Source organism: Ciconia boyciana, chromosome 4, assembly GCF_034638445.1.
Source record: "Ciconia boyciana chromosome 4, ASM3463844v1, whole genome shotgun sequence".
Classification (NCBI taxonomy): domain Eukaryota; kingdom Metazoa; phylum Chordata; class Aves; order Ciconiiformes; family Ciconiidae; genus Ciconia; species Ciconia boyciana.
In genome coordinates this window covers 91391084-91463172 of record NC_132937.1, presented here as the reverse complement: position 1 = coordinate 91463172, position 72089 = coordinate 91391084, and the positions used below count along the sequence as shown (strand labels likewise).

General features: G+C 40.5%; 2 protein-coding genes across 2 annotated transcripts; one reads left to right on the top strand and one right to left on the bottom strand.

The window, feature by feature from the left end:
* The first annotated feature begins 13715 nt into the window (after positions 1–13715).
* LOC140651474 (atrial natriuretic peptide receptor 1-like) lies at positions 13716–49809 on the top strand. Its single transcript, XM_072860948.1, has 23 exons — positions 13716–13769; positions 14767–14863; positions 17565–17697; positions 20158–20281; positions 22265–22369; positions 22980–23082; positions 24651–24796; positions 28165–28237; positions 30498–30645; positions 32147–32233; positions 32501–32644; positions 33531–33652; positions 35302–35443; positions 39401–39449; positions 40375–40479; positions 41446–41565; positions 42449–42542; positions 43352–43439; positions 44202–44341; positions 45457–45609; positions 46542–46640; positions 49006–49097; positions 49648–49809. The coding sequence occupies exons 1-23, from the start codon at positions 13716–13718 to the stop codon at positions 49807–49809; spliced, it is 2580 nt and encodes an 859-aa protein (XP_072717049.1).
* A 10871-nt stretch (positions 49810–60680) lies between these two features.
* On the bottom strand, positions 60681–61397 carry TMEM215 (transmembrane protein 215). The gene has a single exon (XM_072860766.1). It carries the CDS (start codon positions 61395–61397, stop codon positions 60681–60683), a length of 717 nt encoding a protein of 238 aa, XP_072716867.1.
* Positions 61398–72089: the final 10692 nt, after the last annotated feature.

Genomic DNA, 72089 nt, shown 5'->3' with positions numbered 1-72089 from the left:
TTGATCACGGCGCAGCTTGTTAAAACTTAAGGGGAAATAATTTTCAAGTCCAGCAAAACAAACTGTTTGCAAAATGCTGGCTGACTGGTACTCTCTCTCTCTTCTTTGCAGGAGCTTGCAAAGTTGAGATCCTAGCTCCTCAGTTTAATGGAAGCCTTTTCCGCAAGCCATTCTCATTTTTAACCTGAAGAAATGCGGTAGCTCTGAAAATGAAAGGAACCATACTGATCACATCTCAGCCTTTCGGCTGGAGCTCCCCTCTGCAGACCTTTAGCTCCAGGTATGCTGGTTGTGGTGATGCTGACATTTCTCCGTTAAAAGCAAAGCTGACTTCATCAGTAACAAATACAGTCTCATTGTTATTTCAAGTAATGGCATATTAATTTGTACTGAACTAAATCCAATACCTGAACAAAGAAACATCACCTATGATTATAGATGACTTTAAATTAAATGTTTTATAACAAACAGTGGATTTTAGTTTGTGACCAGCAGATGGCCATTACAGATTGTTACAACTACCATTTACTTCTGGTAACACGGAGTAGTAACTCCAAGTTCTGTCTCTCATATCAGATGTAGCTTCCATTGTTTACAGTTGAGTATTTTAGCTATCATTCTGTCAGCAAAAAATGCTGCCAAGCAAAAAAGAAACCAGTCCTGGAAACCAGCTGATTGCTGCATGACTGGTAAATTCTTGACAGGTGTTTCTAGATTTTCAAATGCGGTCCTTAGTCATTCCCTGGAATGTCTGACTGGTGCCAAGGAACTAGTTCAATGTCTTACATGTTTTTGAATATTTTTCTTTGCTGTTCTTTGTCCTCTAAGAACTAAGGAAATAAGAAGCTTTGAACTAGTTTGCAAGAAACAAGTTTGCCAGGAACTTTCTGCAGCATTTTGGAAATTGGTCTGATTTGTTTGGCTTTGTTTTGTTTAGACAAATCATTTGCCTTCTTCATTCTTTAATATCTAATTTTTGGTGTTGACACATCTCCTAATTTTGTTGGCACGTGGTATTTCCTTCAAGCCAGCATTGTAACTGAAAGACAAAAAGGCTATGTAACATGCATTTCCTTCCCAGTCATTTAATTCAACATGCTACCACATGTCTAAGAAGCTCAGTGGTCTTAAGAATCTATGGACATTCTATGAATGGGATAACATTTTCATCATAAGTACTTTAAGGTGTTCCTACTGCCAATCTCTTAAGCATCACATTGATTAAAGAAGCAGTGAATTACACAGATGGCATTTTTGATGCACTATAAAGCCAATGTGTGTAATTTATTAGATTTTTCTCATGATAGTTCACAAGAATTGCATTTAGTGGGAAGAACTGCATTTGTATTTGTGTTTGTGATAGGATGGTATTGTTTCTCCTGTTTTAATGGGCATGTGGAATCCTGCAATGTTTGGTGTCACCAAAATATGTTCCTTATACTTACTCTTGCTTCTTCAATATTTTGTATTTCATGGTTCCTACATGAAAAAAGATGGTGTTTATTTCTTAGTGGTGTGTTCTGGCTATGTGTAAAAAACCCCAATGCATCCAATTCTGTATCCACTTTCATACATGTCCAATAGAACTCCATAAAATTTATTTCATGACTCCATGTTTACATTTTTAATGAAATAATTTTTATCTGACAATCTGCAATGGCTTAGTTGATAGTTGCTCTTACTACCCTCCATGTATAAATTTTAATTCCTTCCACGCTTCCCAATGAGTAAAATCCAAGCATCAAGGGACAAAAATAAGGTTTTCAAATTTTAAACATATCAGTGAGAGCTGAAAGTGTGCTGTTGATTCAGAATACCATATAGCTTTTGTATGTGATTCCCCATTGTGTCAGTTACTATTGAAAAATAAAATGACAAGATGGAAAGTGAAGTTTTAATAGATAGAAAACCAGGGAATGCCAAGAAAGCCAGTGGACTTCTGTTGACTAGACCAAAAGACTAAAATTCCAAGTCTTCTAGTGCTCAGGCTATGCAGAATTCCAGTCTGTTTCAGCACAAGCAAGGGGCTTGCTCACCAAGGACTGAACTATGGCACTCACCATGTATACTTAGCCTGCACTGTGATCACTGAACATTTCCATGCCTTAATTTCCCATCTTTTAGCACAGACCCTAAAAAAGGGCAGATTTAATTAAGCATTGTCCTTTAATACGTTAGACTATTTCGAATCATATCACAGAGCCAGTTTTCAAGATGTTCTCAAAATGTTACCTCATGTATAGGCATGGAAAACATTAATAAACATCTTAGGATGGACACGGATATCGTCCAGGTACTACAGTGGCTGAGCAGTGGTTAGCTGGTACAGCTTAATGCAGTGATATTGCCTTATAAAGCGGAAAGTATCCTGTTTGAAGGACAAACTCTTATCTTGTGCAATGCTAAGTCAACTGCATACTCTATAGAGTTATGATCTGGAGCCACCTGATTTAAAAAAGAAGGGATTATCAAAGCAGTCACACCAACCAAGAATTTGAAAGGCAGGATCAGTTGCCCTTAACTGATATTGTCAATTGTTTATGAAAGAACTTCTGCTTTCTTCCAAAATAGATAACTGGGGCCTTGCTATTTTGTATCTTTAAAGGAGACAGTGACACTAGAGCCATTATTACAAGGCTGAAAAAGGTTACAAGTAAAGTCCTATAAAATGAAAGGAAGAGAGTTTTTTCTTAATTCAGCACTGCTCACAATGTATCATTTCATCTTAAAAAGAAAGAACCAGAACTGACAGGAAATTACTAAGATAATACAACATCCTGAGGAAAGTAGGTTTTTGAATGGGGGTCTTGGAAAATGTCTAGGGCTGCAGCTTGACTCCTTGTAGGGAAAAAAGGAGTGTTTCCCAGGCACTAAAAATTGGCTTCTAAGAAGGAGTGAAAATAGATGAGAACAAATATTTGGTATCTATGTTAATCAGAGCCTCATTGGAAGCAGGAACACCTGAATTAAAAAAATTTTGGAATACTAGAAGTTGAAAATTGTGTACAGAATCTCTGGCATTTGAGCTTATTTTTAGGAAAGAGGCCAAGAGGTTATACTGCATACTGAATTTTACTTAATGTCAGCTTATAACCACTGTCTATAAACACACGTACACACACCTGTAATGAGTCCTATTTTTTCTTACTCTTGCTCTATAGCATTACTAATTCATAATGTATTGTTACAAATAGTTTCTGGAGAGCCAATTAAGAGTCAAATACATATCCATTTTTTACAATTCATAAGGATTTCTTACTGAACATTTTCCTGCAGCACTTACGTTGAGCACTAAAGTTTTCATATGAATTTTAAAAATTTCAGTGTGCAAATACATTATAGTTATACATCATATCTCACCTTAGTTCAGAATTGAGAAGCCAGTACAGCTCAGCAGCAATCAACCTTTCAATCAACCTTTGCAAAGCATTTTTTCTAATCTCTAGGTTGTTAGTTAGTTAGTTACTTGCAGCCTTGTTTCAAATATAGGAAAGCTGAAGACAAGCAAAGTTCAACAAATTACACTAACACAGAGCAGGTCCACAGCAGAGTTGGAACTGTTCCTCATATCTTCTGACCCATAATGTTATATTAGCACAATGCCGTGTACATTTTTGAGCTAGATAAATTCACAGAAGTAGCCCACCAGACCATTCAAAATCTGTTCATGTAAGGATATCAAGCTCCTTTAGGTTTTCACTAGCAATGGCATCCTTGGAGCATTTTAGTTTCAATCACCTGAGTCAGTGGTAACAGCCTGTGGACTGACATGCCGTTCCCCACCTCTATTTCTTTCCTCTAAGGAGTTTTGGTCTGTCCGCCATTAAAGACTTGCCTTAGTTATGCACTCTGACAGACCCCTCAACTGAGACTAGGATGTGAAATTTTTAAGATGAGCTTTTGAAATGGCAGCTCTAGGGATCAAAATACCTGGATCATTTAGTTAGAAAGAAAAAGTCAAGCGTGTATACATGGATTAAAAAATAGCTTCCTAGCCTAAAAGCTTTTAAGAGAGAAGAGAATCCTCTTTGTGGGATCAGAAAGATCAGATTTTAAATATAGCCTCGTCATAATACACAGAGATGTAGTTGTTTCACAAAAGCTCACTAACTCAGATTTGTGGCGGTTTTTTGAAGCTGAACAAGGTGTAAGTTGGTTTAAGAACCAAACTTATGCACTGGGTATTTATTGAACCGCTGGTACATCAGAAGTAACAAGAATAACCACTGAGTTATTTAAGAGAATGATCCATTTGTGTTTAACCAAAGCCACACAAGTAATCTTCCCTTCAGCTTTATGCTAGCCACAGCTCCCCAGTGGAATTTCAATTTATATCTCTTACATAATCAGAGCACACTTTCAGGGGAGAATTTGACCCTGAGGGAGGCAGGAGGACTGGAGAGACTTGCTAATAGTCATGTGGTAAAAATAGTCTTTTCATAAGCCCTGCATGAAGCACGGAGAATGCCTTGAAACATGCCCTAGCTAGTATCAGAAATAGCCGAGCCAGAGATGAAAAGCATCCTTCTGCTCAAATGTAAAGGGGAAAAAAACCCCTAAGATATTCTATAATAGTCCTCATGAGTCACTCCAATGTGCTAATGAGTTCATCACAAGCCACCATTTAACACGGCATCCCTTTCTCACCAGCATAGAAGCACACCAGTTCCCTGGACATTCAGGTTCTCATGCACTCCTCTGTTCTTAAATGTGGAATATACTAACATCAGTCTCATTTCAGGGTCCCTAGAAATCAGTCCTCACAGGTCAGTTGCTTATTAGCAAAAAGAAAAGCAAATAAGCCTCATGACCCCAGGGAAGCAGCACTTACTCCAGGAGCTGGGAGAAGAGCAATTTCTTTCCTGGTTTTGCCTATACAGCATACCTAGCTTCTCTGCCCTTTCTGCAGGTAGCCTGGCTCTTTAATCCCCTGTTGTCTGACAATGGTAGATTTGTCCTGCTTCGCGCTTGGAGGGCTAAGGATTTTGTGTATCATTCTTCCAAATGGATTACTTGCATCTCTAAACTCCCATCAAGTATGGAGGTGCTTATCCAGCTTCCATAGGATATAAAGAAGGCACTAATAAGATGGTTTTTTTCTTCCCATTGAAGGTCAGAGAACAAAATATATGCAAGTTAAAAGTCATCTCCTGTTAATGGGATAAGCACGTGGGACATGAGGAGAGGACACGCGTAGTCTTTTTTATGACTAGGGAAAGAACGATATTATGAACCAATGCAACAATTGGTAGTGGTCAAGCATTAGCAAAAAGCTATTGTTGTTAAGAAACTGTATAAAGTGCCTGTATAAACTGTATAAGTGCCTGTATAAATTTTATAAAAATCTCTAAAACCACAGCCAGTCTGAAGCAGGTATTTTGAAATAGGAGTGTGCCTGGAAATCAAACTAATATGATTGATAATCATATATAATCAAACTATAATCAAATGAACAGTGATAAAACTGTTCATTTAAAAATACTATAGAAACCCCAGAAAATCCCAAGATATCGATAACATCTGTGTTTGAAGTTAACTGTGCATAGAATTCTGTCCTGATAATTACCTACTTACTGTGAAAACAATTTGTTTGTTTGTAAAGAGTAAGTCCTTTACAATAATACTTGTAATTAGAAACAGTTTAGTAAAAGATGCTGTCGAGAGGTACCTCTACGAGGTTTCAAGCAAAGCATTTACATTTTCCTTTCTGGGTAGAATTTTGCTTTATTGCATATTTGCTCCTGAACTTTTTTTTTTTTTTTTTAACTGCAGCATTACAGCTGAGGTGTCCTTGTCAGTGAGCAGCAAGGGCAGAGTGGTCCCCTCTCCCCCACAAGGGAGGGAGGTCCAGGAGCCAAGGGTGACAGCAAGGCAGGCAGAGTAGTGTCACCCCAAACAGGACCCGGGTCTAGAGTGCCTGAAGAGGGAAAGCATGGCATGTCTGGAGATAGTAAACAGTATCAGCCAAACGTGGAGATTGACAGATGAGTCCATGGTGATCAGACAAGTCCAAGGTCAAGCCAGGAAGTAAAATCCATGTGTCAGGGTCAGGATTCAGATCAACAGGTATGGGCCAGGGTGCAATGTAGCTCTGGCACAAAACAAGTGTGAGAGCCCAGCCTAAAAGCAGCTACTAGAGAAAAGTGGAGAGCCCCTGCAAGGGCTTCTCAGGCAGCTCTCCCTCATAAAGCTTCAAGGCTGGAGAGCTGCACTATCAGTTTTGGCCCCGAGACCTGGCAGCATAGCTTCCAGGAGAGAAGGGTATGCTCAGGGCCCTGATAGCCTGTGTCAGGATTGTGAATGTATGTTTCCTTTAATTACTCACTGTATACGTACTTACACAAAACATAGAGGAGATTTTTCTAAGAAGTGGCAGTAACCCATGGGGAGATTCACTAGGCATCAGGTTTGTGGCTGCTATTGATGCCTTTGAGAGTGTCCTGCTTTTGGAAGTTTAAAAACCAAGGAATTATTATATAGGAATTAAATTATAAGGGAAGTGAAGGTCTAGAGGGAAGTGTAAGATGAGATGACACGGCTCAACTCCTAACTAATATTTGTCAGAGCAGAGCAATGAAATACTTCATGGCAGAATCATACTGACATCCCATGCTTCTTGGTAAGCAGACTGCACTAGAAACCATGGAGGATAGCACTCTGAAGTGTGCTCTCTGAAGAAAGAGAGATATCAAAAGACAGAAGAAAAAGCTAATTAGCTAGTAGCCCTAGGCAATACAAATGTGAAATTATAGATTATAGAAAATAAAACTCTTATTTGTAAATACTGATTTACTATGCCTACATTTCTCCTTGCAGTGTGTTCTCAAGTTCTCCATTCTGGGACTAGCATATAATTGGAAAAAGCAAAGGCATGTGCATTTCAGTCAAAGTGAGGCTGAGCCCTAAATCAGGTGACAGTTGCATGTGGCTATACAAAAGGATACCTTATTTTATCCCAACAGGTAAATCACATCAGGTATTTGGGTTTCAAATTCAAAAAAATTTTCTTTTCTGTCTCTTCTTCTCTGTCAGCGTTTGAGCCACTGTTCCTTGTGTCAAAGCTACAGTGCGAATGGTAGATCAATCTCTGTTTGGGTGCTAAATGTAACAGGAAAAGAAGTTGCTGGCTCCCCAGAGTTTTCTGGCAGGAGGAAGGCATCAGACTTCAGCAGAGAAAGAGAAAGATTCTCCAAAGAACTGGAGAATCCTGAATGGCAGAGAAATCTTCTCAGGTTCAGTAGCATCTGAAAATCCTCAGCTTCTCCCACTAGACTAGTTCTGACATCTAGTCAGTCACAAAACAGTCTACAAAATCGCATTATGCCAAACTGGACATTTACCAAGTTTGCTCCACTTGAGGCACAGATTTAAAAAGCTCATTGAGACAAAGCCTCCATCAGCAGAAAGACTGGGATGTTAAACAAAGACTGTTTTTTACTTCTTTCTGGAAATGCAACGTTTCTTTTAATTACAGTATGAAAGTGGTCTCATGATTATGAACCTGGGCTGCATTTGGGATCTCTTGTTTTCATCCAAAGATCCAAGGAGAAAGTGTTCATTCCTACTGTTGAAATATCTGTTCTGTTTAGGCTTATGCATTTTCTTTAATCACTCTTTATTCCTGTATTATGTTGCTGAAACTAGGATAATCTTTTTTTCCTGTGGAGAAATGTGAGAATACATTTGTGTAAGGCATCTTGATACGTAGGAACTGGCAGAAGCCAGAATGGTAAAGGCTTCAGGCATGTAAAAAGTATACAGAACATGATAACTGTTCTCTGCATAGCTGGGATAATTACTGAGCTGAAATTATAGCAAGATAGAAGCAGGTGGGACCATAGAGAAAACTTTCTAACAAGGAAGGGTAGTGAAGCATTGGACCACACCACAAAGGAAGGGATAGAGGCTCCACTACTGAAGGTCATTAAAAATAGGTTAGGCAAACATCTGTCTTGCTTGACATATGCAGAAATGATCATGACTTGAGGAGAGGAAATAGTCTGGACCTCTGTTTCATTATGGGGCTTGTCCAAAGAGATGATCCAAAATGCTAAATGATCCTTCAGTTACAAAAGGCCAAGAGACCTCCTGTCTCAGTGACCTCTCAGTGTCTCTTAGGAATTCCTGATCGCCTGACACCCTAGAAATGTGGAAGCAATTGTCGCTTATGAGAGTGTCTTTTTGCAGGGGAGAAAGGGTGTATGCAATGTCAATAAATGTGCAGTGCTAATGTGCATAAAAATATGGGCAGAAAATAATTCAAGAATTCTGAAAACAGGAATGAGTCATGCAGTGAGAAGTGAGGAGGAGAGGAAAAACCCATTAAGGCAAAATGCAGATTTCAGTTGAGTGCTACAACCAGTGGAGTGACCCGTGGATCTTAGGAGCATGGTGCAGGTAAGAACAGAAATGTCCCTCAGCTGCCATCTGTCACTGACACCCAGATCCTCCACAGCAGATCTTAAGAGCAGCCAAGTTTGCTGTTCTTAAGCACTGCAGACATCTATAACATTTTTGCCTGTGTGGGAGGACTGAAAGATGGGAGGCATTTGAGAACATCAACTTCCGAAACAGAAAACTCAAATTATTCTGTGCTGAACTGGGACCAACTCTTAAGCCTCTCAGGCAGTCATCCTATCAAATTGAAATTCATTCTCACATTCTCAGACTTGCTGAATGCTCTTTGAACAACTACAGTATTGACATGCTGCATTATAGTAACAGAAACCCAATGATTTATTCAAGCAAATCCCTTGATACAGAAATCTCTTTTAAGTTATGTACTTAGGCTAGGATTTTCTAAAGGTTAACCTGGATCACTTTGAAAGTGAAGTTCCTGTTGGCTTCTCTGAGAACTGTGAGTTCACTTTTTCTTATCCAGTCTCCTTAGAGGTTTTCAGTCATATGTTATATCAAATTATTAAGACCAAGAGCATTTTCAGCTAGAGAGAGAATCACTGTTACCTGTTAGTTTTCTAGCTGTGAGTATTCTCCTTGCAGAATTCCAGATGTCATAATTCTTTCCACCTTGTCTTTGGAAGAAGAAAAATTGCAGATTGCTTTACATGATGAAAATCCTGGAATGTTGCTTTCCTTCCACAACAGCTCATGTACTGGTCAGTTCGCTAAACAGAGAATAGTGCATATTCTTTAGAAATATTTCTTCTTCAGGTTTGTGACATATCCCAGATGACAGTCTTCATACAACCTGCAGGGAGTATACATGAATACTTTTTGTTTCAAGTTTTGATGTATTTTCTAACATTCTTAAAATTAATTAAATATTTAAGCTTGTTTAGTGCTGCAGATCAAACCTAAAGTGCAGCAAAAGAACAAGCCTTCCTGTGATGCCCCATAAACTAGAGTGGACCTGGGGAATGCACCTATAAAAGCATAAATTTGTTCAGCATTACGAGCAACTTGAGAGTCCAGTGGAGTCTACCTGCCACCTTACCAATGAATACCAGTTGCATTTTTGAGGTTTCTGTGAGTTTGTGAGTATGTATAACATTGTAGGTGGTAGTCAGAAGAAGCAGTTTTTTAGCTGTAGTTTTCAATGTCCCTAATTACCTTTTAACAAAACTCTTTCTCTGATCTGTCATGCTTTCATACTGCCTCCCAGCTCTATTCCTTTGTGTAAAATATGTAACTGTGCTCCTTCTGCTGCAATTGAGTTAAACTGTGATCAAAGATTAATCATCTAACATTAACCTTTCAGGTCTTTAGTAACAAATATGTCATTACTTCTTTTTTATTTTATGACTACCATTCTTTTAGCCCAAGGCCTCTTTCTTTGGAACTCTCTCAAACTTCCAATATTTGGGCGAGCGTGTGAGAGAAATTGAGAGATACTACAAAGTTAGGGGTGGTGTGCATGCTTTATGCAAGGCTCAGGAGCTTGCTTTCTGCTCTCCAGTATTTCACCAGACCTTGTTGCCTGTTCAGCACTCCCAGCAAATTGAGGGCACTCAGTACTTCTGAAGCTACTGATCTACTACAAAACTTATGACAATGTTTAGTCTTTTAATTAAATTACCAAGAATTCTGGATAAAATCAGATGTTGTTTTTTAATCTTGCTAATCCAGGCTCTGCTGAGGTCTGAGTTTCACTCAACCACAGGAACACAGGTGTGTTACTTGAATAAGAGTTTGCACCCAGAACAGATGAGAAAAGACAAAGGGTGGGAGGAAAAAACGCCGACCCAGTTAAAACTAATGCAGCAGAGTAATAATATTAATAATTAAAAGAGCAGTTGTAACCGGATCAGACTTTTGATCCAATTGTCCAGTTCATCTCATAAGCAGCAGAAAGCTTGGAGGACCAGCACCACAGGGAGAGCACACAAGAAGCCCATGCTGGAAGGCATGTTTTGACACATATAGTTGTTTGCGTCAATGAGGAATTACAAAAAAAGATCAGCACCCTTTGTCTGTGGAGTTGCATTACGTAGGACAGCAAAGCACTTTCTGCAGGCTAAAAATGCGTAAACAAATGGTTACAGCGACCCAGTGGAGGTGTGATCCCTTGCTGTGCTGTGGTAACGTGGCCATACGCCAGAGCCCTGGGAATTTCTTGTGGCTGTCCAGTGCATCACTCTGCTGTTGGGAAGGGGAGGAGTAGAAGGCCACCAGCTGCTGCCACCAAGCTCCCCGGTGAGAACCTGAGATCAGGCAGGTTCTCTGCTACACTGCTCCTAAGTACTCCACTTGTGGCAGCTTGTGCATCAAGAGGAGGCTATCCCTAAACCAAACTGTGTACCGAGGGGAATCTGTCTGCCGTTGTTTTGCAATGAAACCACTAGAGGGAAGTGCCAGAGAGCTCTGGCAATGCCTGCTCACCACCTCTGCAAACAGGGTGAGTATCGGCAGCTTTGCTGCTCTGTTACGGTCCCAGTAAGAAAGGCACTCAGCCTCTGTGTCATTTAAAATGCTTTTTATTAGGGCTAACCTATAAAATGAGAATAGGATAGATAATCTTACATCCCTTTAGATGCTAGAAGCCCAGAGAGGTGTAGCACCGAGCAGGATGCCAACCCATGTGCAGCATTAACATACTCTGCATAGTGGAGTTTTGTATTTCCAGAACTTAAGTTTTAACTGCTGATTTCATGAATGACAACATAGTTCTGATAAATGGTATCTTTGCAATTCCATCATTTTGAAATTTCAAAGGAGCCCTGGTAGTGATTTTTTGAGATTGTTTTTTGTTGAAAATAGGTGTCTTGCTAGAAAATGTAATCTAATTAAAAATGAAGTAGTTTAAATATCTCTGTTTGAACTTCAGCTTGGTATCAAGACAAGAACCATCTGGAAAGTTTGAATGCCAGAATAAATAAATATTTTCAGGGATATTTGAAGCTTTCATCACAGTGATTTTTGTTTTGGTATATTGCTGGAAATTTCTTTCCTAAAATACTTGAAAGCACATAATTAGCAAGTTTTATTCAGCAATATTTTAACCATTGTTACTATTTTCTACAAATATTGCATATGTATATTTTAGTTATAAGATTATTATCAAAACATTAATAAAAATGCATGGTTTTACCAATATCTACAGTGATATTGCTCATAAAACTTTGAAATATCTTTATTTTCCCTCTGTTTGGTAGTAGAAGATATTAGAGTTAACAAATGAAATGGAAATGATGTAGCTTAAGGGACCATCTGAGCACAGCCAACACAACAGAAATAAATCTGTAAACATAAAGTTATTTGATAAGCTTCTTTTCAATCAGTAGAAATTACCTATTTTTTTCAGATTAAGAGATCCTTCTAAGAGAAGAAGCCAAAGAACTGTGTTATTGCACTAAGCCATAGTAGGCAGTAGGCAGTAGGCAGAATTCAGTTAATCTATGCTAGACTGAGTCTGACTGTGTTGTTAAACTCATTCGTAGTATGATGCAATGTTAAGATGATAATGCAAATTATGTGACTGCATATAACTTACAAACAGAAAAAGGAGCAAATGTAAAGCAAAGATTATTAGGTTTGAAATGACCATCTCACTTTATTCAAATCTGTTTCTGATTTCCTTTATATAGAGAGAGTTGTAGATAGACCTAAAGAATGTCTTACTCACTAAGCTGTCAATCCTTTCTTTTTACCAAGGTTCATATACTTATATTGCAAAATAGTCCTCACTGGTTTTCTTTTTAAAATTTCCAATGCTTAAATGCAGAGGTGGTAATGTGCTTCTCAAATAGCTGGGATAGATTGTTAAATCAGATAATCACCAGCCATTCAGATCTATCCATCTTTAATTCAGGATTCCCAGACCAGCCTCTTGTACATGGCCACTCTCCAGGAATTCTGAACTTGGTGATAGACAAGTAGCTATAAAGGTAATGTATGATCTTTACAGTCCTTGAATCATGATATTAATGTCATGTGAATATTTGACAGTCCTATTAAAGAAAATAGGATCAGTCTGGTAATCTTTTGGCTGCTGTAGGGTCTAACAAGTTGTAATCCTCAGCTTCCCTGCCAGCAAATTCCTCATTAAGCACAAGATATCCTAAAACAAATCACCAGTAAAACCTGTCCAAGATGTTAATATATGTAGAGTTCTTTTAAGCAGATAATTCTAGCCAAAAAAAGGGCATTTTTTTCTCTTCTCCTTCTGCCATGTAGCCAAGCTGAAGTACTCTAAATGCTTCCGTATATTGAAACCTGTGATTTGGATGAAATGGTCACAGTGAAGCACAGGAAGACACAACAAAAATGAGGTTTAGGATTTCACTACAAACATAAAATTCCAACCTAAAATGTTTGTATTAGTTTATACAAATATCTCTTTTACAAATGAATTGAAACAGATTTTTTCACTGATCTACAACCCCTTTCAGGATGAACTGGGCACACATTGCTTTTTTTCCATGCAATTTCGATGCAATAAACAGTGAAGTCCAAGCATTTTGACTAAGATTCTTAATGTGGGTTTGGGCTGAGAGCCAGAATTCAAAGAAAACACAGGGAAATATTCAGGAGAGCTGAATCGCAACTGAAATTCTGTGTTGGCACTGACTTCAGCAAATAGAAATAGTCATGGACACATCTATGTCTTTATTGTACCAGCATGGCTAGGCAGAGGTCTGTTTCATGTGTTTATGTAGCAGGACACTTCTCAGGTAGAAGTTGTCCTACACCTCCAGGGCCTGAAAAAATGAAGTCATAGGGTCTAATACAATTCAGGTTGGAAGGAACATCAGGAGATCAACCCATTCCAACCTCCAGTCTTACAGTTTATCTTACATAGGTGGCCTTTTCTTGCCGTGGAGTTTATACATCTCTTCTCCCTCAGGCCCAGCTATCTCTCTGTGTTTATTTCCACAGTATTGATTCATCTGCCTAAGGGTCAGATGCTGCCCAAGTTTTGACAAGGCAGTGAAATAAAATCCTCCCATTGCTCTTCCAGCTTTGAGCTGACAGGGGCACAAACTTCAATGGTCTGAGAGTGGGGCTGCCCCTAAGACAAGTGATGATTTTTCGGAGGGGTTCAGCAGAGGGGCAGAAGGGTGTTTCCATCCTGCACTGAGAAGAAGTGGGGTAGGGGAGAAGAGGGAAGGAGGCGGCAGAACAGCTGCAGCAGCTGGAGTTGCCAGGATCAGCTTGCCTAGCAACCCCCCTTCTTAGGCAAGGGCATCTAATTCAGTAGCAACAGCAACATCAGAAGCAGCCCTGATACTTGCTGAGCTGAGTGGATGTTAGGGAGCATGAGAGCTGTCAAAACACCAGCCTTAGGGCTCCGAAGCCTCCTCAGTTTATTGGTAGGTAAACTACATAGATCCACTTACCAGAACTTATTCCTGTGGTCTGTGCATAGGGAAAGAACTGTATATGGCATATTGCAGTGAGACAGCTATTTATACCAGGCAATTGTTGAATGTTATTTTAGTAATGTAGAAAACAAGAGTAATAGAAGAATACATTGGAAAAATCAGTTGTATAATTCTATCTTATTCCATGAATACTGTGATAAGTAATTGTATAATCCAGTAGATTATTATCCTTCAATAATATATAGGAAAATAATAGCCAATTGTATGAATAGCAACTATTACCTTTTACTAGAAGTGGAATAAGACCAGTGTGCATTATCAAAACATATTCTGTTCTATTCATACATACCCTAGAGTGTATATTTTCATACATGATTAATATATCTATTATAATGTATAATATATATACAGGTATGATGTATATTTTGTTGCAATTCAATCTGTATGCTATTATGATGCTGTATTCTATCTGTAATAGCAGATGCAATCTTAATATTATCTATAATTATATATTTTAACTTTTATATAATTAACAGTTGTATTGTTAAAGATATAACAAAAATGACTAATTCAAAGAGTTTAGGTGTAAAAGATTAAAAGAAACTGAGCAGTTTGGAGCAGGGGGGTGCCATTTTGAAAGCAAACAAAAAAACTGTTTAAATCAAATGTCTCTCTGCACATGGTCCTAGAACCATCCACTCTTTGTAGAGAAAACCTTCTGCAAGAGAAGGATTAGTTAAGCCCCCTCATTGTTTCATGGCTCGTTTCTGGATAGATCAAAATAATATACTGATTGAGTTTGTATAACCCGAGGAAGCTGTCATTTTTTGCTCCAGAAGTTGAAGAGAGCAAAATATGCCAGGCTATGTTTCTGCATTTGGTTTGATTTCTTTAGAAGAAATATAAACTTTGGAGATGGAACTCATCCTTCCCCTGTTCCCATACTGTCTTTTTTGGAGTCTACTGATATGCTTTTTTCTGGCAGGTGGTATTAGTGAAGGGGTGGCATGATTTAGATAACAAAGACTACGACTGTTGGCCCCTGGAAAAACCAGATGAGTATAACATGCTGGACTGTGGAGGTAAGTGAGTCCTAAACTGCTCAAGAAAAATCATCTCTTGCTTGGGGAATGGCTGAAAACCCCAAATTGCAGTACTCAGAATAATACCTAACTCATGATGAATGTTATGCCTGGTGGAAAGCATCTGAATCAGTGACAACCTCTCTTTCTAGAGAAATAAGTGAAATAAAACAACCAGAAGATACTTCAGAGCAATTATTTGTCCAATGTTCATTGGTTCCAAAAGAAAAAGTAATAGCAACAGCTGAATCCCTTCCCCCAGAAAGAAACTGAAAACATTTTATTTCTCATTAGAAAACCAACTGCAGCTTCATCCAAACAAAGCAGCCAGGCAGCTCTGCATTGCAGCAAATTCTATTGAGTCATTGCTGAAATTTTGTAGTGTCAGTTCAAAAGTGGACTGTGTTTAAACCCTCCAGCCAGTAAGCAAAATCACTGATTCTACACATCATGCTTTTCCACCTTGCTCAAAACTGTTCCATGACTACTTAAAAAAAATCTGAGATCTTTAACCACTTATTCCAGTCAGTTTCAAAAATGAATTTACATGATGAGACAATAAAAAATAGAATATTTTTTTATATTGGCAATTGTTTGAGATTGAGACATAATTAAAGAGCAACTGAAATATGGGAAATTCAATTTAAATATAAGAAAAATCTTTTATACTCTAAGGATGATCAAACGGTAAAAGAGTTTGCCCAGAAAGGTTGTGGTTTCTCCATCCTTGGAGATTTTCAAAACCCAACTAGACAAAATCTAGAGCAACCTGCTTTAGGTGACCCTGCCTTGAGCAACACAGGGTTGGACCAAATGATTTCCATAGGTACCTTCCAATTTCAACTCTTCTGTGATTTTGTGGCTGTGTAACTGATAAATAACTGATGTAAAGGAACACTTTTTCTTCATGTTGTAAAAGGTAAGACCAGAGGCAATGTGTTCCAATAAGGTTTTTAGAAAAAACAAGAACACCTGAGAAACTAATACTAATAAAACACTCCGTGAAATATATTGCTGGGTCACACTCTGAGCTCAATATTACAGTTAAACATTTTCCAAAGAGTTCCATTGGAACAGTGAAATTCAAAGACTATGTAGATGATTGTCAGCTAAGACTTTTATCGCTGTATGAATTTACTATTGCTTTAACATTGAAACACCTATTTATCAGAACAGGTGACTTGTTTAAAGCTATTCTTACTAATAATCAAAGTGTGAACTGAATACAAGGGAAACGAATATGAGTAGGTTGCTTAATTAACATATCCCCTTTACAACCAGTTTTAGGATGAACTCCAAGCTCTATCCTGCCTTTCTCTGTGGTTCTTTCTTGTCATCTTCTGGGCACTGCTAAAAGCAAAGCAAGAGGCATATACTGTAGCCTCGTTGCTGTGGATTTAACAAAAGATCTTCAAAGCATTTAGATGTGAGAGTATTTATCGTTGAAAGAAGAGTTTTGTTTATCTTTGTGAGACCTTTAAAGGGAATTAGAAAGTAATTTAACTGAAATTTATGCTGACCTTTTGCCTTCATTCTCACACATTCTTTGAAGCTCAGCTCTCTCTTACCTTTTAGTGCAAATCACACTAGCTTTTTTTGTAAATCTTTATGTTGTAGGTTCTCTCATAGTGTTAGCAATTATAAGGAGTGTTTACTTTTCAAGGGAGATGTAAAATCAAAACGTTATTTTACAATTTGCTTCTTTATATCTGAAAGGGAATTATGTTTAGAGGAAAAAATAGTGGCTTCACTAAGAGTGCAAGTGAAGAATACACTTATAAAAACAACTCCAGAGTAATAAAAGAGTTTATAATTGAACAAGAACAACAACAACAAAGTGAGGATCTTTTGATTTACCCATACTCTGCAGAAGGGATTTAAAACTTCCTGACAAACTGAGAGCTACACACTTGCATAATGTAAGTAATTTGATGTGGTGCGAATTAAAACCTTCATCCAACAATATGGAAAGAGGTAGGTGAATGGAGTGGGAAGATTTTGATAGTGTTGTTTAAGAATATGGATTAAAAACTTCTCCCACCTCTTATCTCACTTCATTCCCAAGCTCAGAGCAGGTAATAAGGTGTCCCAGGGACAAGAGAGATGACTCGAATAAATCATCTTTCCCAGTAAGAGTGTGGAAATGGAAAATGATGGATATCTGAGTAGCACTCCCTCCACTGTCCTCTGTTCTAGATGTGATATGGTTTTATAAAATGAGAATGCTTTCTTAACTATATAATTATTGGTATGTACAATTTATGTCTCATGAGGTTAAGGGTTTTGACAGAATTTCATGTGTGCTAGAGTTGTCTGTTCTTTGTCCGTAATGAGGTGTGCCTCAGTGGAAGCAGCCAAGAATGAAGAGCAATGTTTATTGCCTGATCAAAGAGGAAAGCAAATATATCAGGACAAGCATCACTGCATTATGCTGGGAGCAAAGTTACTTTAGATAAGATGACCAGATTTTTTGTCATATTTCTCCAATTGCTTTATCTTCTCCAAGTGAGTGTCAGAATTGCTCAATTAATGTGCATTGTGTTTACTTATACAGCCAATAAAATGGATGACTGTTTTGGGCTCATAAAAGGCAATAGCACCAATAGATGAAAATCACTACAAAGAGAGTTTTACATTTGTATGCATCTGTAAAGTAGAAATGTATAGCAAATATGTTGGCCCATGACTGTGTTGTTTCTAGGCCTGGAGATGGAATGGGTGCAAAGGCCTCCAGAAAAGGCTGTGAGTGGGGAATTCTTCAATGTGACCTATGCAGTCTTTGCTTCAGACAGCTTTTATCAATACGCAGTGCAAAATGGAATCCTTTCTCACAGGTATTACCTCCTATGAAAATGCTTTCATGGTCATGAGTACATGGGGATTCTGGGTATACATTGTCAGTAACATAATTGGAACACATACTCTAGGACACCTCACTAATTCCTTGCATCTCTTGAGGTCTCTTATAGCTCTGTTTGCCCTGATATTTTCCCCTCTGCAATGGCTTTGCTCTCAGAGCAGCCATCATGGCATACTTGCCCGCATGGTCAAGGATAGGGCACATCATCCTGTATCTGCATTACTGTCTCAGTGTGACTCTGAACATCACTTCTTGCCTTCTCTACACAAGGAATTTACAACTGAAGTTTAAGCATGAGCCCCAAACTAAGTGTGTCTTATACTCATTTTAATCATAAGTGTGTTTGAAGTGCACAACATGGATATGAAAAAGAGGCTGGCCCAACCCTGAATCCAGTGAATTCAGTGATGAACTTCTTTTGATTTCTGTGGGATTTAAATCAGTCCAAAAGTTTATATATCAACTCAGAGACTGTGTTGGTAACTGTAGACAACAGAGGTTAAACACAGAATTTATGTGTACATCTCCAGATCACTAAAAGGCTAATACAACCTGATTTTACACTTTTGTCTGTACATGGTAGTTCTCCACCCATATACAGCAATGTCTGGGGCAGAGGCTGCATCTATGTTTCCCCACTTTCTGTGCTGTACTTGGTTAGTGTAAGAGATGTTTATGGAAAACCTCCCATTTTTCTCTGCCAGTCTGAGTGTTCACATTGCAAAGTTCAGATTGTAAAGCTGTTATCCAGAGAGGTTTTTTTCATATTGAAAGATGACCTATAATCCATTTGCAGTGGCAAAAAGTTGATATTGTATTTTGATCACGTGTACTATGGTTACACAGTTTTGCAAAATTTGTTTATCACATTTTTTAAAATTTATAGCTGGTAGTAGTTCCAAGAACTTAACCAGAAAGCAGTTTTTTCACTGCTTGGAAATGAATCTGTTTTTCTAGTCTTTCCAGGGAGACCCACTCCCTTAAATCGGTAAGGAGTTTGGAAAATTCTGCTCTTTGTGTACTTATAGAGTTGCACATAGAGACAGATGACAAATATTTAAAAAGAGAGAAATCTATGCTGCAATTTTTCAAAGGGATCAAATTTGCACCTCATTTTAACTAGAAGACTATCTGGTTGACTCTTAAGCTTACAGTGGCTGACACAAATATGGCTGAGGCTGGGAAGTCAATGTATGGGCATCAGCATAATTGGGTGAAGCCATGATGAAGATATTGAACAAAACATACAGAATACAGGATAAATTTTAAAAAGCAGCCATAAAGACAAGTGCGTGATGGAATTAGGCACCAACTTGCTTATGTATTTTTTTTAACTCCCAGCATGGGCTCAAAACCCAATAGCTTTTAATATTGTATCTGTTTAGATGTCTTGGGGATTGACAAATTTGCTTCTCTCAGGTTTCAAATTTGTCTGTGCTTTTGTAAATCTGGCCATGAATACAATCACTGTCAACCTGAGCCCCTCTGTTTGTGTTTATTTCTTATAATACAGTCTTCTGTCTTAAATCTACGCATTACTGGCTAGTTCTTCTTTCATTAAAAACAAACTGAAAAATAAATCCTAGTGTTCTGGCATTGCTTTATAGAGATCCATCACAAGTGCATAACATTTAAACTAAACCCTACAACTAAGTCTGGTTATATCTACTGAGTAAACCATGATTGCAGTAAATGATTTTATTTTAAAGCCAAATTTATTAGGGTGATAACCAACTGAAAGTGTAACTGAGGAAACAGTGGGAAAAAGTGTTGCATCACACATTTCCAGGTAACTACACTAGCCTTTCAGGGATGATCTTTCAAAAGGCCCACCTTGTCTTGCAGAACAGTCTATTCATAAAGTCCACTTTTTGCTCCCAATTTTTGGTTTGGGGAATTGTATCTGGCATTATTGTCCAATATAGTTATTTATTTTCCTTGGCTGTTTGGGTTGTGGAGCAAAGACTGGAGCTGAATGATTTGCATGAATCACATGCATAGAGGAAGGTATATAATTGAAAACACTGAGAATGAAAGTAGCCAGGGACACATATTTCTGGTAGTGGAAGTACAGTAATGGTATCTTCTTCTGTGCCAGAGGTAGTGGTGCCAATTAATCCCATCTGGTCATGAAGTCAGTCTGGGGAGAGAAGTGGAGGTTGGTACCTGTTTGCAGCATAGTATCTGCCAGAAGTCCCTACCGCATGGCAGTAGACAGTGGTCCGGTTGACAGCGATCTTCATTTCTCTAGGAGCACTTCAACCAAAAGCAAAACAAAAGAGAAAAATGGTGTAGCAGTGTTTATTTCACTGCATATGTTTTTGCTGCTGATTTTTCTGTGCAGGATAAAGAACAGGCTCTCCTGTGCTTGTTGCAATTTTGGGGAATGAGGAATGAATATAAAAGTTTCTCTCTCTCTCTGCTGCTTGGCTAGCAATGCTACTGCTGCAAAGGAATTCTGTGAGGAGCATGAATGCCCTGCCAGCTGGAAAGATGCAAACAGGGAGAACTGCTGTGTCTACCATGCCAACATTCACTCCTGTCCTTTGGCCTTCATGGTTAGTATAATGGTGCAGCACCATGTGCTCTGTTCTTGCTACTGGATGAGACATCATTGTAATAACCAAGTTCAAGTTTATGAAGTCTTTCTGTGATTACAATTAGACCAAATCTATAGTTCACTAAAACCACTGTGGGGCTATCTGTCACTTTTAGAATTTTTTGCACTGGATGCTGAGGCTGCAAAGCAAATGGCTGGATTGTTGGACAAGGCAGTATTCAGAATCTCATTATGTTTAGAGGGGCCAGTTTCACCTCTTCAAGATTACTTGACTCAGATCTCTGTACGGTCAATAGCGAAAGAAAGACAGATCATTTCATTCTAAAGTAAGCAGGGCAAATTGTCAGTTGGAGGTGTTACTGTCTCTGCAGCTTATAGAGGGACCCTGAATGATTTGTTTGAATTACTGGAGTAGCGTGAATATCACTGGCTGTGACCTGTAGAACTGAAGTCTGTATACACATCCTGAGATGGAATGATTTTTCTGTATTAGATCAGAGCAAAAAAAGGAATCCAAATACAGGATAACAAAATTTGTTCATGCAATGTAAGCAGGATCCATTCTTAACTTGTCTGCTTGGCTCATTATAAGAGCCTGTCCCTCTTTGAATGAATATTTAAAGTCCTGACTCTAACAATACAGTTTGGGACACCTTTTTTTCCTTGTTTTATCTGTGAGGTAAGCCTTACCCTGCATAATAACCTTCATGCAGTTGCCCAGTCTTTCTAGTTGATCTCCCTTCTGGCAATCTGACACATTCTTCGTGATCAAAGATGCTGTAACAGAAAACCTAGTCTACATGTCTTGCGGCTATTTCATGTACCCTTCTGTGTGAAGGCTTAATGTCTCCACAAGAGCTCTGCTTCTTGGCTGTCCCTTCTTAAGGAGCTGTTTTATTAATGGATCCCTGGGGGCCTTAGCTGATACCAGGACTTTGGTTTAAAAGAGGAATGCCTGCTGGAACCATCACATCCAAACTTTTGTCTAGAACCATAGTAAAGAACTTCAACATCCCACCACTGTGGTGACCTCTCCATTATTTCTTATTTTCACAATTAGCTCTGCTTGGAATTAAGGTGTGGAAAAGGTGAAAGCATGTAGCCATCATGCATCATCTGGCTTCCTTGTAATACTGTAAATATTTCAGTTCCTGCTTAGAAGAAGTCTAAACAGATTGGCTGTCGTACAGCAAGAAGGTCATGAGTATCATTGTGTAAGATTGAACATACACTTACAAAGCAAGCTTGTTCATTATTTGAGAGGAGGTTTTGTTGTGGTTTTTTTTTTTCAGTGTCATGACTTTTTAAAACATGTTATCTTGGTTAACATGAACTCCATTTCTTTTGATTTGGTCTATGTCTTACAGTGCATTGAAAGAAGTGCCTGAAGAAGTATCTGGTGTTAGGAGACAGACTTAATCCTTTCAAACAAACAAAAAAATGCAAGGTCTTCAGACCGCCAAAATAATCCTCTATGGTTGCAGTTGCTGGGAGGTTTACATCTTAACAGCTTTACTGAGAAATACCTGCAAACAGGCACAGAAGAGATGCCTTCCTTCCTCATTAAAGAAAAAAAAAGCTGCCGTATCAAAATTGAAACTGCAGTAAAACCCCTTTTAAAAAAATAAAAAGTGGGATATGATTCTGTTTCTGGTTCTAATACAGCAAATCCTGAAAAAGTGTATTAGCTTCATAGAATTACTGCAATTAAAATTTGGGAACACATTTTGGCTTATGTATTTTTAAAAAATAACAATATTTGTGAGATTTTAACTCAGTACAGGCACAATTGCTTCCCTCTTATTTTGTCTTTTATCACAGAATTGTGTTGCTTGTGCTTTGGCATTTTAATAGATTTGGTTATAAAATATCACTTTATTTGCTGTTAGAGAACACAAGTCATTTTAAGAAAGTGAAAGAGAAAGAGCTAGGATTTTCATTGTGTTGTGGTTTACTGACTTAACCAATATGTCTGATAAAGGGTAGAGGAGGAATATGTGGTCCGTGGATCCCAGATGATGGCCAGATATTTACTCACACTTTGTCTACAGCTGGCAAAATGAGCCAAAGAAACTGGACTGCCAAGGTAAGGTGTATTTATTGCAAAGGATTTTGACTGGTTTGCTCTTTCCAGAGCTTACTTGTAGTAGTGTAGTGCAGTTCATGTACGTGTTCCCCATCTCATTTATTTGTCAGCGTTATGTGTGTAAGTGATGCATATGGCTGAGTAATATCAACTCCCAACTGACTTGACTTGGAAGTAACAGCTTTTCACACTACTACTCCTTAGGTAGTTAGTATAAGTAATGGGTATGGGAGGCAAGAGAATAGCCTAATCTGTCCATTTAAGGCCTACACTAACAATATATTGGACTACTGACTGGATTGTGTTGCAGGTTAATATGGTCATTAGGGGACTTCTGCCCAGCAGAAGTAACAGGAGAGCAAACATGGCAGAATACACAGGCTGATAGCCCTGCTTAGTGAAAAGAATACACACCAGGAGGGGAATCAGACCTGCCTTTCCCACAAGAGTTGTTTCTCCTGCTTCTGTTTGTCTCCCCAGTCAAGGACACCCGTACTTCCTGATTCTGAAAAAATGCACACATTCTTTCACAAGACACCACAATTGGACAATAACCTACTGTATGCAAGTGAAGTTTTGATGCTTGCTGCTTTGTTCACTTGTTTGGCAGGTTGTTTTAGTTCATGTGGGTGTGACTTCTCTCATCGCACACATCAGAGTTGGGAGAATGCAAGTTGCTCTGGAGGCAAAAACCACAGTCCTTCCTGCAGTAGGTATGATATAAAATGAAGATGTGAGGGAATTGCTTATTGACTGCAAAGCTCAATGCTTTTATCATTCATGCATGGTTACCAAGAGCAAAAGGGACTCCTACCTCCCCTTATCATTGAAAATACACAAAAGTCTTCCTAAAATTATTCTTCACGTAACACTGAACATCCAAAAAAGTGTTTGAGCTTCTAACCTGTGTATGAATCTAGAACAGTAGGAAGCCACTCTTGTCAAATAGGTGAAGTCAAATACCACGACCAATGGCTTCAGGTACTACAAAGCTTGTCTGCAGCTGATAGGGATGTGAAAATATTCTTGCAGCTAGTAAGTTGTGAGGATCTGGACACTTTTCATCTGAAGGGGAGCAGACTAGCCTTAAGCATATTGGAAAGGTAGAAACCCATCTTGGTTCCCTTGTTCACATTAAAATTCAATTGCTCCCAAAGTCACGTCTTTCATTCACTTGAGTATAGCTGTACGCAGGGAAGCAGAAATAACCATAACAATTCTCTTAGCAATGTAAAATTTAAAAAGTGGACTTTAATAAATTAAACACACAACCTGAAGAAAAATATTGGGTAAAATAGGAATGTCATCACAGTACTCTTGTTAGCTACTCTTCTGGAAGTTTGAGAATATATTTCCCAATGTTATGGAAAAAAAAAAAAAAGCAGCAAAGCAACTCCAATATGGATGGAAGTATTTAGCTATAGAATTTGCTATTCATTTCAAGGCAGCTGTGGCTGAGTTTTCCAGGAAACTTACAATTTATCAGAAAAGAAATTTAAAAAATGCAGCTCTGCCCCTGAGCCAGAAAGTGACTTCTGTGATTATCCTGGTATTGCACTGGAATCAAATGGACTGAGGCAGAATTATTACTGAGCAGTGGATTTTGTTTTGTTGAGGCTTTTTAAAAAAAATATATTACATAGTGACCGAATAATACCTTCAGCTCGTCTCAGAAGGCTGAAGTACAGCATGATATTAGTTTAGTCATAGAGGTAAAATTGAAACACCATTCAGGACGTCGGAGAGGGAGCTTTCTCCTTTAGGGCTTTTGTTTTAAATCACATCTGATACTGCTGATAATTTTCATAAGACCTTGGAGAAAAAGAAATCCTTGAAGTATGGGTTGCAAGGTTTCATTCTGCAGTACTCACTGTCTTCTGCTACTGCTGAGGAAGTGTCACCGGCTTCTGGGGATCTCAAGGGCTGGATTAAGTACAAAGAATACAAAAGACAATGCCTGCCTTGAGGAACTTTAAGTCTCAGATAAAACAGATGGACAATGAGAAACAGAGTAGTGATGAAGTGATTTATATACAAAACATGTCAAAGGCTCTGATGTCATTAACAATTTAATCTGATCAAAGAGATCCTGTATCACTTTAAAAATTCAGAATATTCTTTCAGCTGCTGGGGTGCTGTCTCTATATTCTTCAAAATTTATTCTTTCTGGTACTCTGAGGTTTTCCCAGCTCAAGAGCCATGTGTTTAAATCTGAATACAACCTCATGGGTGGATAAAACTGCCTTAAAATATTCTGATATGTGTTTCCTTTTCTAATCAGTCTGTGGAGATGGCTTTTGTGAGGAAGAAGAAGGCTGCTCTATCTGTCCAGCAGATTGTGGGGAATGCCCACTGTCTGCTGATGCTAGGATAGCAATTGCCTTACCAATATGTTTAGTCTGCACTGGCTTCATTTTGACAGTCATGGTAAGTATCCTTTCTCTCCTCTTCTACTTCCTTCCTCTTACTTCCATGATTTGGTTAGTTAGAGTGGAGCTCTCTCTTAGTAGAGGGATAGATTTTCTTCTGCATCCAGAACCTGTGTGCTATGGAAGAAGGCGGCAGGAAGGGAAACAACCTTTTTGGCTTCTTTATGAGGGGAGGCTCATTGGGCTAGGAATTTTCATCCTGTAAGAGAGCAGACTGAAGAGGAATGTGACAGAGGGATGGATATTTAATGGTAAGGAAGAAGTTTTTCACAACATGGGAACTAGGGCCTGCCAGTAAAGTGAGAGTACTTTTCACTCAGAATAAAACTCTGTTATGAAATTAACTGCTTCAAAACCCTATGGAGGCTAGAAGTATAAATTAATTCAAAAACAAATTAGGTAAATTCATAAAGGGATTAGCTCCACCAGAGGCCATTAAATCTCAGAGTCCAAATACAACTTATAATGGAAAACATTCAACTTGGGATATTCTCAAAGGAAATAATGAGAAGAGGATCTTTCTTTTTTTTCTTTTTTTTTTCTTTTTTTTTTTTTTTTAATAGACTCATTTTCTTAGTGTAACTTAACCAGTTTGGTTCAGTTCAAAGTTATTAATTTTGCATAATAGTTATCAATTATTACAACAGACTCATGAAGGAAAAACAAAAAGGTAATGAGGAGAGAGGAGTCTATGAATATGGGAGTAGTTTTGGATACCTTTGAATGAAAATGTCTGTATAAAGAGGAGACTTATTATGGCTTATTACTTCACAGCACTTCTGGGAAAGAGGATCTACATTCCTTATGTGTCTGCATCTTTAAAAAAAATACATTTCTGAATTTTGTAACAAGGATTTAGCAGGTGAATATGGCAGTTGTAGAGTCATTATATTGACTGTGTATGTAACATAATTTATTTTGGGTTTGGCCTATAAATTCTGTAAATTGATAGGCTCCTCTTTCCTCAGGGATTCCTTCTCTTTCCGTCTTGTACTGCAGTTGCAGTGAGCATCTGAGGTAGGCAAGTGTGCTGAGAGGGAATGAGCAGGAGAAGGCTGATGGCCCACCAAGTAAGGTACTATGGGAGGCCTGAATCACAGTTAGGTTTTTTTCTCCATTCTGTGCCTCTCTGTGTGGCTTTGTGAGTTAGGAACGGAAGCACTGTTGAAAACTATTTGAGCATTTATAATCCACAGGGCAGTTGTGACAATGTGTTGATAGTAACTGTCCTGTAAAACCATATGATCTGATAGAAGTGTGTAATTGGACAGATGAGAAATTCAGACAGTTTTAAACAACTGTCATTTTAGAAAGAGCAGTGGGGTTTCTTGGACTTTCATAGGTTTATCTAAAGGTCTTGTAGCAAAATTTACCTACTATTTCTGCTATTTTTCTGTAGGTTTTGAGTTTATTTTTTTTCTTCTTGCATTTCTGTATACTTAGTCCCACTAACTTCTGCAGTAGCATGGTTTTTTTAATGTTTCATTTAGGTGATAAGTAGACAAGATAGGAAAGATCCTTTTATCCAATTCAGTAATTAACATTATGTAAAAGAACCACCTAGGAAACTAATGCCTCCTTTAATCATTCAAGTAGAGGAGAGGATTCCTTTGATATCAGTGTCTGTAGCAAGCCTAGTTGTCACTCCTAGCTAATATGTCTTTGTTCAGTCATACCTTTGCAAGATAAAATGTAGATGTCTTTTCTCAGAAACCTTTTGAAATAAATGGGATGACTTAATTTTGATTCAGTGAGCTCTATATTTGTCATAAATTCCTACCAAAATATCAGCACAATCTCCACACAATGTTCCTTGCGTATTATCTGGGCTTTTGTTACCTGTTTCAATGAATGTATAATTCCTAAAATTAAATTCCACACTATAGAAAATGGTATAATGATGGTAAAATGCTGCTTTGGTATGGCATTTGGTATGGCATCAACCCCATGCAATGCTACAGCCTTGGGGAAGAGTGGCTGGAAAGCTGCCCAGCAGAGAAGGACCTGGGGGTGTTGGTTGACAGCCGCCTGAATATGAGCCAGCGGTGTGCCCAGGTGGCCAAGAAAGCCAATGGCATCCTGGCTTGCATCAGAAATCGTGTGGCCAGCAGGACTAGGGAAGTGATCGTGCCCCTGTACTCGGCACTGGTGAGGCCGCACCTTGAATACTGTGTTCAGTTTTGGGCCCCTCACTACAAGAGAGACATTGAGGGGCTGGAACGTGTCCAGAGAAGGGCAACGAAGCTGGGGAAGGGTCTGGAGCACAAGTCTGATGGGGAGCGGCTGAGGGAGCTGGGGTTGTTTAGGCTGGAGAAAGGAGGCTGAGGGGAGACCTTATTGCTTCTACAACCACCTGAAAGGAGGGTGTAGAGAGGTGGGGGTCGATCTCTTCTCCCAGGTAACAAGTGATAGGACAAGAGGAAATGACCTCAAGTTGCACCAGGGGAGGTTTAGGCTGGATATTAGGAAATTTTACTTCACTGAAAGGATTGTCAAGCATTGGACCAGGCTGCCCAGGGAAGTGGTTGAGTCGCCATCCCTGGAGGTATTTAAAAGACGTTTGGATGAGGTGCTTATGGACATGGTGTAGTGGTGGTCTTGGTAGTGTTAGGTTTACGGTTGGACTCAATGATCTTAAAGGTCTTTTCCAACCTATACAATTCTGTGATTCTGTGATTTTGGCAGTGACTGCAGCTATAACAGCTATATAATATAATCTGCTGCACCTCTTTTGAAAGCATGTGTTTACACTTTCTATGTTAGTTTTGCGTGTCAGCTCTACAGAACATCACCTATTGCCTTCTTTATCAAATCCTTCAGTCAATGCCTTCTTTACAAACTAGCCACAGAATCCCCACCTAATATTCTTTATGCTAGAGTATTTGACATAATATGACCTCATTTGTGGATCGGGGACTAATTCTATTACAGGATATAAGATGTACTGCTCCTTGTCTTGGGGTTTGGATGTAGTGTGTTCTTGTCATGCACTTACACAGCACAGGACATTTCAATGACATGAGGTGATGTAAACCACTCATCTGATGTCCAGGCTGAGATGTAAATATAGTGCATAAGAAGTATTGACAATAATGGAGAGTTTGTAGCCAATGCAAAATATGACATGTAATTAGATTCTAGAATATAGAATGCACAGTATTAAAGATATTAGATGCTGTTTTCTTCTAAGCCTGTTATTAATACTCTTGGTTCTAGTGTTACTCATAAGATATACATTGGATGCTTAAACATCAGATTTTGTTTGGATACTTATAAACTTTCATATTTGAAAAAAATAATTTCTGCTTTAATTCCTTCAAAGTCAGTAAGGGCTACATCAGGAATGAATTTGATTTATTTTTGTAGTGGTTTCAATATCAGAAACAAAAGATGTTTTGGGATGAAAGCTGGATTATAGACTTCACCTGCATCAAACAAGGTTAGTAACTTGTCATTTTGATAATATGATCAGTTTCTTTAATAATTTTGAGAAATAATCTCAATCATAAGTACATCTTCATGTTTTACGGGTCTTACAAAAGGTGAACCAATTTGTGAAAGACATAGCCAAAGTTTCATCCCTGTAACCTCTGTGAGCTGATCACTGATATTTTTGTTTATTGAAACTTTAGATGTCAAAGTTATTTTAGTTTCCTTCTTTTTTATGGTGATTTGTCCATTAAAAAAAGACAGGCCTATCCCAAAATAAACAGATAACCTCTGGACTTGGACAAAATAAATTACAGTTGCTTCAGTGGATGTATTATTCTGTATAATTGGTCTCACTAAGTTGACCTGGATTTGCACAAATATAATGAGGGTTATAAGGAGATATTAATTTCTCTCAGTGTATGCTATCTGTGACAGACTTGCTGCAAAAAGTAATTCATTGTGGCCAGAGTTTTTTTCATCTTACCTTCTGGATATAAAATATAATTTCATTGGTTCTAATTAAACATGTTAAGAATAAATTCAGATGTTACTATATGCTTTACTATTCTGCACTTAAAATAGGTATAGATTATTTACTTTGCTGTTCATTGTTTTAGCATTCAGAAGGAAAACAATGCCTAGACCCTCAGAAAGGGTAAATCTGTAGAAATCTGCTGAAATTGATAGGTCTGTGCTGATGTACAATCTCTCACTTTCTGTCTCTGTGAGGAATTGCTAGAAAGATGTCTGCTTTATCTGTGTTATGTCATTGTGTTGCTAGTAGAAGTGTCAAGACGTTCTTGTGTTAATATATAGTAGAGATACTTTCAGCCTTGGACTTGAACATTAATTTCTGTGTAGTTTTGAGATGATATCCTCGTTGCTGTAAAGAACAGATGTTGGCTTAGAAATTGATTTGAGTACATAAACCAAACTGAATTTCAATCCAGATTTGTGAAAACAGAAATGGAACACTCAAGGAAAAGTGTCTTTCAATATAGCAAAAAGGAATACGAGCAAATTTTCAGCTGATAGTGAATTAGAAGAGGTAATAAACATCACCTGGGAGGAGAAAAAATAGAAAGAGACTGAGGGAAATTAGAAGCATGATCAAAAAATAACACATTAAAAATTAATTTGAAAAATCCAAGATTAAAGACATAGTTTTCTTGGAGAGGAGCCTGTGAAGCAACAATACTGTTTAAGACCTAGGAGTGATAATTAACAACTTAGGAGTAATGAAGACTGATAATATGATGAGATTTGGAAACAGTATGTCTCCTCTGGATAAAGCTGTCCAGAGATACCCACAGTAGCCTGAAATGTACAGTTATCTAAACAGAAACACATCAGCAGTGGTGTACCCAGGGTATGTAGCCTGTATTGTGAAAAATTAGCTTTCTTTTTTCAAGATAACTCCTTTTTTGGTGCTTTGCACCATATAGTTATATATATAATGCATATACATACACACTCTTATTCTCAAAGCTATCTCAGGGATCTCTAATATATTTCTGGGTTGAATGCTGTAGAAAGACTCTAAATGTCAACGCAATTTTGAACTGCATATGGATAATACCATGGTGTGGGAACATGGCAGTCCTGATGCAAGGTGAGATGCTGAACTTCTTTGGCAACACTTTATTGGATACTGATACCAGGGAGCGTTGGGAGGTTTCAGCAATTCTGAGACTAATTGATTAAATCTGGGTTTTAATTGGAGATGGTGAAATGATATGTAATTCATTAAATTTGTTTTGAAATCTGGTTTGTTACCTTGAGCTGGTCAACAGAGATTAAAAAACATACATTGAGATCACTGATTTTTTTTCATCTGACGGAATTGTTGCTCTTCTCTGACTTCCCTCTGGTGTCAGAATCACTTCCCACATCCCTGTACTTTACAGTCTTCTAGGAGCTCCAAATAGACTTGTTAAAGTATGGCACAGGGCTTGCTCTGCTTCCTTGGGTTCTGTCCTCATCATCTAAGTAGCAGCAAGGGCTAATCATCCCAAGAGCAGAGAAAGGAAACTTGCATCAAATCCTGAGGATTAGTGGGAAAGATCTCTGACGAGTCACCTCTGGAACTTCTTTACTTTTTGTGCAGCAGTCACTTTCCAAGCAATGGCTTTCTGTCTTAAGGGTTAACAAGACCAGCTGAGATGCAAAGATTTGGAGAATTCCCTATATTTGTCTGCCTCTGGAGTCTCTACCTTGGCAATAATATGCATCTTCAGGTGCCTTTTCTTATCCCACATCCCATTTAGATCGCATAGTACGGACAGCAACAGGAAGCATGATAAGTGCTCCCCCAGCACCCAGTGACTCCAATGCCAGCTGTAGCACTGCTCTGAGCTCCTGCACAGCAACTGCTAACATGTCCAGGAAACAGTACTTCACCCAGACTGGGAGATAGTAAGTCAATATATTACTCATTTACTGCAGTACCTACTATACTGTAGTTTCACCTTGCTTTCTGGTTCTCACCACTTTACTGTTGATACGTAGTGCAAAAGCTTGCATTTCTCTTGTTAGGCCAAATCCAGTAAATTAATATCATCATCTGACTTCTGTACTGCATAGTGGCTGTGGCATATCTTATATACCAGGCCTCTGTTTTGGTTGTCATTTCTCCTTTTCTCCTGGGGAGTTGTTAAAAGGCTGTGGCTGCATAATGTGTCTTGCATCTGTTAATGAATGGCCCTTACTCTTCAAATATGTTTGGAACCAAGGTTTTTATGCAGCCCTTTTTCTAAAATGCAGGCAGAGCACAGCTAGGTTCTTTGCACTAAAGAGTGGCATCCTATACAGTAGCGCATTAGAAATACTGTCCTTCAACCAGCTGATCTAACTGAAGATACAGAGCATTTCACCTCTGGATCCAATTATAAAGGTACACATCATATAACTATACGGGCAAACAGTATAGCCATATCCTGCTATCCAGAAAGCAATTTTTCCCATAAAGATAATATAATTAGGGGGCAGAGGTGGAACACGTACAAAGATGGAAGTAATACCTACCATTTGAATACAGAGGGCAGGATCTGTGCTTTGCAGGATAGAGGAGCTTACTTAGGATCATCAGCTGGGGGAGCAGCTGCCTTTTCAGCATAGATCACTGTTCTGGAAAATCACAGCCACTTCATTGATGAGACTAAATTGATGAGAGTAAATGTGTCCAGCATAGATCTTTTACAGTGAGCATTTTTGCTGCTTCTTTCTGAATGATGACATTTTCACCCCCATCATCTTCCTCAGATGAATCAAGGTCAAACACATTCATCAAGGGTGAAAGATGTAAGAATGGGGCATTCAGTCTCACTGGCGAAGCACCTATATCTGCTACACCACAGACTCCATACTCTGTATTTATATGATGGGTATCACTTGAAGTCCTGCATGTATCTCCACTGGATTCCTTTATTCTTCCAAGGAAAATGGCTTTGCTGTCTATCAAACTCAGCTGCTTCATCACTGAGAATACTTCACCCCATGAGAAGAAAAGGATGTTTGATATTGGTGGTGGATCTCCAAAACAGTAGACAGAAGCAACGGATAGCAGGGATGTTGCTGTATGCGTTTCACCAGCTCTGACATTTCCTTTGCTGCTACTCCATCATCCACCTGCTTCAACTGACTCTAACACTCTCATGTTCCAAAGGTCATCCACAGATCAAGGATGCTTGAATATAATCCCTAATCTTCCCTTATCATAGAAACAGGGCCCTGTCACCTGTCATATACTCAGATTCAGATTTACATGCACATGTGGACGTGCTTAAATTCTGTGCCTTGTGTCTAGAGATATGAAGCTGCCCATTGTAGAAAAATATCTATCTAGTCCATTTTTGTAGTCTGTCTGGCTTATGAAGTTGGCCTAAAACTCTGTGAACAGCATTTCATTCTGTTTCAGCGATGGTAGAACAGTGGCCATAAAGAAAATAATGAAGAAGGCATTCACACTGTCCAAATCCATACGTAAAGAAGTAAAGCAAGTGAGGTAAGAAATGAAACCTGAGAATTGTATGTTGTTCCATTTTTACACTGGTTCTTTAGGGGTTACAGTCTGTCCAAATGTGACTGTAAATTCATATTCCTCTTTCTTTCAAACTTGGCTTTGACACCAGATCAAAATCTCCTCATGCTTGTTTTACTTTTCTCTCTACATTGTGAGACAAGGCACTTGGTTTTCCAGCTACCCTACAAAAAGCAGGAGGGACATCCATGAAAATTGCTGGTGTGCTGTGATTTCTGTTGATTTTCACAGGGAACTTGACCATCCCAATCTCTGCAAATTCATCGGAGGCTGTATAGAAGTGCCAAATGTTGCCATCGTGACAGAGTACTGCCCCAAAGGCAGCCTGAGTGATGTTCTGCTCAATGAAGACATTCCTTTGAACTGGGGCTTCAGGTAGAAAAAAACTTTTGAAAAGCTAAATGACACAAACTGTGCTATGTGCTGTTTAGGACAAGATGTTAATTTTAGATAAAGTCCTTGGATAGAAAGGCCTGCATTGTGATATGGAGAGAATGAAGAAGAAAGAAAGAAAGTGAATTCAAATATTCATCCCAACTTGTCTTCTGGATTTTTGAGCAATCATATGTTTAGCACTGGTCATGCTAAGCCAATGACTTTTCAACCCACCTCTAGTTATACTGCAAAACTGTTTTTAAACCTTTTTTCCCATGTAATTTCACTTTGTTCCCAAATATCTTGAGCATCCCCATTTAATTAAAAATCACTGCATCTCTTTGTGAAGACATATTGGTGAAACGATTAGCATACCTACAAACGCTTTATTATATTTACTAGAATATGGTAAATATTACTCAGAAAATGAGTTCACATTGTCAATGAAACTTCCACAAAGGCAGTGACATTGTTTTTTGAGAATAATCTTCTTGGCACACTCCTTCTACTTCTGCCTTATGTTTGCCTTCAGCAAAGAAAAAGATTGTAAGGGAGGAAACCCTCCAAATAAAGTGAGGAAGTTAATAAAAAATTGTTTATCTTGTAAACATCTGAAAGCACTCTCAAGGATACAAAGGTACTGTGAATTTCTAGAAGAAACCCAACTGTCTTAAAAGAGGCTAAAGGCCTGTGGACTCAGACAAGTGAGTGGGAGTTAAGGACTTTCAGCAACGCACATTAAGTGTTTTGGAAAAATGAGCATGAGGACACAAACTGAAAGCTATTGCAGTCATAGGGAGGCTTTCTGTCAACTTCAGTACGCTTTGGAGCCACTCTTGAGTGAAAGTTTAGTGGAAATACTAGTTCATTGATTTTTGTCTTTCAGGTTTTCTTTTGCTACTGATATTGCACAAGGAATGGCCTACCTTCACCACCACAAAATGTATCATGGGCGGTTGAAGTCTAGTAACTGTGTGATAGATGACCGATGGGTTTGTAAAATTGCAGGTAAAGAGAAGATAAGAAATAAAATTTCAAAACTGTCCAGCTAACCCACTAATGCATATAGATTTCACACTCAACACTCCTCCCAAGCACCTCCATGTTGACATTTCATGTGGAAATGCTGACTATACCAGCCTTCAGTAGAAGTGCTCTGTGCTGAAGCAAGTTTCATGTTACTTTATCATGTCAAGTCATTTAACATGTGTCACTGATGCACACACCAGATCCCACAAATGATGGAGTCTATCAACATCAGTCTGAGCAGAAACTCTGTCTCATTCTCAGTTTTGATACAGAGAGAAAACCTGAGCCATGGACAGTGCTGTAAAGACATGGAGTAATGCTGACTGGTTGGTAAACACTGATTTCATGGAGAAAAGCAGAGTCAACTCAGAGCTTTTCAGTCCTGTACACAAAATTGAATTGTATTATCCCAGAGACAGAGCTACAGGTCTGGTCTGCTCCTGGTACAGGAAGATAGCCTGTGGGGACAGGAAAACCACTGGTGAGTCTAGTTTAGTTTGCAGCTGCCAAAGGCAATGAAAGCAATGATCATCTCTTCTACTTGCTCCCCAAAGTAGTTATCACACTCTATAACCCGCAGCCATCTTAAAAACAGCAGCAACAGAATTGTCTTTCAATGGTTCATCCTATCACTAAGGCTCCTACACAAGGCCATGCCTGCTTCTCCAACTTGTTTATCCTGCTGCCTTCAGAACTGCCTACTTTGCCTAGAGCCTGTTCTGGAGAAAAGCATAAAAAATGGATATAGTTGGATTACATCAACTGCATCACCTTAGCACAGCTCCTCTGAATTAAATGGGATCTCTGTGAAATTGTTCAGAAGTTAACTGGTAGCACTGTAGAGACTTCAAATATTCATGGTTTATCTGGATGCAATAATGTTCAACAAATCTCACAAATAACCAATGTGGGAGCTATCTGAAAAACTCCAATGACCTCCAACATAAAGAATGAAACTCTAGGACCATCTTAATTAGAGGTCACTCCAGACAAAACCAGATATCTGCATCCTGCCTTCCCATACACTCAGCAGAGTGCTGTTTATATCAGAAAGAAAACTGAAGTCAGTTGTTTTTTTCTCCTCTCTGATGCTGAGTCACATACTGAGAATCTCTTCTGTTAGGCTAGAAGTATAGCTGCAAAGACGTTTCACATTTATGCTGCCTCTGTTCTGAAGCTAGTAGTGTGCAAGTAAAGCCCACCATCTGATTTTCAGTAGTTCTTGTCTGTCTAATTTGTAATTGCTCTAGCAACCTGCCACCGCAGATAAGGATCAGGGGACGAGTAGAACAGAAACCTGCATTTGCATGCTAACTCTTGCACTGAAGTGAGCCTATTCTCTGAATATAATTTTATAAAATCATAAAATAATTCTGATTGGAAGGGGCCATGTAGTTCACCTTCCCTGCTGTCATGCAGTCTCACCCAAATATTTGGTTTCCAGATCGTATATTTGCAATTGGTTTAGGGGGACAAGACCACCAGACACACACTATTTTTAGACTAAGATGTGTATTTCAAATAGGGAAAATTAATTCCTTTAAACTAGTTGTGTTACTGTCTACTAATGCACGTGTTTCAGAGAAGTACCCACTGAATAGTTTGCTTCTTGTTTTCTTCCATGTTAGATTATGGTTTGCAGTCATACAGAAAAGAAGATTCTCCTGAGGGGTCAAGCTCATACCAGCAGCATTTGATACAGATTTACACAGCTCCTGAAATCCATTCCCTTTCAGACTTTGAACCCAATTCTATGACAGATGTGTACAGGTAGTTAACTTTTCCTGTTTCTCGCACTTAATAATCTCATCTCAGGTTGAGTATTCTGTAATGACAATTAGGCTCAGTGTAATTCTGTGGTCACCACAGGTATATGTTTGATTGTATTTTAAAAAGGATTGATCCTGGAATACAGAACAGCATAGATATCATGGGATCTTCTCTGTCAAGGTAGATAACCAAATACTGAATTCACTGACATTATATAAATGCAGAGTTGGTCTAATGATTTATAAGGAGTTACTCTGGACTGGTAGATAAAAAATGTATAAAGATCTGCTGTTATCTAGTAATCCTTTTTTGTTGCTGTTTCTTTTGAAAAAGTAGATTATTTTCAATAATGGCAATACCTTAAGAGTTAATAACATCAGTTTTCCAGGATGTCATAATGCACATATGCTTCCCATAATTCTATAATTAGTGTCAATACATTATTTTGCTGCATACACACAGTGACAATATTTGGTTTGCAGAGAAAAAATAGATGTAGGAAAAGGAAATGGGTGCACTAGTGAATAGCTCCATCCCTTTCCTGTTGAAAGCCTTTATACGCAATCACACTGCAATGACTTATTTGGCTATCAGGTTTAGCCTTGCCACTGATGGATAGCTTCTGTCCAACCACTTTCCAGGTAAATGGGATTACAACTGAATTTTCAGAGAATAATAATCCAATGAAAAAGTCATTGAACTAGTTTTTTTTTTTTTTAAATACCTATATTTCTTGATTCTCGCATGAATTGTCTGTATTAAGTAGGAAAATCACTGTGTTCTTGGTGTATTCTATTTCATAACAATGATAATTCCTCTGTCTGCTTATTTCCAGTAGTTTGCCGAAAGCATTTGAAAGGGGAAAATGCAAAACGGTACTACAAGATGTTTTGTGGCCCTTTTCTCTTACTTTTTCTTGCCACATTCCCAGCCCAGCAGAAGTATTCTATTTCCTGGTGACTTTGGTAGCTAGCAGAATGTAAAGAACTGGAATTAAATTAGAGATTGAAATGCTGATAGTGCAACACAGTTGAGCAGAAGGCATGGTTATGAGCACTGTATATTAACAACATTTACGAAATAGTAGCTATTATTGCCTTTTATGAAAAGCTCTGAGTTTTACTTTGGCCTGCACTAGGCCACAACAAATGCTTACTGACTTAAATGACTATTATGGGGCTTTTATTGAAAAATTATTTGCAGAAACAGAGAATGTTGTTTAAGTCTTCCCCTTTTTTCAGTTAGGATTCATTCAAAATTATATGGACTGAAGACATGATTTCATATATAAGATTTACTGGATTAATGCACATTATTCACTTGTAAAGAAATGTATGCATATACAATGTGCTAGAACATTATTAATTGTAATCCATTCTATCAGATTATGTAAGCAAGAATTTGAGGTCTCAATAGTATTTGTATCTATAAGCTTAAACATTCCCTTAGAATTTGCTTCAAAATAGCTCAGCTAAAGGCAGTTTGTCACTGTGCTGATATTTCTGGCTATTGTAATTTGTCCTCTGTCGGTCTTTACTTTTTCAGCATGGACTGGTCTTAGAAAGTACTGTGCTCCAACTAAGCAGTAATTTTACAATTGTGTTATGCATTGCAGTTTACCATTGACCCACAGCCAAAATGCATTCCAGAAAATGTTTCCTTGCTGCTTGTCTGGTTCATACTTTGCCCCTGTTCAGGTTAGATACCGTTACTTGACTTGGCATGCAACCTGGCCTCCTGAAGCCATTTCTTGCCAAGGACTCCCCTTAAAATAGCGCTAGGAGCTGGTTTGCTCATATCATAGATGACTACAATGAAGTTTTGACAGATTCGGTGAAAGCTTGCTGAATCTATCTTGCTGTCAGTCCCTGTGTCTGCAAAATCCAGGTCTTCTTTTGTTGTATTGCAGTTAATCCTTTCTTGGTAAAAAAGAAAAAACAGTAAGAGATTAAATCAGAAAAGGGAGAAGAGCAACGTGCAGTCAGGGAAGAAAGATAGAGATGTACCCTGTAGCATTAAAAAGGTTGTCTTTTTAACCGAGCTATTCTTCAGAACCTGCATTTTAACACAGTTTGTGTTTGATGATATGAGCAGGTATGTCATGGTTTAGCCCCAGCCAGCAACTAAGCACCACACAGCCGCTTGCTCACTCCCCCCTGGTGGGATGGGGGAGAGAATCAGAAGAGTAAAAGTGAGAAAACTCGTGGGTTGAGATAAAGACAGTTTAATAGGGAAAGCAAAAGCTGCGCACACAAGCAAAGCAGAACAAGGAATTCATTCACTGCTTCCCATGGGCAGGCAGGTGTTCAGCCATCTCCAGGAAAGCAGGGCTCCATCATGCATAATGGTTACTTGGGAAGACAAACGCCATCACTCCAAACGTCCCCCCTTTCCTTCTTCTTCCCCAGCTTTATATACTGAGCATGATGTCATATGGTATGGAATAGCCCTTTGGTCAGTTGGGGTCAGCTGTCCCAGCTGTGTCCCCTCCCAGCTTCTTCTGCACCTGGCAGAGCACGGGAAGCTGAAAAGTCCTTGACCAGTGCAGCAACAACTAAAACATCTCTGTATTATCAACACTGTTTTCAGCACAAATCCAAAACATAGCCCCATACCAGCCACTATAAAGAAAATTAACTCTATCTCAGCTGAAACCAGGACAAGGTGCTAAGCCTTCCTGATACATGTATGTGGGCTCGCTGGCCAGGGAGCAGTGTCCCAGTCTTGAAATACTCAGTTTGTATCTGTGCAAAAATTCCATTAATATTTCCTGAAGGTATGGCCCAAATAAAAAATGAGTAGAAACTGCAGGAGTGGGACTTGTAATTTTGTGTGCTCTTACAGATGAATCACTTGCTTTCAAAGTTCTCCAGGGAATGTGTTGGTCCCTGGGATAGATGGGAAATGTGTTGGTCCCAATAAATGGGAAAGCTAAAATGGAAATGAGAACAGGAGCATGAAAGCAGCTCCTGTTTGAGCTGAAGAGGCTGTTTCCAGTCACATTTTCTCCTAGATTGGCTCCTCTTGATTTCTAATTATTACATGAATTTCACTATCCATTATGTTAAGACTTTTTTGAGCAGTGCTGCTGAAGCTGAATGAAATCAATACTGCTTTATTGGGGTTACCTCCATCATCTAATTACTCTCCTTGAAAATCTGTTTCAGCTTTGCTGTCTCACCAGGACTGGTATTCCTTTCTACCACCAAATCACCCCAAAATTAATATAAAAATCTCATCAAATTAGTTTCTACATTATTCAGCATGGTTTATATGCATTATTTTATTTGCCAGTGGTGGTCCCTGAGTGGACTGAAAGAAAGATAGACATACCCCATTATACAGCTAGAATGCCTTACAGAACAGAGCCACCATTAGCAATACAACAGATTGCAAACCAATATTCCCCATAAAAGTAAATGTTATCAAGTTGAGATGCATGCGGGGAGTTAATTATTACACAGTTTCAATACATAAAGAGGCAAAAGCATCTTTATCAGGATTGCTGGCCGGAGCAGCTGCTGGCTTCTCAGAGATCACTGTTCTAAAAGATCTCTAGCGAGTTCAGTAAGGAGACTGAACACCCAGTTGTTACCCCATTTTTTCCATTCTTCACCCTTGGTGAATGTGTTTGACCTTGGTTTATCGGAGGAAGATGATGATGATGAAAATATAATTCAGAAAGGACAAGCAAAAATGTTTACTGTAAAAGATCTACTCTGGACACACTGTCTCATTACTGACTTTATGGAGATTTTCCAGAACAGTGTTCTATGCTGAAAAGAAGCCACTCCTCCACAGAGTAGTAACAGATAGCAGCACTGTTGCCATCCTCCTTTTTGACCTACTGGGCTTTCAGTCATAAAATGGGGAAGAATAAGAAATCATGAAAAGAAGAAATCACTGACTCCATTAACTGTTATTTCATTAAGATTTTGGTTTGCTTTTATTCTGCAGTTATGCCATCATTTTACTAGAAATTGCCACAAGAAGTGACCCTATGCCAGTAAGTAAAGATGAACTTTGAAGTTTGCATGACAACTTTGATACTGTTTCTGCTGAAGATACAAACCAAACTCTGAGTAACTGCACCTTTGATTTATTTTTTGAGCATGCATTTTCCTCTTGATTTTGTGGATGCAAGTTCAGTTCCAATTGAACATGCAATCAGGGCTTCCTCATGCATCTACCAGTCTTCCCTTCAGGACTTTGAAGAAGAGTGTATGACAAAAATAATGTAGCTCCAAAATTATCTTTTGGTTAGCTCTGTGAGGCTTAATGGCAGGGGGTGGAGAGGGAAGGTATGCCATAACATCTTTTTTCTCCTGTTGTTCCTTCCCTTTCCTGCCATGCACAGGCCCTTTCAGTGGAGTCTTGCAGTGGTAAAAATATGCTAGAAGAGCAAATAAGCTGATCTCCATAAGGAAAATGTCTTCTTTGCACATGTCTTGTGATCAGTGCTAGATGGCAAACACAAAAAATGTGCCTTGAAATTGAAACCAGATGTTCTGGATACGTAACCATGTTCTGTCTGCAATAATTTGCTTAACAAGAATTCTAACTACGAAGACCTGAAACTGCCATTCTTCCATTTCTGACAGTTTGTGATAATAGACCAATGTAGACCTTGTGGTTTCTCAAAAGTTTCCCCATATCTTGCCAGGTATTCATTTCTTTCAGAAGTTGTTTACCTCATATAAATACTGAGATTAAAGTCTTTCAGCTATGGAAAAGCTTTTAGACAAGGCCACCCAGTTCAGACTGGGTTACATTCTTTTTTTTTTTCCCTTGTACTCACAGGTAAAAAAGCTGATCTGGAAGTGATAGGGAAGATGTCATAAAACTAAAGATGATCACAGTAATATATTTTCAATGGGCGGTATGAAAAACACACCACTTGTTTCAACATCGTTTAATGTGTTTTTCTCTAGAAAGATGATGTGCATTCAGCTGAATATTCTTGGTGCCCACCTTTGGCAGAATTAATTTCAGGAAAGGCTGAGAATTCTTGCCCTTGTCCCACAGATTACATAGAGGTGAGTAAGATACAATATTGTATACAAAAATTCTTTATTGAAGTGAATTTAAGTCATGTCACAGAAGTTTTATGGCAATATTACCTTTGATGAATGTAAACAACCCAGAAGCAAAGTACATCTCAAACAAGGCACAATGAAATGCTTTAATATCCTTAATAAAAAACCAGTAATTCTGACAAATTAAAAGCTTCAGTTGTCCCCGCAAATTGTCAGTGTAATAAATAATGTTTTTAATATTCAGTCATTGATTTTTGTGCATTTTCATTTTATTATAAAGTGTTGAGTTCCATACATATTTTATATTAGTAGTATCTATTTAGCTTACTGGCAAAGGACTTTCAAATAGTGAAGTATGTGTCTCAGGCAAAGTATGAGTTTGCTTTGATTCTCATGCAAAAGGTCTATGTGTTCAGTAGCCTCAAACTGTCTAATAAAACAAAGTACACCCACTCATAGTTCAATTAAAGCAGAAGAAGATTGTTGCATCCTTGTTTCGGCTTAATATAATTCACCTCTGGTGGTTTGTAGCAACCTAAATGTAACAAGCAACCTCATAAGCAGCACTGGATTTTAGTCGGGAGTTAACATTCTTAAGAAGTAGTTGGGTTTTTAATCTTTTGTGAATTTTGTGTACAGACAAGTCCCCTGAAAACAGTATGTGACTCCAACAGCATAACACTGTCTTAAAGCACAAGACAAGAGCTTAAGCAGTGTTTGGCAGAAGGAATGTGAGCATCTAATTCATTATTTGCCCCAGCAGCATTTTCATGAACTAACATCCTTCATTCAGCATAAATCTGTAGAACTCCGGAGACCTCAGTATAGCTCTGCCACTTTCCACCAGCTGCAGATAGGGCTTCATATGCAGTTTGCACAGAAAATAGTAGTATTAATTAGAAACACTGCCTGTGCTTGGAATGACAAAAGGCTGTTTGCTTTTCTCACTCTCTTTCCCTGCTGCAGTTAATCAGAAGGTGCAGAAAAAATAATCCAGCCCAAAGGCCTACATTTGAACAAGTCAAGAAAATGTTGTACAAGATGAATCCTAATAAAGTTAGCCCTGTTGACATGATGATGACTCTGGTAAATTTAGTTTTTTAATCCAATCCAAGTCAATCTGCTCACTTGCAATAACTTTCACCTCTGTCCTTCAGGTTTGTTTTTTGATCTCATACCCCTTGTTTGATGAGAAAATCCACAGTCTGGTGGGCTGATTGTAGCTGCAGTTCTGCTTGAGACCCAGCTTTCCTTCTCATTCCATTTCTGTCAGTTTTTCTTAACTTTCTCAACTTCTTTGGGGCTGAACACTTTTGTTTCTTCAGTCAAATGTTGTTCGGTTTTTAATGCACTCACAGGAAACTATATTCCCCTTTTCCAGTGGCTCGGTGGTGATCTTACAGTACTGGGGGTATAGAATCCCTGCATGCCACAAATAGCATGTTTACAGATGCATTTTGAGCAGAGTATCTTAAGCCCATCAGCAGAGAAAAGAGACTCCCACCTCCACAGCCTGTTGCCTCACACAGAGCAAGGATGCAAAAAGCATAGCATAGCATAGCAGGATAGTTTGTGAAACAGCATTATGAGCTTTTGATAAAAGATTGAGACTTAGATACCTTTGGTTTTGGTAACATGTTTTAATCCATGTCTGCAGCTTGGTCTCTGCATTGGATTTGACCCCTAATGTTTACACAAACTTTGAAAAGTCTGGAATTGGCTTCTGCCTCTTAAGTGTAAGCAACAATCTCAAATATAGAATCATAAATTTATCTAGGGAGAAATCTGATCTTTGGATTTTATAAGAAAATTTTTTCTCAGATTTTCTCAAAATTTTAGCTCTTTCAGATCTGAGCCTTTGCTTATCTGAATGTTTTCAAAGCAGAATCATTCAAATGCTTAGATCCTATTGAACTATGAATCTGTTTCAGTAAAAGGATTATTTTATGCAATTCTCTATGTTATTTAGATGGAGAAATATAGCAAACATCTGGAGATACTGGTTTCTGAGAGAACTCAGGATTTAATGCATGAAAAACAGAAGACTGATCGTCTGTTGTATAGTAAGTTAAATAGCAAAAATACTGGATATTCTTCTCAATAATAATTTAATTTTAACTGTCTAATTACAAAGAGAAACACTTTGATAGATGATTATTTAATAAATAACATCTGGTTGGCAATTAATTAATATACTTGTTCCTTGCAAAGCTGGAAAGATATTTAACTATTTTTTATATTTCCCCCCTAAAAATCAGTGCAGTCATCTGAGAGCTATGACTCCAGAATCCATAGTGCTCTCACTTTGATCTCGCTTGGCAGTCCTTCTGTATAGTTATAAATATTGGGGAATTGCTTTTGGACTGAGGTTACTTTTAATGGCAGTGTATCTTCTGGAATTCTGAAAGAAAAAGGGGGTAAAGGAACAGGTATAACACATAGGAGAGAAAAAGGAAAAGGGTGTCAAAGTGCAAGATAGGAGAAATAAAGATGATTAAAAAATGAGAGAAGAGATAGTAAACAAACCTAATACAGGAAGAAAACACTAGCAAGGAGTTGACAAAGAAGGAGTTAGTAATATCCCAAGTCACACCATTAGAATCTAACCTTACTCTGACTTGGAATGTATAGATATTGGTTTGTTTGAACTAAAACTTATGGATCATCTGAAAAACCTGGGCTTGTTATCAGGGAGATTTACCATGAATTCTCACATTACCACAGAGCAGGTTTTGATTCTAAAGAGTGCTTTCACCTTCAGAATATTTCACATTTACGAACGTTGCTTTTATACCTTTAAACAAACATGTTCTGTTTATTGTGTGCTTTTATCTATGGCAAAAGAGTAACAATGCTCTACTTTCTACAACAGGTATGTTGCCGAAGCAAGTAGCAGATGATCTCAGGCAGGGAAAACATGCACAAGCTCAAAGCTACTTAAGTGCCACCATCTTTTTCAGGTAAACAAAATGAAAGATAAGACTAGAACTGACTCCTACTGAAGAAACTTCTAGGCTCCTAGTAGATGTGAAGCTTCTAACTGAGTACAGAATTTCTATCTAAACTGCCATTTATTGTACCAGGTGGCAACATTTGACTCTGCAAATGAGTGTCTTTCAAAATTCTTACACGTCTCCGTTTTTTCATTGTAATTACTTAAATAAAAAATTAGATTACTGTGGAGCTCTAACACACAGCAGCATGTCACTTTGTGTGCTACACACACATGCATATATGTTTAAGATAGACCTAAGTAAAGGTTCCAGCATTTAGCTGTGTAAAGGAAACTTGTCTATCCTTACATTCCACGTGGATTTACAGTCTTTGACTTGTTATGTGTGCATGAAACAATATATAAATTGCATGTCTTCACTTGTCATAAGGGGATAGATATTAAATTCCCTTTTTCATTTTTACATAACCCAGAATTGAAGACTACTTAGCCTGTTGCAGATTAAAGTCTAGCTGTAAAAAATGGTTTACTGCATTGGTAAGGAAAAAGACTTAGGTCAGTCAGTCCTTTTAAATGGAAGGAGTCTTGTTTTCAGTTTAAGTAAATGTTTGAAGACAAAACTATTCTCTAAGATGCTTAGTGAAAGAAATACTAAAAAAGAGAAGGTTGAGTTAGTTCCACTGAGAAATTATTACCATGTGTTTAGGATTACCAGTCTGCAATCGTTAACACAGTGGATGAGTATGTTCTTTCTGTTGTGTTTTAACAGTGACATTGTTGGCTTCACTCAGCTCTCCAGCAGCAGCACACCTTACCAAGTGGTAGATCTCTTGAACAAGCTTTATACCACTTTTGATGAAATCATAGATAACTATGATGTCTATAAGGTGGAGACAATAGGAGATGCCTGTAAGTTCCTTGAGCTGCGGACAATGATGGGGCATGGGTATTTCATCTGGATAGAGACTGATTTGATGACAAGGAAGAATGGATGAAGGAGATTTGGAAAGCTTATTACCACTGGGAAGACCACACAAAACAATTTGGGGAGAAGTCCTAGCAGAGCCCTAGCAAGCTTTAGGAACATTTTCCTGCATTCCTTTCATCATTTCTATGACTGATTAATGTTGTGGTTGGGACAAATGAGTTCAGGAAACTATCGCTGCTGTTTATTTGGTTCCTATCACCTGTAAGGTCTGACTTTAAATGTTGGCAACAGATTAATCCCAGTTGGCAACTTCTGTTTCACAGGACCACAAATGAAAGATTTACCTTCCATAAGCTTTATTATTTCTGTCTTTTTTGCAAAGACCATGACAACCTTCTCTCTTCTAATACTCTGTAGGGGCTTGGCTGCCTCTTCTTTTTGGATTTTTAAGAAAATGGCTTTCTATTTGCTACCATGGAAATCTGCTGGGGACTGACTACCATTAAAACTGAGTTCCATCAAAAACCTAGCAGAATCTAGCAGGATTTTTGCATGAGACAGACAGGAAATCCTGTAAGAGATGTGGAAAAAAAACCCCCACTCTTTTTTTTTGTGACATGGCTGAGCACATTCTGGAGCATAAAATTCCTGAACAAAGGCACCTGAGGGATCCTGAAGAGACCTGTCTCTTCTCCTACAGTCAGTGCAGGAAGCATAGGACAATGCCTAGTGGGAATAATTGTCTCTCTTTATAACATCTGCCCAAAGACAAAAGGTATTGAACAGCCGGTTTTCCACTACCTGTCCCACTTCAAGCACCCTCAATGGAGGGAGGGAGGAAGAAAGGGTAGGAGGCAATAAATCTTATGGAAAAGTAAGAAGGAGATCCAACATTTTTCAGAGCTAGGGTAATTACACACATGAGCTCTTGCCCTACCCTTCATTTGTTTCTGGCTTTCTCTGCTCAGCAGGCACAACTGTGCCACAGGATATGCAGGAATAGGGCTTTATTTTTTTCCAATTTAGGCAGCATCCTTTGATAAATCTGTGTGTAATGCTGAAAACTAACACAGTTGTGTTATATTGTTGTGTTAAGATATGGTGGTGTCAGGAGTACCCAAAGAGAATGGGATCCTTCATGCCGGTGAGATCGCAAGCATGGCTTTAGACCTTCTAGATGTCTGCAAGACTTTTAAGATCCCACACAAGCCAAACACCCTCCTAAAGATAAGAGCAGGAATCCATTCAGGTACGTTGAGAGGGCTGCAAAAGAATCCTCCTTTGGTTTAACAAATGTTTCTGTGGAGTGGCATTTCCTCTCCATTAAAAATGAAGTTAACGTCTTGACATGGGACAGAACACCTCATAGAGGTCATCCCAACAGAATAAATTATTGGATACCTGGAATATTGGGAACACAACGTGGAATACAACATTGGAAACACCACATGGCCCCAGTGCCTTTGCTGATGTGAGTGAGGACTGCCATTCTGTGTCTGTAACTTGTCCTTTTCAGCTGTTCTCATCTCAAAACAGCGAGATGGTTCTTGACTCTTTGATCTAGCCTTCACTATCAGACTCCCAGCCCCCTGATCTAAGCTGATGTGTGATTGCAACTCCTTCTCGATAGACAGCCAGAGTTGGACATGTGCTGTGCAGCCCAGCATCTACAAATTAAGCAGCTCACATCATTGTCTCAGCAAGAGATCATATCTTCTATATTTTAAATCCCCTGGGGCTGACATGAAGGAATCAAAATGCTCATTTTCTGCCTTCAGCAGGAGCAGGTTACTTCCTCTTCCTGCTTTTCCATGTGACTAGTGAGCATTGTGTGCACAACTCCTATTGACGGCATGCCGTCAATCTCACTGCCCCTCAAAATATTCTGTTGTCATGCTGAAACATGATTCTGCAGGTGCTTTAATTCATGCACACTACCTCCATCCCATCGTCACTTCCCCCACCATTCTCCTTTGAGGCCCTTTTGCAATTCCCTCTGTGGCTCTGGAAGCTGGTGGCATCTGTAAATCAGATGTATAACCCATATAAGACAATACTGACACTCAGTCTTAATCTTGTTAATGAATGAGATACAAGGTAATGTAGGAAGCAGCCAGAAGGCTGTATGATTGATTACGTGATTTAAAACCACAAAAGATCTTGTTTTCTTTTCTTTAACAGGGGCAGTTGTAGCTGGAGTTGTTGGGACCAAAATGCCACGGTATTGTTTATTTGGAGATACTGTGAACACAGCTTCCAGGATGGAATCTACCAGTGAAGGTAACAAGGAACAAATGGCATATGTGGTTTTGACCATGCCTTAATGAGTTCTGAAAAAATGTTATGCTGAGTTTTGAGTCCTGTCCTGTTTAAATGACTGCAAATCCTGTAAAGAGGGTGTTGATTTCTGTGTCCAGTCTGCCTATGGGCAAATTATGCCAGTGATATTCTCTACAACCTTTGTAACAAGATCCCCTCATTCCTCAAGTCTCAGAGAGGGATTTTCATGTCTTTGAAGCTCTCTACAATAAAAAAGGGTAAGAATCAGATAAAATGAGAGGTAAGTGGATATGTTCACTGTTTCCATTTCTTCCTGGCACCCAGCTGCATTTATAGTAAAAATATTTTCATGACTCCTCTTTTTCGCTGATAACTTCCTCTAATGCAGAACACAAGAGATTGTAGGACACCATGGGAGCTACATCTGTCTTTAACCAGTATAGAAGATTATACATGTGTCCTCCAGCAAAGAGATTAGACAGAAATCTCTAGAGATTAAATATTGGAGATAGCCTCACTTTCACTTCTTCCCAGGAGATAACAGAGCTCCATGTTTACTTAGCAACCTTTATCTTTAGCCAGTATGAGCATTTGAACCTCAAATTCTGAAATACTTTAGCCTGATCTACAAGAACTGGGGGAAAAAAAAAAAAAGGATGAGGGAGTGATTCGAGGTGAAACAACTTTGATGGCTTGTTTTTGTTTCTTTCATTCATGAAATGAAGCTGAATAGTTTTATGGCTCACATTGCAATGCTTTGTAAATGGATTCGAATTAGGCAAAATCCAAGGTGTTTTCAAGTTTAATTTCCTGATAAAAAGTGATGCTTGCAACATCTATCATGATCCACTAAAAACAAGGCAGAAAGGCAGAGAAGTGGTCCTACATGATGGCTTTGAAGGTTTAGCATGGGGACTTGAGAATGAACCAGGGTCTATTCCTTCTCACCATTTCAAACATTTTTCCAAAGCAAATGCTAGCCTGAGTGGAATACATATAGCTTCATTTTCCTTCTGTCAGTCTCCCAGATAACTTCTTTCTTTCTCCTCGTCCTTTTCAGGCTCCTTGTATCATCTCATCTGAACTGCTTTAAAACTAATGCCTTCAAAATCTGCTTCCGTCATTCTTCCCATTTCATCTTTTGTTCTGTACGCCAGTCTATTCTTCACATGGCTCACCAACATTATAAACTTAAGTGTAAAGCCAGAGCTTCTTACCTTTTAAGTCTTTCTTTTATGTCCCTCTTTCTATGGCAAGGTACATGTGAGGATCTGAAATTACATTAACATATTTTAACCCTAAGATGATCACTTTAAAATAGATTAATTAATTACTAGCAATGTAAATTAAAATTGTTGTCAGCTGGAATCTGAGTGCTAGTGTCTTGTTCCCAAGCAGGATGACCAGTTAAAATATCATGTATCTACTGGAAAGAGTATTTCAGAGATAGGTATATGGATATGTTGAAACATATATTTCAGAATTCCTGGTCTACAGGGAGTGTTTTGAGACTTTCAGTAAAAAACATTTAAGCAAACAAAAAAAAGTGGATATTACAAAACCATTATTTTCTGATAGAAGAAAAATCAATAAGACAATCTTAGCCAGTCCTACTATCATCTGGGATCTTTTTCAAACAAAGAAGCATAATGATTTACTCTGTGTCGCAGAATGTTAAAGGCAAAAAAAACCCAGGATTTTTTTTGGTAATTTTCCAAATTTTGGCAAAATGTTGCTTTCTGTCAAAAGTAGGAATATTCAGAATTTGTTCTATCTGTGCTCCTCCTCGGTCCTTCCTCCATCATTTGCAGAAGGCAAGACACCAGGGTTTACATGAAGATAACTTCTCAACTAAGGAAAAATCACATTGTTAAAAAAAAATAGTGGAATTATGGTAATATTGTCTAGTCCTCCTGTTTTTATTTATGGGCTTGGAGGCAGAGCAAGGATGGCAGTTTCTTTAATGTTTAGACTTCGCTGAAAACTGTATGTGCAAAGAAAGCGCTGGCTCTTTACTGACCAGGAGGTAGAACTATGTATGGTTTTCTTCCCAAGCTGAAAAGGGTGCTTGTCAGTAACTCCAGCTAGGCAGCTATGAAGAGTAGACAAATAATATTAGATGCAGGATGTGAAGAGTAGTGTGTGTTGACAGCCACGTATTTGTCCTGAGATGCCCTGACAAAGACGCCAGGATACTGGAGCTGGTGTGCAAACATTTCAAATAACAGAGGAACGACAGCAAAGACATGAAAACAGCAAGGGGAGCTCATTAATGAGTCTTGAAGTCTTTGTCACACAGAGGGGGATGGATCTGTCTTAGATGTTTAAATAGTTATGATAACATGACAATTGTCTCTCTTTCCAGCTCTTAAAATACAGTGCAGTTCAAGTGCATACCAGCTGTTGGAGCAGATTGGAGAGTATGTGTTAGTATGCCGTGGGAATTTACAAGTCAAGGTGTGTATGCAACATTTATACTCAGCTTTTCAGAGAGGAGAGTGTGAAAGTACTCTGGAGTCCCTGAATTTTAACTCATGCAGTCCTCTATGTCTCAGAGTCCTTGGGTTAGACTATTTCCTGTCCCTGAAGAGAGGAGGCTCAAGTTTTAAACCAGGACCAATTCTATGGGCTTGTTCATGGGACAACCCTGATAATTCAGAGATGAAGGACTTAGCCAAACTTGGAAGTACTGCATGGCACGTCACTTTGTCATAACCGCTTGAAATCAAAAAAGGTCATTCAGAGACATCATAAATCGTCGTAAGAGTTCCATAAGAGGACTAACATACTTCTGAACCCAGTTTTGGATGGGACTTCAAAGAATTGTTTTAGTCCATAGTGCTGCCACTATCTTTTAAGGAAAAGTTTTATGCCTCAGTTTTCCTGTATGTAAAATGGCTGACAGGCATATCAGTCTCCTTTTGGGACTTGCTTTGAGTTGTAATAAGAAGATTATTACACAAATGCTGGGTCGTATTATAACCCCATGACTCATTTTCTTCCTTAGGGGAAAGGAGACATGGTAACATACTGGCTTGAAGGTAAGAAAGCCTCTGCCACCCAGAAGGCAGTCACCAGGACTTCTGTGACTCTTCAAGACCTCAACAGAGCATCGTTTAGTTTGATACCAGGCGTCCTTCCCAGTGATTCTCTCTCAAGTCCCGCTTAGTAGCCACTCACTAACTCCAGCATCCATCCTGCTTTCAGTCTGTTAGGTCATCCTGCTGAATTAGAAAATAAGAAAAGAGATAGTTGGCCTTGTGGATGTATTAGCTCTGACTTTATTCACAGGTATCTCTCTTCCACCTGTGGCAGGAAAAATACAAACCAGCAAAAACTCATCTTGAGGAATGATACATAAGACTGGCCCACCAGCTACTAGGGTGGAAGGTAGCTCCCAGTGTTACTTGTTGATTTGGTTTTGCTGGGTAATCCCCTGCCAGCAGCCTCCATCACTTCAAAACCAGCTGGCTGGACATTCCAGCCTGTAAGCTGCTCCCACAGGAAAGAAGGAGGCAGTGCAGTGTTGCTATTTAGTGGTATGATAAACTTTGTGGGTGTGATTGGTTTTGTGCTGTGAAAGGGAAAAATGAGATGTGTATTGTGTTAGAAAGCAAGGGTCATTGAAAGAGGAGAATGAAGCAGTGCAATCAGAGTGGATACAAATTGAAATGAGAATTTGTGCTCGTGCTTCTGTTTCATCTCCATCGCCTGGAGCATAGAAAAAAGAATTAAGAAGAAAGTCCAGGGTGTTTCCACAGAGTCAACACTTAGTGATACCGGCCATCTTGGTACACAGATCTGAAAATCTTGGGAGAGAAATGAAAGCCATTACAGAGGAGAGTCCATTACAGCTGCTCTTGTCTTTGGCTGCTCTGGGATTTCTCTGAAAAACTGCCTTAACATTAGCTTATATTATGGAGTTGCTTTGACGAAAGTGGTGGTGAACCTACTATTGCTGGCTAGCTGTCTGACTGTGAAATCAGGCAGCCCTCTGAGTCACTGTGTAATTTAGGACACAGTTTAGAAAAGGTCATTCCTGAGCAAGCATTTCCTGTAAAGAGAGACCCATCACTACAAGTGGAGTAATCTGTTGATGAGCATGGTTCTGTAAGCATCGCTGGTGTTGACTGTCTTTAAAGACAAAGCATCTTTACGGTGGACCCTGTTTATACTTTTTAGGGTTTTATTTATGGCAATAAATTACCTTTCAGGGCTAATCTATTTTGAAGAGTTTAGCCAGTCCAGTTGAACTGATTAACAGTCTAACAGACTTAGATACATGAACTAGAGGAAGGAAGGATACCTAGAGTCACAGCAGTTCCACCATAATGTGAACTGGACTGGCCAAAGCTAACTGGGAGGAGGTGAAAATGAAGGACTATGAGTGACATAGCACCATTTACTCCTCCTTATTCTGCTCCCTTACCCTCCAGTCTATCTCCGATTCTAGGTACAAGTACAAAAACACACACGTAGGTACAATTTTTCTGGTATAAATTTATGTAGCTTATACAAGAAGCTGACTAGTTGTCCATGTTCCCATGTAGTTAGCATACATTTAATTCTGAATATGTGCTCTGTAATAGTAATAGGAGAGTCACACTACAGTCCTTCTTCAGCTTCTGTGGGAAGTAAATGCAGTGGTAACGTTAGATTTTTCAGAGAAGCCTAATAGAGGTAGAAAGCTAAATCCTTCTGAATTACGGAAGACTTATTTGAAATCCACAGAAAAATACAGAACATTCTGAGTGAAATTCTGTCTCAGAAGTCTGTGGGAATATTGCCACTTGAATGGGACCAGAATCTCAGCAAGGAACATACACATAGCTGATCTTGTCACATGAGATCCCAACATAGAGTCCAGCCAAATTTTTTTAAATTAATTTTTTTAATTGTTTTCACATATTTTTCTAAACTTAAAAGATTCCTTTCTCTATTTTTAAATTTCGTATTAGTACATGGTACAGTTACCTTATTTGTAATCTTAGCAAAATAAACCTTTCAGTTATCCAGAACCCAGAGATGTCCTTTAATACAAGCATTTCCTTTATCCAAATGCTATTGTGATATTGTGAAACTCTCTGCTCTATTATAGCGCTGCATGATGTATAATATAGTTTACATTATTCTTTTAATGAGTTAGAATTTTTTACATTTTTATTAGAAAGGTGCATATCGTAGGGTCTTTCATCAAATGTGAATGTGAAAGCATGTTCTTTGTTATATGTTCATCTGTAGCAGTACTTCAGCTTTAACTCTTTTGCTTTATTTTAGTGTTGTTTTAAGAATTAAAAGCTTTAAAATGAGTGTCTTCTGAGTTTAAAGTCTTCTAAGTAGAAATGAGTGATGAGTGACCATTAGCAAGCTTGTTGGATTGACAGTCTTCACCACTGACATGTCCTTGGGTAGCATTCAAATTCTGTTGAAGATAGTAGAGAGACTCTTGCTGACTTCAAGAGTCTTAGAGTTTGGTGGTTATCTGCAACAGAGGTACAGCTTGAAGTACGCCAGTGTCAGCCTACCTCTCTGTTTTGTTGTTATCTCTTGATCTTCTCCCCAAACAGAGCATCTCCAGGATGAGAACTAGATTATTTCTAAGAACCATTGAATCTATGGTATCTATCCTGAGACTTCAAGCAGTAGTCCTTATTAATGTCAGTTTGTCTGATGACTATAATGATATGACTGTTCTTCCTCCAGAAGATAGAAGTACAGGGTAATGAACGTTATAGATGCAAATTGAAGTGTCCTCAGTCAACTGGCAAGTATTTAAGATTTATCTCAGGCATTTTGATAGATGCAGTCAATGGCTACAGCCATATTTCATGTCAACTACTGAAGCAATAGGAAAGTTTCAGGAACATGAGCTCTATTTGGTTACACAGATTTTTGCTAGAAGTTAGACACAATGCAGCAGTCATTAGAGATTGTATGACACAGCAAATTCAGCAAAGGTGGTTGCAGCATAACGCTTGCGAGATGTGCCTTACTTTTACCTCCTGGGGATGGCACAGCTGCAGAGATAATTTTTTTCTGCACTGTTGTGGCCACACAGTTATACGTATGTATAAGAATATATATAATATAGAGAGAATTATGTATTCATATATATGTAAAACATGTCTGGCTACAAATATAAGTGTATCGGGAGACGTTAGTGCAAATCAATACCCAGTATAAGGACACGAAATTGTTGACAATTGTTGCCTCAGGTTTGAACTGTGCAAGCATCTCAGTTTTTGAACCCACCAAGGGAACACAGAGTGGTGCTCTGCACAGAACTTCATATACAAGGGCAGGTGGTCTTTATAGCACCTGCAAACCAAACTGCTCTCCCATTTCACCACTCTAAATCTATATCCTTGTGTGGGGTGGCACTTGTGACTGATGTTACTGCAAATTCAGATCTCCAGAGAGTCCTGTTACAGCTCCTGGTATCTCTCACTGCCGAGGAAATGTAGCAAGGAAGCTTGTGGCTAACGCTGTAGCTGCTGACTAAAGTCCTGATGACCTTGACAATGCAGGAAAGCATCTATCAGCTGGTAAAGCTGAAGTATGATAACTATCACGGTGCTCATCTGTGAGATGCTTTAAATCCACAGAGATTCACATCCCAGACATAGAGCTAGTCAGCTAATCTAGCAAGCATTCTTTTCTAAAATGGCAGTCTGTACAGATAAATATGTGATGTGTTCCTCCTTTCCTAGGAGATTCTACCCCTACCAGAAAATGGGAAAGCAATTGTAATAATAGAGCTGAAGAACTGAAGGTGATGTGTACTTTATAGATGACTTCAGTTCCTCTCTCAGTGGCCATTCATTGCCTACGCTCATGCAAAATAATGGAAAGGATACCAATACTGTATTAATGATGTGGTGACTTTATGGAAAGATTGTGCATTTTGATTATGGTTTATCGCAGCTCTATCTACATACAGGTGAGGATGCAGGCAGGTACATTAAATAAATCACACAACACAAAACCTGACTTATGAAAGTCTTTAATTAGCTTGACAAACCTTCACTATATTGTTTCAGTTTGAGTGTTGAGGAATATATTGAATAACCACAATATTTTAAAAAATACCAACAAGTAAAAAAAATGATGAATGTATTCCAGGTGTAAAACTTCCTAGATTTTAATCAAACCATTGGCATTGGAAAAAGACTGTGTTTTGCCACCAAAAAGTTAGTCTTTATCCCCTAGATTAGGTAGCAAACACCTTTTATTTAGCTTGTTATCAATATGTGCAGAAGGTCTCCAGTTCCATAATTCTTTTTGTGTAAACAGAAGAGTTATCTGCTTCTTCCTACAGCTACTTAGTCAAACCAGAAAAATTAATTTACTTGAAGAAAAGTGGAACGAAATCAGGTGTTCGTTGCAAACAGTGCAAGGGCATAGTGTGAGTGTTGAGCCTGACTGTGTGGTCAAGAGGATGCAGGGTCTCTTGAAGATCTATGTCTGAAGAAGAGATTGGTATGAGGTTCCCCAGCAAGTAGAACATCTTTCTCTCCCACCCCACTCAGACTCCCAAAAGTTATCAATAGCCCTTCCATCTGAATTGACCTCAATAGTAAGAGTCTTTGGTTTTTTAAGAGTGTCTTTCTGGGGCTCTCCTTTCAGACCAGTAAAAAGACAAGGCTATGGAAGATTATTCTGATTATTTTCCAGCTGGCTACCATCTGCTTTTCAGCTAATGAGTACTCTGTCCTCCTAATTCCTATCTGAATTTTCCCCTACTTCACACCAGTCAGTGTAAAACATTGGATTGTACAATATTACATTCTAAATTGGAATTCAAATATAAAATAATTTGCAATGTTCTGTCCAAAAACAGAAGGAGGAAAATTCCCTCTCCTCCTGATTTAGAATTTGCTAAAATGCACTTTCTGATGTACAGATATAAAACAATCAGTCTGAAATGTGAGAGAGTGGGTTTTGTAGAATTGGTTTGTGTGGGAACCCTAATGACTGAAACCTTCCAGTGAGCATGCATGAGACTACATGATGTTATTTAGTGTCCAACAGTATACTAACCACAGTCCTCTGGTTCAGACAGGGAACCAAGCTACCCCATCTTCTGTATTTGTACCTCACCTTTCCACTGCACTAGGTCTTAAGCACATATGCATCCTTTTTGGAACTAACTTCTAGTGCTGGATTTAACAGTTTTCATACAGTACTAAGTTTGACCTTGAAGCTCCACATGAAATTTTTACTGTTACAACTTTGTGAAATTTGCCTTGGATTTCAATGGCAATAGAATAGGTACTTCCTAGCCTGTGAATGCCAAATACTGTAGTAGCATCCTTATGCTCATGAGTACGCATAATTGCTAATGATTATCACAGCATTTCACAGTAAAATACTATGCTGTGCAAATAAGGGTTTTGATGAGATCTGAAAATGAATCAGCATTCCTGGCATCGGATCCCGACTACATACCATTTTTTTTCCTGTAGCTCTTGCATCCTGCCTCCAGGCAGAAAAACACTCTCTGTCCTTACCTGGGGAACCTGTTCAGGGTAAGCTACCAAAGAGAAGCTACACATATGGAAGAATGCACTAAACATACTGCCTATGTGAACAGAATATAATAGAGTTAATCTAACAAAGTAATGAAATACTGTCTGTGAAGCCTTTTTGGTCTCTTTAGCTTTCATGAATAATACCTCTTTTTCTGTTCTTCCCTCACTAGAACAAAGTACAGAGCCAGAGTTTCAAAGTATTTAACCCTTTTCCACTCCCTAAGTAATGAAACTGTAGGTTGAAAAAATACTAGTACTTAATCTGTCAGAATTGGCCAAGGGTGCAAGGCTTTTACCAATGTTTTGGGGAAATGCTGAATGCAAAGCACTGGAAAATTTGTTTGCGATTGGTAATGGAGCCAGGATTTCACAGGGGTTATAATGAAACACAGTCCTGGGACATTTAAACTTTGAGTATCCTGTTGGAAGAACTGTGTGTCCTTAAAGAGCCACAATGGAGTTCTTAGAAAAATTCTCTTCTCCTAAAGGACAGAAAGAATTTTAAATTGCAACAATAGGCTTGAGGCAGAAAATTTGAGTGAGGTGTCAGAAAGACAGAGGGGTCCTCTGAGCAGATCTCAAATTAATATATTGCTATGCTTGTGTGTTCTGTGACCTGCTCTTGCAAACAAGTGTGTAAGGTATATACACCTATGCATGGGGCAGTGCTTGCAAGTAAAAACATTAAACACAAACACTTCTGCATGCATCTGGCAATAGGATAGTCAGGGCTAATCCATGCAACTGTTCTGAACAGAAATTAAACCGTGATTTAAAAACCAATGATAGATGGATCTCCTTGCCTGATAAAGACATAAAGGGTCTGGAATTCCTCCACTGAGAGGACTGATAAATTAAAGGTAATGCTTACTGATTAAAGTTTGTCAGAGAGCATTAAAAGTGAATTCTAGATCCGCTCTCTGTGTTGTTTCTAAAGATCAGACATAAAAAGGGTCCGTAGTACCAGAGAAGTAACAAACCTGCCGACCATCATCCCAGTAGGGATTGCATGTTCAGACTGGCTGCAGAGTAGAAATGGGCTCAGCATGAGCTGCTTTGCAGCTGACGCCCCATGCTGTGTGTTAAGAATGTGTCACAAAAACTCCTCTAGTCTACATATTAGGAAACTCCTTTACACGTTTTAATATGATTGATATTAGAAACTTACACAGAAACCTTCCAAGACTCAGAAAATCTCCCATGTCAGAACTGCATTCTCTAGCAATATGGCTTTACTGGCAATGTGTTGAGATTCAAGTTTTGAGTGCAGATTGTGCTCTGCATATAAATAGATCAGTCCCTAAGTGCTCATGAAAATCAGGCTGGAAGTGCCTTTGAGGCCTGACAGTCACCCATCTCTAACCCACCTCTAGAGCACCTTTAGTGTGAAAGGTGTTACACAGAGATGCAAACTCCCATGCCTGCGCTGCAAGAACTGACAATTTAGTCTCAACAAACTGCTTACATGGGATGGATGATGTAGGGTCAGATGCTACCACCCCGGCCAAGAGCAGGAGCTCACTCTGCAAACAGTCTGGTATGTATCAGGAGAAATGCTGAGAGGGGGTCATAGTGGCTGTTACTCTGCTAATTACAACATAATAAATAGTTACTGGAGCCAGGACTGGAGAGAGTTTGGATCGGATGGGGAGGAACTGCCTGTGGAAGATCACCACATTTCTGCAGAACAGAGATCAAGAATACAATACGGGTCCCGAGGGACACACACCCTGAGCACACTCATCTCCCACTTGTTTGGTTCCAGGCAGAAAGGACCAGTTATTGTTTAAGGCTCCAGGAGGACAAACTGCACACTGATTAAAACTCCCACTTTTCTGTTAAAGCAAAGTGATCAGCTTTTATGACTGTAAAAATGCTATTTATGGCAATAGAAATTTAAACAAAGCAACACAAAATTGCCCTGTGTACAGCTGATCTGCATATCACATTGTTTCTTAGAAGACGGTAAACTCCATTGTAGCATTAGCAGCTTTTTGATGGCAGTAGCAAATGCTATTCTAAAAATAAATTTTATATATCTTAGGAACCTTCTCTGAATGTCCAAACCACTGGTTTTCTTCAAATGCTGATATATGCCCTGCCACTCATACTGTAGGACCAAGCAATACGTGGCAATTGACTTCAATGAGACCAGGTGTTAACCCCACAAACAGAGTTCCATTACAACTGCATGCATTGTTTGGAGGATAGCATTGAGGAGAGAATTGGGATTTTGACCCAGAGGTGTTTTAAAGGTAGCAAGGACAGAAAGAAACTCTCATCTCCAGGTCACGGCTTGGAATCACAGCCCAAGTTGTGGTATCCTGAAGCCAAATTCAGACCCAGGACTAGAAGCTGCCCCTGAAAAGCAACATGATTATTCCTGCTTGTTCCAAGATCAGCACTGGTCCTACACGGTCTAGTGGCCATCAGAAGAGACCACAAGCTAAACGAAAATAAAGCCCCAGTAATTCTCTGGCCTGGGCATGGTATCTGCATAAAAAGCTGGAAGCTGCTGTCAGGCTTTGATCAAATGAGCAGTGGATTTCTACTGGCAAAACTATAGTGTATTTAAAAAGCTGACTTTATTTAAAAAAAAAAAAAAAACAAAAAACACAAAAACCTTTCGTTTTTAAATGTACAAATTCTTATTTTTAGAATGGCCAAATTAATCAGTTTCCATTTCATTCTCTGCTTAACTAGCAGAAAAGAAAGGAAAAATCATGAAGAGATTTCAGAGTCAGTACTAATATATTTCTTTAACTTCAAATTCCTACATGTTCAATAAAAAACTTAAGTGGATTATGGTGGATTAGCCTAGAAATATTGCTTAAACTTGTATTTTGTTATGAAATCTTACTTCAGCTAAATGAACGGAGGAAGGACATTGCCTGTAAATATCATGTTCCAAGCATACATTTTTTTATCTCTCTTTCTATGTTGTGGGAAATTTTCACTCCCATTAAACTTTGCTTTAATACATTCTTGTTTTTACACTAAGAATGGAACAAAGCACATGACTCAGATCTGCATGGCTGTATCTCAAGTTATATATTTACCATTCCATTTGTCACTAGAGTTTGCTGTCTTGCCTTGTAAAACCCCATATAACTTTTGACAGAGAACATCTAATCCTAGACAAAATGGAAAAACTTGACCTCTTCCTATATATATTTGCAGAACTGTACAAATCTAGGTTCCCAGCGGGCTGACGCTTTGCTGTCTTACGCAAGGCAAGCGATTGCTCACAACCCCGGCAAACGCAGTATGCAGCTACCTGGTAGCCTGTTTTCTCATGGTGGGTCTGATCTTCAGGGATGCTGAGCACCCATAGGCACATGCTGAGACCCTCACCTGCTTCCCTTGGGAACAGAAAGTGATGAAGGACCCTATTCCTCATCATGTTCATCAGCAGTATTTTAGCTGTTGGCTTCAGAGGTCATGAAATAAGACTTCCCAGTGCCACCAAAAAGCTGCTGTGTACATTGCAGAATAAGGTCCTGCAGTGACTAAGCCTGCAGGAGGCAATCTGCCTGACAACAACTGAGTGATTTTATGTGGAAGTGGGAGTTGAACATGTCAGGGAGAGGGTCTGTTTTTGTGGAATTCCTTTGCTCAGTGGATAAAACTTGGGCTGTACAACGTGTAAGTGTTTGTTTATTCCCACAGTACTGTTGCTGCATGCCAGAGCAGCAAAGCTGCCTGTTACCACCTATTGAAAGGCTTTATCTGACTCAAACTAGCTAGTATTTTTTGAATTTATCCTAATAGCATCCTGATGCACCACCAAAGCCTGGCCAAAGAGGTAACATCTTGTTTGGTCTGAAAGAAACCAAACTATCTTATGTAAAAAATTGTATTTCCTCCTTCTGGAAACCTGTTCAGAGACTGGTTGTCTGTAATGATTTGACTTAAATTTCCAAACAAACAAACTAGTGGATGCATAAAGTTTCCATTCAGTTTCCAAACAATTCCATGGGCAGTGAAGACTGGCTCATTTCAGTGGAAAATTCCTTGCCCCTTTCTACACAACATCTCATGTTGCTACAAAAGAAAGGCTGTTTTTCTTCTTTCCTACCCTGGTAATTCAATACATTTGTCTGGTACAACTTGTGGTTGACAAAAAACAGCTAAGTAAGAACAGTTATTAAGACTTCCATCACAGAGGAACTTTTTGGAGTTGTGAGAGTTTAGTTATAGGAACTGGGACTTTGTGAGATGCTAGCAAATTACTCTGTGCTTTAGTAACCATTACCCTAAGAGCTTAACCCTTAGAGTGGCTGCTCAGCATGCACATCGTATTATACCACATCTCTGTTACCTACATAGTAAAGGCCAGGTAAGATTTTTATACGCAGCATGGAACATGCAGTTTACTGTTGGACAGAATAGCCAGGATTTGTGTTTCTGTATGTAAGCTGCAGGCTCAGATTTTGAATGGTTAATCCTCATTACTCACTTCATATTTCTCTTGCTATGTATCCATAAGCTGTGAACAAAAACATCTGTCAGCCAGGTCCTCTCTTCCCTCCCCCCAGCAAAGCATGACTTTGAGACCCCTGAGTGGACTGTAACCATTCATCACCCATAGAGAAACATCTGGGGTTTTAGAAAAGGCACATGAAAATGACATTTTCAGAAGAGTCAGATCCAGCTCCGAAGACAACCCATAGAAGTCTATTCCCCAAGTGACTTTAGAGGTACGGAAATATATTTTTAAGACCTGAGTCCACTGACATCTGTTCCTAGTCTCTGCAAGAACTGTGTCATGATCATGTAATCTCCTTGTCAAGTATGCCTATAAAATCCAGAAGTGTTAGAAACATTCCAGTGAACTTAATACCAGTGGGGAATGAAGCTAAAACCTGTACCTTGCATGCTATTGATGATGGATTAGCCCTGAGCCTATCTGGCTCCTAGGAGACTTTCCGAAGAACCCACAGGGTCAGCACATCAATTCATTGAAGCAGAGGAAAATAAAATCCTGCCAGGAAGAAGAAGGAAGAGAGACAAATCACTTCTACACTCCCTAATATCAGCCAGCTATTGGAATGCATGCTAACATCTCTCAATCCCTCCCAAAACGAAGTGACACTATTGCTAAGACCCATCCAGCCATAGAGCACCACATTTTCCTACACACAGCTCCAGAGTTTTGATTCAGCTCTTGATCTCAGCTGACAGCCACTGCTGCCCTCCTGCCAGTGTGCCTACGGGCTTGGGTACAACAGGCAGCAGGAAAAAGAAAAGGGAGGGAAAGGGAGAAAACAAAATTAAAATGTAATTTCTTTTTTCCAAAATGAATAATTAATTGAATTCTTTAACCTTTAAACATGCTTGTTTACTTACAGAAAGAGTATTTCAGGCACAAAAGGTTTGAGTATCAGTCACATACCAGGTTAAATTGTAATAGTATCAGGAATGTCCCATGCAGTGCAGTCAGCTATATTATCCCCTATCAAGAAGTTGTAGTTTTTGTATACATACATATATATAAAGTATGCATCTTTCACACTATGGTCTCCTGGTCTGAGTTGACTCCAGTAGGGTTTATGTAACAACAGTATCTGTCGTAAGGGCTGTTCTCCTTGTAAGAGCAGACAATGATACTGTCTTTAGGAGCAACAAAAATGTTGTCTTCAATGTCAGGGGAAGCATCGCTGTCCCTGGTGGGAGAAGAGCTCTTCTTCTCCAAGGCACTGTACGTGGAGCCATCTCCCACGAACACATTCCCCGGCATCTCTGGGTAGCAGGTCTCCAGGTATCTCAGCATCTCTTCCTGCTCCACCTTTCTGATGAGGCTCTTGCACTCTCCCATGGTGGTGGTGGTGGTCGTGGTGCAGATGGACACGGAGTCCTCACCCCGCAGCACTCTCCTGTCCTGGTATGCTTTCTTGGCCAGCTCGTCGCAACTCCCCTTGCCAGACTCCAGGTCCGAGGGGGTCCTCAGCAGCTCCATGACATCCCGGTCCTTGACTTGTTTGCAGCACGGACACTTGTTCTTGGGCCACTTGGTGCAGCCGTCGGTCTTTCTGGTGAGGGCGATGGCGGCGATGCCCGGCAGGCAGATGGCCGGCCCGATGGCCAGCAGCGGGATGTCCCCCAGCGTCTCTCCCTTGATGCCGGACACGGTGAACATGAAGCCGAACACCAGGAAGACGCTGACCAGAGCCACCACCAGCCCCGTCCGGGGGTTGATGTCGTCGGGTCTCATGGTCCGCGCCATCCTGCCGCTCTGCAAGGGACCGCTCTCCTTCAGGAAGCGGCCCCTCGGGGCAGGGGGTGGATGCTCCCCGGCAAGTGCCTGAAGTTTCCCGGACAGCGAGGCGCGGAGGCCCCCGACGGCCGGCACCGCTCGGCTTCCCCTCGGCGGAGCCGCAGCCGGAGGGCGGGCCGGGGCCGGGGCAGGGGCAGGGGCCGGGCCGGCGGGCGGGAGCCGTCCTGCCTCCTCCCTCCCCCGAGCCGCTCTGAGCCGCGCTCCGCCGGCCGCTCCGCTAAGGCGGGAGGGCCGCCCCCCCCCCCCGCGCCGGCAGCCCCGCCGCGCCCTCCCACGCGTGAGGGCGGGCACGCGTGGGCACGGCCGTGCAGCCGTGTGCGCGGGGGTGGGGGGCTCACACCCTGCAGAAGCGGGGGCAGAGAGGCCCAGGCGGGTCCTAGCAGCCGGCGGGCGGGGAGCAAGCGGCCGCAAGGGACACCTGCCCTTCCTCCTCCTCCTCTTCCTCGCCCAGCCCCGCCGGAGCCCCGCAGCAGCCGTGAGTACGTGCACCGCCCACGGGTGCCGCGGCTCGGGGGGCTGCGGGGTCGGTAGGGGGGCAGCTCTTCAGAGGGTGGGCCGAGGAGGCTCGGGGGGTTCCCCCCCCACCTGATTGCCGCCGCCCCGGGCAGCCTTCCCCTCCCAGGCGGAGGGGACCGGTCTGGGCAGCCCGCCCCGGACCCCCCGGCAGACCCCGCGGAACGCCGGGTCTGCGCTCCTCTGCACGGGGCCCCCCCTCCCTGAAAGCCTTCGTGGGGCTGGGATTTGCGGAGCACATCGTCCCCCGGGCAGAGAGCAGTCCTGCCCCGAACCGCCCTTTCCCGAGTTAGCTGCAAGCAGAGAACGAGGCTGCCGGAGATGCTGTGCTCGCTGAACTTCATCCCGGGGGAAGCCCTTAGAGATAGAGCCTCTCCCGGTGTTTTCCCCTCCCCAAGACTCCAAGAGTGGATGTAGCTGTTGGGATGCACCTCGCAGGGTTTCCCTTGGTGTCTAGGGCCCGCCATAAATCAGCTGTGATCGTGGTCTTCAGTCTCTTGTGTTCTGATGCACAGGGGTGATGGTTAATTCCAAGTAAGCCCCACCATCTGAATGAATACAGGAAAGGATCTGAAATGTGTGGGAATGTGGAAAGGCAGGAGGAGCCTTATCATCAGCAGCATTCTAAGGCAGGTTGCTTCAACATGTAATGTGGCAGCAATGTAGAGGAGTAAATGCTTCCACCTGGGGCAGAGAGACTGGGAGATAAAAAGGAGTGATACCAGAAAGTGTCTAAGAAAATTAAGAGAATAAAAAAGGACATTCTGAACTAAATCATGAAACTGTGGTTTCTGTAAGTTTTCGCATTAACATGATTCCCCTCATTAACGTGATTCCCTTGCCTCATACTAGAAATTTGGAAAGCTCATAGAAGCCATTTTAGAAAACACCCAAACACCCCTCATCTTTCAGCCATGTATCCATCCTCCCTACGGTACAGCATGAACAAAGCACATCTGTGTTGTAGATTTCCAAGTTGCCTTGCAGAGAGCAAGCCCAACAATATCCTCTCATTAAGGGGCAAAACTCCTGCCTTATAGCACACTTTCTTCATAAATGGGGTGTCAAGTGATAGCCTTTGCTGTCTTAATCCGAAGGAAGAGTAAGCATAGGAGCAGAAGTACACATACTGGGAAGAGGTGTTTAAGTCGGTGGCAATGGCCTGGTTTTGAGGTTAAAAGTTTGTAATGGACCATGATCGTCGTTTGAACTTGTCCTCGAGAAAGTTGTCCAGTAAAATCCAAACTGAGCTTCTCACCTGTTGCTGAGTGGGCTGAAACAGGAATAATTTGGACTCTTTTAGGAATACCCTCCATCTTGACTGAAAGACTTAAAAATCAAAACCTTCCAGTTAGATTTCAGCACAAGTTAACTTCTACTTTTGCCACTGTGCAGGATTTAGCAGGGTAAGCAACAACTGTAGCTTCTTGGCTTGTATTTTCTGGAGTGAGAATTTGCTGCTTGTTTCCATCTGCTGTTATTCAGATACACAGCTTTTATGTCTTCACATTAGAATGGATAATGCCTTTTTTACCCCTCTGCTAAATTCTGGGTGAAGGGAAATGATTAGCCTTCAGCCAGTCTGTCCCACATAGCTAAAATGTTGTAAAGGTTAAGGTATGAGCAGGGTTATGCTGGTAAATAATGCTGTGAAACTCACCATTCCTGCTCCCTGACCTTCCTTCACCTCCCCTCGTACATTTGAATAGTCTTAAGATTTCCTGTTGGGTTGGAAATTGGTCTTTTGCTGAAAAACAAACTGTGTTGCTTGGGAATAGCAATTAGCTGTAGTTGTATTCATCAACAGTCCTTCAGAGAAGGGAAAACTGCATCAGTAGATCACACAGAAATGTAAATATCATTAGTGGCATCAGTGGAGGGGAAAAAATACTGTTAAGAACTGCACTACATGTCAGAAGATCTAACAGGAATAAAAATGCCCCTTCAAATTTAAGCGACAGGGTTACTGAGATGGAAGACAGAACATCTACTTTGGAACGGAAAGCTGTTAGTGGGCACAAAAATACTTACAGAAAATGTCAGGACAAAGGTGGAACTAAATGCCTCCAATTTGTCCCTTTGTCAGTGGTTTCCAAGACTAACAGTATGAAGATTTTATGCTTCCTGGGGGGATTGAAAAGGGAAACCAACCACCCTGTTCCAGGAAAGCATGCTACAATTGTTAAAATTGGCTTCCCAAGCTAGAAATCAAGAGATCAGCAAGTATCCACTTACACAGTGAGCAACAATGCAAATGGTTGAATCTTCTGTCCTGTTCATAACTAGAGAAAAAAAATGACTTGAGGTGAAGCATGTTTCTGTTGTGGTGTCTTACACAAAAGGTTTGGATAAGCTAGTGCAATGACTGAAAATGCAAAGTATTAATTGAACAGATGATGATGGTGATTAACAATCTGTTATTGCTATTACCCATAACTTAGACTGTTCACTCAAAGCAAAATTGGAGCTGAATTTAGGGAAAAAAATGTGTTCTTATTCTACACTGTGATTTTGTCAGCTCTTTTAGGACTGGTCTAATTGGATTAATCTCTGGAAGAGACTTTTGGGAAGATCTAGGATTCATTCAGAGAAGGCTGTGAATGGACATCCCTTACCAGGACAGGCAGAATGCAGGTATTGGACACAGGTCATGTGTCATGCATAAATAAGGATATTAAATGGTAAATGGTATGTTCTGGACTGGGACACTAATTTCAGCTTGCTCACCATGCATTTCCCTTATATACTCAGTTAGACACAAAACCCTTCTCCTGTCCCACATAACAGTTTAGTGTAACTGATGATCAGGTAGTGTATGTCATCCTCTCACTGTTTAAAATTCATAACTGAAAGTAGTGGCCACTGTTGGCAAAATATGTAAGCATTACTCAGGTTGAAAGCTGCTACAGAGGTGTCACCTACCCCAGCTCCTTATGGCCATGGTGTGGAAGCTGGAAAACTGCAAATTAGAGCTGACTTCAAATTGAAAATAAAGATTTGAAATAAAGAGCTAATTCAAAGTGCAGTGACTATTGTAGTGTTAGTTGTGTTACATATCACGGGTGCCCAAACATGCTCAACACCCTTCTGTATGATCTTGATCCATCCAATATAAAATATATACATTTGAATGTCCCCAAATGAGTAAAACACTGATGAGCATTAGCTAGGAAGGTGGGAACTTTAACATGTCAAAGATCTGAGAGTCTTCAGCAGCCCTGGTCTCATGCAGTGGTCTGAGCCCAGTGCATCTATACAGGAATAACTCTTCTTTCCAAGAGGGTCAGATCCCTCAGATAGGGATGACCCCATCTTCTTTTTTATCTCTACTACTTTTAGCACTTGCCACCTCAATAATGCAAATGTCCTCTAGCCTGCATTTGCTGACCAGTTGTATTGATGCTGAAATACCAAAAATCAGCCAGTCTGGGTTGTTACTCTTTCAACTTGAAGTAATGTTTTAGCTCAATGGCAGGCTATTTCTTAATTACCATGGAGCAATCAAAACGGCTATCTAGATAAACAACTTTAGATGTGCTACATCATTTCTGTTTTTATGTAGGTTTGATGGTACAGATCAGAAGAGAATGGACCAAGATGGATGTGGTGAAAAGGGTACCAGCTGAGTGACACTTAGATTAATTTTCCTGACACTTCTTTCTTAAACCCTTCTCTGAATCTTTTGTTTTGCAGATCCGATTGTCCACTTCAGTCAGTGGCTTTGTGTAAAAGCAGACTTTCTCTGACCAAGCAGTACTGTAAAACCCATGGAAAAGTGTGTGTAGCGTATTTTTTAGCATCCTAAAGGGAGACAGATCTGGGAGATGGAGTTTTGAATTAATACATTACAACTGACAGCTGGCCTATCTATAACATCTCAGCCATACCATACCAAAACTCCACAAGTTCTTAGTAACATCACAGGTAGAATTAGACTCTCCTTTCCACCTTCCAAGCTCTATGGCAATGCTAAAATTTGACACAACTTGATACTGCTTCTGAGTGTGGCATCATGTAAGTCCTACCTATAATTTGGATATGAAACACAGGACTTGTTTTGCTGACAAGTTCTGTGTGTGTTGGGATACTCAAGTTTCCCATTGCAAGCTTTTACAGCAATGCTCTTGTGCACACATTTGAGCCACCCCATTAGCTTGAGTAGACTACTGTCATTCTGCTGAGGTCACTGGCACTTCAAACCTGCTCAAGAGCTGCTTCATAAAGTCCTTCCAGTTTGCTATCTGTGGCAAGTACTCCTTGCTGAAGGTGGGTGCTGAATGCCACATCCATCTCCAAGCCTTCTTTAACATTGTGTTTCCTTGGCCACATCCACAAAAGAAAATACTTGCTAATTTCTTTGTGCTGTGCAAATGTGTGCTGTGATCCTCATATGCCTCAATGGACATTTTTTTTTTTTCGCATTTGAAAAAGCTTGTCATTCGCCCAGCTCCACATACCAAAATTTCCTTATTTATGCTTTTTAGAGGGTCTGTCTAGCCGACCTTATGGCTTTCCATCCCTCCTAACTGCTCTCAAAGCCCCTGGCAGTTCTCTGTCTCTTCATGTCCTCAAGCACAAGAAGTTCACGTGAGAGAAGATTTTTGGACTGCTGTTCTGCTGTTCACTAACGCCCCTGGGTCTTGATCTTTGCAGGCAATCATTTGTGCTTGACTGCTGCTTGCTGGCCAATTGGCCGTAGGTCAGATGTGGAAGGACTGTGCTGATGAGAGAGTCCGATCAAGAAACAAGTGTCAAAAGGGAAGTAGCAGATGCCTGAAGGGCTTGTGCTTTGCCACCGAGCCATCAAACTAGGAGCGGGATTCAGAAACCCAGGTAATGAGTCATGCATCAGTCTTGAGGTGACCTCACGGACTTCAGCAGGGTTGCTGTGGAACAGGTACATGCTGTTGTATGAGTCACAGCATCAGACAGTAAATTTGCACCATAGGAGCAAAACCCTGCCCATATAATTCAATGGGAATTTTGTCTATCTGCATCATCCTGCCTGGTGTGCTTTTTCCCTTTAGGATACTTGTGATTAAATACACCTTATTTCTTCTATCTAGAAGTACTCAGACAAAACATGCAATAATCTCAGGGGAGTCACCCACAAGTACTGTGTGTTATGCATAATGGTGAATAATAGGTATCTTGCTTTGTCCCAAAGAACACAGCAAACTGAAGCCCACACTTCTTAAAAGGGGTCTCTAATTGGAGTCTCTATTCTGTGGAGAGAGAGGGAGGGAAAATAACCCATGTCAGGTTGCCTTGACCTAACTCTACAGAATAAGTTAATGATTTCAGATGTGCTGAAACACCTTTAAAACAGTTTTAAGCATAATCATGTAGAAATTACCACATATTAGGGCACTTGAAATGACTAATTCTCTCTGGGAAGCTTGCTGACACCCTTCTTGTCTGTTTAGGAAAAGTTAGTAAAAAGCTAAGGGAACTTGTCAAAAGAGCACCAGCAATTCATGTTACTTGCAGGGTCTGGAAGACTAGAACTTCCCAAGCCAACTAAACTTGAAGCAAATGAAAACGGGGATGGATATCGTCAAATCCCTAGTCTACAGCTCATTTAAACAATGCAAATATCTCTTTTTACAAAATCATCCCATGCTGTGGATGTGAAAGAAACAGTGAAATCTTTGTCATAACAGTCCTGATTGCCTGCCCTCTGATTACTTTGTGCCACGTCTGCGTCTTTGCCAAGATGTAGCAGCTAATCCTAGAAACCATTTCCATGCATGTGAATGACAAGAAAATAATCAGGAGCAGTCAGCATGGATTCACGAAGGGGAAGTCATGCTTGGCCAACCTCATAACCTTCTACAGTGAATCGACTGGCCTGGTAGATGAGGAGAGAGTAGTGGATATTGTCTACCTGGACTTCAGTAAGGCCTTTGACACTGTCTCCCATAAGATCCTCACAGACAAGCTGTTGATGTATGGGTTGGATGAGCAGACAGTGAGATGGATTGAAATGGGTCACAACATGGATGGATGGATGGATTGTTTTGGGCCACAACCCCATGCAACGCTACAGGCTTGGGGAAGAGTGGCTGGAAAGCTGCCCAGCAGAGAAGGACCTGGGGGTGTTGTTTGACAGCCAGCTGAATATGAGCCAGCAGTGTGCCCAGGTGGCCAAGAAAGCCAATGGCATCCTGGCTTGCATCAGAAATCGTGTGGCCAGCAGGAGCAGGGAAGTGATTGTGCCCCTGTACTCGGCACTGGTGAGGCCGCACCTTGAATACTGTGTTCAGTTTTGGGCCCCTCACTACAAGAGAGACATTGAGGGGCTGGAGCGTGTCCAGAGAAGGGCAACGAAGCTGGTGAAGGGTCTGGAGCACAAGTCTGATGAGGAGCGGCTGAGGGAGCTGGGGTTGTTTAGGCTGGAGAAAGGAGGCTGAGGGGAGACCTTATTGGTCTCTACAACTACCTGAAAGGAGGCAAGTAACAAGCCATAGGACGAGAGGAAATGGCCTCAAGTTGTGCCAGGGGAGGTTTAGACTGGATATTAGGAAATTTTACTTCACTGAAAGGGTGGTCAAGCATTGGACCAGGCTGCCCAGGGAAGTGGTTGAGTCGCCATCCCTGGAAGCATTTAAAAGACGTTTGGTTGAGGTGCTTAGGGACTTGGTATAGTGGTGGACTTGGTAGTGTTAGGTTTACGGTTGGACTCGATGATCTTAAAGGTCTTTTCCAATCTATGCGATTCTGTGATTCTGTGAAAACTGTCTGAATGGGCAGACCCAAAGGGTTTGTGGCACAACAAACATTGGCACAACAGTGGCACAACATCTAGTTGGACACCAGTGACTAGCAGTGTACCCCAAGGGTCAATACTGGGTCCTTCAACATCTTCATTAATGATCTGGATGATGAGGCAGAGCCCACCCTCAGGAATTTTGCAGATGACACAAAACTGGGAGGAGTGCCTGATAACAGAGGGTCATGCTGCCATCCAGAGGGACCTTGACAGGCTGGAGAAATGGGCTGACAGGAACCTGATGAAATTCAACAAGGGGATGTGCAAAGGCCTGCACCTGGGGAGGAACGATCCCAGGCACCAGTATATATGCTGGGCGCTGCCCAGGTGGAAAGTAGCTTGGCAGAATAGGACCCGAGGGTGCTGGTGGACACCAAGTTGAACATGAGCCAGCAGTGCGTCCTTGGGGCAAAGAAGGCAAATGGTATCTTGGGCTGCATTAGGAAGAGTGTTGCCAGCTGGTTGAGAGAGGTGATCCTTCCCCTCTACTCAGAGCTGGTGAGGCCACACCTGGAGTATTGTGTCCAGTTCTGGGCTCCTCAATGCAGCAGAGATATGGACATTCTGGAGAGAGTCCATTGAAGGGTCATTAAGATGATTCAGGGACTGGGGCACCTCTCCTGTGAGGAAAGGCTGAGAGAGCTGGGACTGTCCAGCCTGAAGAAGAGAAGGCTCAGGGAGATCTCATCAATGTATATAAATACCTGCAGAGAAGGTGCAAAGAGGACAGAGCCAGGCTCTTTCCAGTGGTGCTCAATGACAGGACCAGAGGCAGTGGGCACAAGCTGAAACACAGGAGGTTCCCTCTGAACTTCAGGAAACACTTTTTCACTGTGAGGGTGACCAAGCACTGGCACAGGTTGTCCAGAGAGGTGATGGAGTCTCCATCCTTGGAGATACTCGAAAGCTGCCTGGACATGGTCCTGGGCAACCTGCTGTAGGTGACCCCGCTTGAGCAGGGGAGTTGGACCAGATGACCTCCAGAGGTCCCTTCCATGCTGCACCACTCTGATTCTGTAATGGCAGAGAAAATGACGGATGAGTGTGAGCGTGTGTGCGTGCATGGGCTGAGCAGCCCCTCATCACTGTGTGCAGGGGCACTGGATGGAGGAGAAGGGCCAGGCATGTTTTGCTGGAGAAGGGATGGAAGCAGCTCTCTTTGAAGGGGGTGAAACCTGCTCGGTGCAGCAGGAGCTGTCTGGGGGGAGGAGTGCAATGTGACACAAGGCACGGGGCACCTCTGTCCCTGAATAACGTGAAATCTGTTTTTTACAGGAGGCAGCCTGTCTGATCTCTGTCAAATGCTGACGGCTTCCCTCCCCCGTCTTCTCCACCGGGACCGTCTGCCGTCACGTGGCTGGAGGCACGGGAGCTGCTTGCTGCAGTCCCACGGTGGCTGCCCAGCTCTCGGGCACTTCTCTGCCAGCTCCCCTTCCCGCTGCTGTCGGGGGATGCCTGCCGCTTCGCCCACCGCCGTCCCGCCAGCCAAGTGTCTCAGAGGGGTTTCCGCCGGCAATGCCCTCCAGCAGCTGCGGGGCCACAGAGGCTCCTCAGAGGACACGTCTTGCCTCAGCCCAGCTGGTGGTGGCCACTGCGAAGAGCTTTCAGGCCTTCTCTGAAGTCCCAGGGGAGAGTGATGTGCTACAGGACAGGTATTCGTCAGCTCCGCTGTCCTGGTGAGCGATACCCAGAGCCAGCAGTCAGGGCAGCCGGGGATCAAACCACCAGCGTGCATGCGCTGTGCAATTCCCCTTCCTGCGTTTGGCCTTCAGGTGCGCCAGGGACCGAGGTCAGGGGGTGACAGAAGACTGTCCAGGCTTCCCTCCCGCACTGTGAGCTGCTGGAGACTGCCTGCAGAGGAAACACTGTTCGAGTTTGTACCCACAGGTACCAGCTGTGGGGATTTTTTGGGGAAGGAAGGGAGGACATGGTTATTAGGCAGATGTTGCTGTTTTCCTCTATGGATAATGCACCAAAGGGGTGGGAAGGGGTAGTAGCCGTAAGGTCTCTGTGATGGAGTGGGGAAAAATCAGATGTTCTGTTGTCCAAATAAAAATGCCTGCGCATCACCATGGCCCTTGCATGCCACTGGCTGTCTAAAAATCAAGAGCTGACTTGTACAGACACCACTCATAACAGCCCTCGTTGCCTCAGCAGTCGCTGAATGTGTACTGATTGACCTTAGTGCCCTACCGACTAATTGGGCAGTTATGGGGGCAGCTTCACAGATTTTAATATTTATTTCCTATGGCCTCACTGCCTTTTCCTGAAGCTGCACCCACCGTATCCATTAACTAACTAAGCCATCGCAGATGGCAAGGTGATGACGACCATGAGCCAGTCACGGTACTGCCCTATGTCAGAGAGCAGTATTTAAAGGTAGGGTTATGTGTTCATTGTGCTGGGAGCACAGCTTTGTGAATGCTTTAGGCATAAAATACATTCTAGTGTTTACTAGATGAGGAGATGTGTAGCCACAAAGGGTGAAGGATGGTGATGGGCGAGGGTTTTGCCAGTGTTGCACACCTTTCAGTGTAATAGGCTGTTCTTGTATTTCAAAGGCATTCGGTGCGGGGGGGCGGGGGGGTGTGCTAAAGCTTTTATTGCTGTACACTTGGACTGATTGCAACACTTAAAGCTGGCAAAAACCTTGGATGCTAATATCAGCGGATATCAAATGGCTCCTGATTGCAAGTGTGGGTGTAAATACACTGCTAATTCACTCCCTTTCTGTAGAACAGACCTGTGTCTCTGAAGAAACAGGGAAGGATGCTGTAAAAACAGCTACATATGTTGTGGAGGAGGAGCAGAGCACAGGAAGGTCTCCAGCCAGCTCCCGGGAGCGAGGGGTTGGTGCAAACCAAGCCTTTGAGCACAGGCTCAAAGTGGCCAAACCTGGCCCCCTGCCCGCCCTCGCCTCCCCTGCACTCTGCCTGACGCAGAGGCAGCCTGGACCAGCGGGGCCAGCTCACTTCGGACGAGGATGTTGCTTACCATCCTCCACAGATGGGCTTAACCTTGCCGCTGGCTTTGGAGGGCACCAGCGAATATGTACCCAGTGCGTTTACTACCGCTGGCCCTTGCCAGCCCATCACAAGCCACCTGCTGGTGAGGCCCCATCTCTACATCCAGCATCAGGCGTGAGGTGCCGTACATCCTCCGAGGGATCTCCAGCCTGCAAAGAAGGTGCTTGGGCCACATTGCAGGCTCCTTTCTCGCTCTGCAGGCTGCTGCGAGGTGCAATACATGCATGCAAAATTTTCTAATTCACTTCTGCCAAAGAATACACCTTTCACTGGCATGGTTGTTGGGAAGGCATGGTAACAGAAATTTTATAACAGGCTTTTTTCTCCTTC

Excerpts from the sequence above, each read along its gene's own strand:
- LOC140651474 (XM_072860948.1), top strand. The coding sequence starts at position 13,716 with ATGAGAGCTGTCAAAACACCAGCCTTAGGGCTCCGAAGCCTCCTCAGT. Across the intron at positions 43,440-44,201 it reads AGTGCCACCATCTTTTTCAG|TGACATTGTTGGCTTCACTC; the intron begins GTAAACAAAATG and ends GTGTTTTAACAG. Across the intron at positions 45,610-46,541 it reads AAGAGCAGGAATCCATTCAG|GGGCAGTTGTAGCTGGAGTT; the intron begins GTACGTTGAGAG and ends TTTCTTTAACAG.
- TMEM215 (XM_072860766.1), bottom strand. The coding sequence starts at position 61,397 with ATGGCGCGGACCATGAGACCCGACGACATCAACCCCCGGACGGGGCTG.